The sequence below is a fragment of the Chiloscyllium punctatum genome, chromosome 6 (assembly GCF_047496795.1).
Source record: "Chiloscyllium punctatum isolate Juve2018m chromosome 6, sChiPun1.3, whole genome shotgun sequence".
Taxonomy (NCBI): Eukaryota; Metazoa; Chordata; class Chondrichthyes; order Orectolobiformes; family Hemiscylliidae; genus Chiloscyllium; species Chiloscyllium punctatum.
The window spans coordinates 118239322-118311410 of NC_092744.1; the positions used below are offsets into that span (position 1 = coordinate 118239322).

Here is a 72089-nt window from a genome sequence, read left to right on the forward strand (position 1 = left end):
AATAACGTACCAGTCCCGTACATGCCGACAGTATATCCCAACCCAATCTAGTCCTACCTGCCAGCACCTGGCCCATATCCTTCAGATAGCTCAGCTAAACCTTCCGCCACTTACCTTAAACTTATGTCCCCTTGTGATAGCCATTTCGCCATGGGAAGTAGTCTCTGGTTTCCCACTCTATCTATGCCTCTCATTCCCTTGTACACCTCCATCATGTCACCAATCTTCCTCCTTCGCTGTGATCAGAAAAGCCCGAGCTTCCACAACCTCCCTTCTATGGTCATGCCCTCCAGTCCAGGCAGCATCCTGCTCAATCTCCTCTGCACTGTCTTTAAAGCTTCCACGTCCTCCCTATAACGAAGCGAACAGAAGTGTTCACAATATTCGAAGTGTGGTCTAACTGGGGTTCTGTAGAGCTGCAGCAAAATCTCACATCTCTTAAATTCAATCCCCCGCTAATGGAAGCCAACACACCATTCACCTTCTTAACAGCCTGTCAACTTGGGTGGTAACCTGAGGAACACAGGATCCCTTTGTTCCTGCACGCTGCTAAGAATCCTGCCTTTAACCACGTAAAGGTTTTCTGCAGAATTCTCCAATCTAAAACTATCCCTATCTTTGTAAGTTCCTCCAGTCCCGACAACACTCATAAACTGTGAAACCTCCTCAAGTCCATATATTCCTAATGTCTGCAAAATCCTCCCGTCCTGATGTCCCTCCATATCTCTGTAACCCCCACCATCCTCCAATGCTTTTCTGGGGAACATTGCAGAGGAAGGAGGAGTTGGAGAGTCCGGGTAATGTTACAAGGTAGGAAGGGCTGCAGAACCTGGAGGATGGTACAAATATCGGAAGGGACGTGGGACTTGCAGAAGGTTAGAGGTTCCGGGATTCATTGAACCTGTAGGATGGGACAAGGGATGGCTTGAGGAACCTGGAGGATATTATGATTTGAACCACAGGTAATTTTTGATTGGACCATTCAGCCGATCTTACAGTCATAGAGATGTACAGCATTGAAACAGACCCTTCATTCCAACCCAGCCATGCCGACAGGATATTCCAACCCGATCTCGTCCCACCTGCCAGTACCTGGCCTATCTCTCTCCAAACCCTTTCTACTCATATATCCATCCAAATGCTTCTTATATGTTGCAATTGTACCATTTGTAAGATTGGCAGAAAGATCCAATCAAACATTACCTGTGGTTCAAATCATAACATCCTCCAGTTTCCACAACCCATTCATGGTCCCATCCTGCAGATCAGATATCCCAACCCAATGTAGTCCCACCTGCTAGCACCCGGCCCATCTCCCTCTAAACCCTTCCTATTCATATACCCATCCAGATGCCTTTTAACTGTTGCAGTTGTACTAGCCTCCACCACTTCCTCTGGCAGCTCATTCCATACATGTACTATCCTCTGCGTGAAAAAGTTGCCCCTTTTTATCTATTATATCTTTCTACTCTCACCCTAAATCTCACCCTATAATTTTGGACTCGCACACCCCAGGAGAAAGACTTTGTCTATTTACCCTATCCATGCCCCTCTTGATTTTATAAACCTCTATAAGGTCACCCTCAGCTTCTGACTCTCGAGGAAAAACAACCATCAACTGTTCAAACTCTCCCTATAGCTCATCCCTGGCAACGTTGTTGTAAATCTTTTCTGGACCCTTTCAAGTTTCACAAAATCCTTCCGATCGGAAGTAGAACAGAGTTGCATGCAGCATTCCAAAAGTGACCTAACCGCTGTCTTGTACAGCCGCAACATGACCTCCCAACTCCTGTACTCAATACTCTGACCAATAAAGGAATGCATACCAAGTGCCTTCTTCGCTATCCTAACTACCTGTGACTTTACTGTCAAGGAACTCTGTATTTCATTTGAAAAATTGCATAGACAGTTAGAGTGGCTCGAGGTCTTCTGAGTAATGCTAGTTCAGTCTAAGCTGGTAGGCAGAGCCAGTGAAATATTTGCAGCGCTGTCTGATGAATGGTTGAGAGATGATGCACATGTCAAACAGCCTATTTTAAGTGCTTATGGATTGCTTATGAAAGGAAAGCCAGTACAATTCCCTTTACTGTACCATCACTATTGGTCAAAGCTCCTTCTGGTCTATATCCTCCGAATTGCTGAAACCTGCTCTCACCATTGCAACTCCCATTATTTCCTAACATTGTTGAGTCTCTAAAAGCTTCCCATCAGGTTAATCTCCTCCACTGCATACAACACTCCTAGCATGTGTAATCTCTTCAATTCCTTCAGTTCCTATATACCGATGTATAGGTGTGACTGCTTTGTGGCATTGTATCCTCATTTATATCTGCAAAAGGCTCTGCTCACTGTAGCACATCCTATGCTCATAAGTGAATCCTGTCTCTCACAAGACTCTCTCTCACTCTCTCCTCCAGTCTCTACAAGCTTCCCTATCCCTGTCGTATCTTGCAGCATGTACACCACTCACTCTCTCTGACATACCTTCCAGTGCATAAATTCATCTCTCCTTCTAACTGTATCCAGTCTGCAACTTCATCCCTGTCCTTGCAACATCCTCCAGTCCATATACTCCTCTCTATTGCTGTAGCATTCTCCAGCTTATATCATCTTCCATATGCTTGTAACATTCTCCAGTCCATACTACCCACCCTTTCCCTGTAATATTCTCCAGTCCATACCATCCTCCCTAATATGTGATATTCTCCAGATCTCACAACTATTGTTAAATGTACGATATCCTGGAATCCTGTGAATGTTTCCACGCCCTGATCAACATAGTCCATGTATCGATCCACAACCCTATACACATCCCCATCTCTGGAATCTAATCAAAGACGTTTTATCTCTCTAACTTCATCCAAACAATAAAAAGTTTTCTCCTGCAGATATTCTGTAGCAACTGTAGCTTTGTTTAACCCTGCAACATTGTTGCGCCCCCAAACATCTCTCCCACTCTGTGACCTCTAACCATCCCTCAAAGGCCCTCTCTCGGTGACACGTGCCATGCATTTGAAACAAGGCAGATGTAATGACTGAAGGGAACAGATATGATCGAACTGTTATTGTGGAGGTGTGGCTGCAGAATGACCATGGCTGGGATGTGATTATTGAGGGATTGCAGGGATTTAGGCAGGATCAGCAAAAAACCAAACAAGGTCCCGTTTTGTTGTGAAGAAAGGACGGAGTCAGTGAATTAGTGAGACAGCCAATTTAATCTGGCGATCAAAATATAGAGTCATTTTGAATGGACAGCTTCCAAATAGCAAGGGAGATCACGAAGATCAAATCACAATCCATGCTCGTTGTTAAGTTGGATACAATATTTTCTTGGTGATAGTGGACAGAGGTATGTGGGGTGGTGAATTTCTGATTGGACGTCTGATGCAAATGATGTTTCACAAGGATCAGTGCTGTGATGTCTGTGTGTAATTTATATTTGTGATTCAGATGAAAAGGTCAGCAGTTTGAGTGGGAATTTTGCAGACGACATTTGGAAAGGCATGTAATGATTAGGGATAGTTAGGGGAATTGTGGATAGTGAGGAAGAGTGTTCAAGGTTGCAGCACTATGTAGATCAGCTGGAACGCTGTGCAGAGAAAGCGCAAATCGAATTTCATCGGGGCAAGTGTGAAGTGATGCATCTATGAAGTCAAATGGAAGAGAAAAGTGCACTAATTGACTAATTGGAAACATTGATAAACAGATGCCCTTGGATGCAAATCTGTAGCTCCCTCAAAATAACAACACAGTAGGATGTGGTGGTAAAGGAGGAGTATGGTAGATTTCCCTTCATTAGTCACAGTATTGAGTACAGACGTTTGCATGCCATGTTGTGACTGAATGATACTTCAGTTGGCCATGTTTGGAATATTGCGTGTCATTCTCGTTGACACACCACAGGAAGGATTTGGAGGCTTTGGGGAGGTTGTAACAGAGGGTTGGCAGAATGTTGCCTGGATGAGAATGTGTTTACTGTGAGGAGGTTGGACGCAGTTGGATTGTTTTGCGTGAGTATCAGAGACTGCGTGGTGACCTGGTACAGGTATATAGCATTAGGAGAGGCGTGAACAGTGTGGGTAATTGGAATCCTTCTTCCAATGTAGAAATATCAAATACTAGAGCGCCTCGGTTTAAGGTGAGAGTGAGAAGTTTTAAGTGAGATGAATGAGGCCAGGTTTCTTTACCGAGAGGGTGGAAGCTGCTCAGGAGGTGGGAGAGGTGGCAATAAGAGCAAAGATTTGACAGAAACATGAACTGGCCGAGAACAGAAGGATATCACTCATGTGCAGTCAGATGGGATTAGTTTAGAATAGCACAATGGTCAGCACAGCTATTGTGGGCCGAAGGGCCTATTACTCTGCAGTACTGTTCTAGTTTCTAACTTCATGGTATCCACCCTGTCAAAGCCCCTCTGAATCCTGGATGTTTCATTCAATTTCGCTCCCATTCTGCAAAACCCCATTAGGTTCAAGGTCAATCTACTCCACCTCTTCTCATTGGAAAATCCCGCCATCTCCAGGATCAGCTGAGTGAACCTTCCCTGGCCTGCCTCCAAAAAAAGAATGTCTTTCCTTAGGGCATGCATACTGTTCATTATAATCTCGGTGTGGTCTGACTTATACCTTGCATCGTTTTAGCAAGACCTCCCTATTTTTAGACTCCATTCCCTTTGTAATAAATGGCAACATTTGATTTGCCTTCTCTATGACCTGCTGATCCTGTAAGCTACCGTTTTCAGATGGAATCACAAGGATTCCCAAAATCCTTTTTGCAGTCAGTCTGAAACCAAATGGTGTTAGCCTGACAGTAAGTCGGGAACGTGCTGGAATGTGCTACAAAGAATATGACAATAAATGATAACTAGATACTTAGAAACAATGGGAGATATATGATTTTTATAAAAGGGGAATATTTTTAAATCTGTTGGATTCTATATTTTGGTGTGACCATAAATGGCTGAATAGATAAGGGTGGGGGAGGCTAGTTGCGGTAGAGGGATATTTGAAATTTCAGAAGCATTTTGACAAGTTTCAACAAGGGCTAAAACTTAGCTTGGGAGAGAATAGGGCCCCCGAAAGGTCAATGAGACTGTCTGTGTGGAATCACTGCTGGTGGGTGAGATACTGAACAAATATTTTCCGTTTGGATTTACTGTGGAGAAAGACATGGAAGCTCGGGAACTTGGGAAATACATAGGGATGTCTTGAAAAGAATTCACATTGGAGAACAGGAGGTGCTGGATGTCTTAAAATGATAAAGGTTAGATAAAACCATGGGATATGATCAGATGTATCCTAGCGACTTGTGAGAAGCGAGGAAGGAAATTACAGGACCCCTTCCAGAGATATTTGTATCATCGACAGCTACTACAGATCAGTGAGACTGATGGCAGGGTGGTAAGTTGTTGGAGGAGATTCTGAGAGAAACGATCATCATGCCTTTGGAAAGGTAAGGACAGATTAAAGATCATCAGCATGGCTTTGTGCATGGGAAATCATGCCTCAAACCTGAGTGTGGAGGTAGACTAGTGAGAGGTCAATGCAGAACAGTACATGATGTCCACATGAACTTTATCAAGGCCTTTGACAAGGTTCTGCATGGCAGACTGGATAGTAAGTTTAGATCAGACATAACCAGGGAGCACTCACCAACTGGATACAAAACAGGATTGACGGTAGGAGACAGAGCATGTTCATAGAGGGTTGCTGCTCAAACTGCAGGCCTGTGACTAACGGTGTGCCATGGGGTTCGGTGCTGGGTCACTGTTGTGCATCATTTATATAAATAGTTTGAATGATAATACAGGAGCCATGTTTAGCAAGTTTGTGAGTGAGACTGAAATTGGTGATAATGTGGACAGTGAAGAGGGTTATCGAAGAGTACAATGGGATCAACAGTACTGCTGGACCCGTGAGGTTAGGAATAACAGGTGGAGAAATGCAAGATGTTTTATTGTGGTAAAGTAGACCAAGCTGGACTTGTACAGTTAATGTTCGGGTCCTGGGTCATGTTGTCAATCGTTGACCCAGGGACGCAGGTACACAGTTTTTTGAAAGTAGCGTCACGGGTAGACAGGCTGGTGAAGCAGGCGTTTGGGAGGGTTACCCTTCATTGGGCAGAGCATTGAGAGTAGGAGTTGGGATGACATGGTGTATCTGTACAGGATATTAGTGAGGCCTCTGTGTAAACATTGTTGATTATCCGGAAAAAATCATCTTGTTCACATATGTCCTTTAGGGAGGGATATCTGACATTCTTACCTGATCTGGCTCAAATGTGACTCCAGTCCCACAGCAATATGGCTGACTCTGAGCTGCCTCTGGGCAATTAGCAGGAGGGCAATGTATGTTGGTCCAACCGGTGACATCCTTCGGCCATGAATGAATCAATGAAAATACATATGTCTATCCCTCCCTTTGCAAACAGCTCTAGCTGCAGCAATCCGTACTGGCTTTGTAATGTTGTTCAGGCCTTTGCCCCTCTCTGTAACATTCTCACCACCTCCGGCACCTTCAATTCTCCCTGTTCCGCTACTCTGATTAAACACTGACAATGTTTCCTCTTCCTACTGCACTCCTCCACATTTCTAAATGTTGGTTACTTCAGAATTGGTCGGTTCTTTTTCATCTCTTAATCAAATTGGCCAAGACCGTCTGAAGTGGGAAGGAGCATTGGGAAGGTGTCGAGCACCTCGGGACTTTCTGTGGGGAAAACGGGAATCCAGGAGAAAGCAGCACAAGGAGCGCGCTGTCATATCAACGCCCCATCCACCCCCTTTCCATGTCCACCTTCTGCCTCAAGTGTAACAGACTCTGTGGAAGGCCACATCAGTCTGTACAGACAACTCCAGACTCCCCCACCCCCACTGAGAGTGGGAGAGAGTCAGCCTCATCTGTGAACCACTGCCAAAGAGATGATGAGATAGGAAGGTTGAATCCCCTCACAATTATCCCAGTGTCTTTGTTACAAATTCAAACAATTCCCTATTAATACAGTATCTAATAATGTGCTCTCACTCAGTATCTCTCCATCTGGTATCCCTCGCTGTGCTCGGTCTATTTGCAGCCTCTGTCAGCATTTCTCCCTCTTACAGATGGTCTGAGATCCTGAGTCAACAGAATTGTCCACTCCAGAGCGATGCAGCAGCACAGGCAAGGGATGGAGACTGGGATTATCGAGATCTCTGCTGGACTCAGTGCCACTCTGCATGAATTATCCTCATTGCATCAGTCTAATTTCCCATTCTGTCTATTTCTGTCTCATGCAGGTCATCAGGATGTTCCTAACCCCTGTCTCATCCATCACCTCATTGAAGCTGGTTGGTCAGCCAGAGAGAGATGGAGAGGGAGATCTGGAGCCTTCAGTAATTCCTGCAGCCGGTAAGATCGCTCACAGTGAAGAGCACAGGGTGGAGGTAGTAGACTTCTATATTCAGACCTGGAAGACAGGGCATAGTCACAGAGCTGGGCAAGGAACAGCAACATTCTAGGCTTCATTTACACCATCTTGTGAGGGTCCTGCTTTCACCTCTTCTGTACTGGTCCTCGATGCCACAGCACAGGGGATCGTAGGCATCAAACCTGACCCATGCTGTTTTAGTGATCTCTGTAATATTCTCCAGTCCCGATAATCCTTCTTCTGTTTGCAATCTCCACACCATTCTCTCTGTCGCTGTCTCTGTCAGGTTCTCCAATCCCTAACAACCTAATCCCTAACCTTCTCCAGTAGATACTAAATTCCTTCATCCCTTTATACCCTGACAGCCCTGTCTATCCCTGTAAGCTTCTCCCACCAATACCACCCTCCATGTCAATGTATTTGTCTTTAACCTCTCCATCGGTCCCTACCTATGTAATCTTCTCCAGCTCCTACAACCCTTCCTTAGCTGTGAAAAATTTGTAATCTCCTTATCCTTCTCTAATTCTTCGATCTTTATCTTGTTAAATTTCACCCTCATTCCCGATACCATACCCCTCCCGACCATAGGAACCTCTTTCAGTTTGTGCAACCCTCCCCATCTGTGTAACTGTCTCCAACCCAGTAACCTGGCATTCTCCATTGCCTTCCTATCTCTGTAGCCTCCAGAGCCTAGAAGCCTTCTTATATCTGTAAATGTCTTCAGTCACGACACCCTTCCATATCTCTGTTAGTATACACAATAATCTCCGAGATGGAACAGCTCCCTGTCTGTGCCTCTGAGACTGCCTGCCTCTTCCTTTCTCCATCCCTATCCCTATCTCCAGAATCTAATCCAGCTCCCTCTATCTCTGTAAATTCCTCCAATCCCCAAACCCCTTTGTCCCTCTGACATTCTTGACCAGATGTAACTCTGTTTAATTCTAAGCCTCCCTATCTCTGTAACCTCTACCCAACTGTTCAACCCCCCACTACTGAGGAATGACTCCCTGTATTCGCCATAAGGCAGATGGAATGACAGTGAACAGATAAGCAAGCAGCAGCAAACATTAGCAGGAATTCTTTTGTAGGCACCAAACAGTGATGGGAATGTCAATATGGTAACAGTCAGGACACTCCATGTACTTATGGCAAGGGCAGTACAGTAACTGTGTGTGACAGTGGTCTCCATGCCGACTGATACAGCAACGAGCCTGTTGGATTGAATTTGTTGGTGTGAATATAAATGGCAGAATTGGAAAGGTGTAGGAGGGGTGTGGTGGTACGGGGGATATGGTGTATTTGAATTATCAGAAGCCTTTATGCAAGTTTCAATAAGGGCTAAAAAGTAACTTGGTAGAGAATACCGCCCCTTAAAGGTCAATAAGGTCGCCTATGTGTGGAACCAGAGGAGATGGGTGAGATATTAGACAAAATAGTGTTGTCAATATTTACTGTGGAGAAAGACATGGAAGCTTGGGAACGTGGGGAAATAAATAGTGATGTCTTGGAAAGAATCCTCACCAGAGAAGAGAAAGTGCTGGAATCTTACAGCAAATAAAGGTAGATCAGCCCTCAGTAGCTCATTAGGTCAATCCTAGAATATTGTGGGAAGCTAGGGAAGAGATTGCAGTATCCCTTACAGAGATATTTATATTATCAACAGACACAGTGAGATATTGGAAGACTGGTGGTGGGTTAACGCTGTTCCATCACTGAAGGACTGCAGGGAAAAGCCGGGAAATTACAGCCCTGTGAGCCCAGTGATGGGGAAGTTGTTGGAGGAGATTCTGAGAGAAAAGAGATCCTTACATTTACAAAGGTAAGGGCTGATTCGGGATGGTCAGCATGGCTTTGTTTCCAAACCGGATTGACTCTTCGAGGAGGTGGCCAAAGATAGATGAAGGAAGAGCAGTGAGCATTGTCCACATGGACTTTAGCATCTAATCAAGAGGAAGAAGGAAGCTTACTTAAGGTCGAGGAAGCAAGGATCAGACAAGGATCCAGAGAGTTACATTGGATGGCACGGTGTCTCAGTGGTTAGCACTGCGACCTCATAGCACCACAGACTCCATTTCGATTACAGCCTCAGGCGACTGTCTGTGGGGTGTTTGCACATTCTCCCTGTGGGTTTCCTCCAGCTGCTCCGGTTCCCCCCCCCCGCCCCCCCCACAGCCCAAAGATGTGCCAGTGTGGTGGCTTAGCCATGCTAAATTACCCATAGTGTTCAGGGACGGGTAGGTTTGGTGCATTAGTCAGGGCAAATGGAGAGTAATAGGGTGGGGGAATGGGGCTGGGTTGGATACTGTTTGGAGGGTTGATGTGGAGGTCTTGGGCCAAATGGCCCGTTTCCACACTGTAGGGATTCTCTGAAGGTACCAGGAAGGAACCGAGAGATGGATTTAGCCAACTAGAAGGGGGCATGAAAAAGCTTTGTTGGGAAGGATTGAGGAAAACCATGAGGCATTCTCCACTTATGGGAGGAACAAGAGCAATGCCAGAGTGAGGATAAGGCCAATCTGGGATAGTGGAAGGAACTTGTGCCTGGAGTCACCGGAGGTAGGGGAGGTCCTTAATGAATACTATGCCTCAATTTCACTGCTGAGAAAGGTCTTGTCGTTTGTGAGGACAGCGTGAAACAGGCTGATGTATGTGAACTGGTGGATGTTAAGAAAGAGGATGTGCTGAGAATTTTCTAAAAAATAAGGATACATAAGTTACTGAACCAGACTGGATGCGTCCAAAGTTATTACAGCAACAGAGGGAGTGGATTGCTGAGCACCTGGTGATGACCTTTGTTCCCTCACTGTCCACTGGATTCGGACCAGATGATTGGAGGCAGGAAAATATTATTCCCTTGTTCAGGTAAGGGAATAGGGATAATCCTGGGAATTGAACACCTGTCAGTCTTCTGTCTGTGGTGTGCACATTATTGGAGAGGACTCTGGGAGACAGGATTTATTATTCCTTGGGAAACCATAGTTTGATTAGAGATAGTCAGCATGGTTTTGTAAGGGGCAGGTCATGCCTCACAAATCTTATGGCTCATTCAGAAAGTACGGAGGTATGGGGTACAGGGAGACCTGTGTGTCTGGATACAGGGTTACTGGCCCACAGAAGACAGAGGGTGATGATAGATGGAAAGCATTCATCCTGGGGCTCAGTGACTAGTGGTTTTGTGCAGGGAGAGGTTACAGGGCCTCTGCTCTTTGTGAGTTTATGAATGACTTGGATGTGTGATTGAAAGAGGGGTTAGTAAATTTCCCAATGACTCGAAGGTTGGTGGAGTGGTTGATAATGTGGAGGGCTGTTGTAGGTTGCAACGGAACATTGACAGGATGCAGAGTTGGGCTGAGAAGTGGCAGATGGAGTTCAATCTTGGCAAAGTGTGAAGTCATTCATTTTGAAGATTGAATTTGAATGCAGAATGCAGAGTTAAAGGCAGGATCTTTGGCAGTGTGGAGGAACAGAGGGATCTTGGGTTCCAAGTCCATAAATCCTTCAAAGTAGCAACCCAAGTTGATAGGCTTGTTAAGAAGCAATATATTGTATGGGATTTCATTAGTTTGGGGATTGAGTTTTAAAGCTGTGAGGTTATGCTGCAGCTCTATAGAGACCTAGTTCGACCCCATTTGGAATATTGTGTTCAGTTTTGGTCCCTTCATTGCAGGAAGGATGTGGAAGTTTTAGAGAGGGTAAAGAGGAGATTTACCAGGATGCTGCCTGTACTGGAGAACATGTCTTTTGACGAAAGGTTGAGGGAGCTAAGGCTTTTCTCATTGGAGTGAAGAAGGGTGAGGGGTGACTTGGCAGAGATGAACAAGGTGATGAGAGTCAGAGATCGAGTGAATGGAGAGAGATTAATTTTGCGCTCATATAAATAGTTATTACAAGGGGGTATAATTTTCGGATGATTCGTGGATGGTTGAGGGGAGATTTCAGAGGTAGGTTCGTTACATACAGAGTGGTGGTTGAGTGGGATGCACAGCCAGCGGTGGCGGTAAAATTGGATGCATTTGGGACATTTAATATACTTCTGGATAGGCACATGGATGATAATAAAATGAAGGGTATGGAAGTTAGAGTCATAGAGATGTACAATATGGAAACAGACACTTCAGTCCAACCTGTCCATGCTGAGCAGATATCCCAACCCAATCTAGTCCCACCTGCCAGCACCCGGTCCATATCCCTCCAAACCCCTACTATTCATATACCCATCCAAATACCTCTTAAATGTTGTAATTGTACCAGTCTCCACCACTTCCTCTGGCAGCTGATTCTATACACATACCACGCTCTGCACGAGAAAGTTGTCCCTTAGGTCTCTTTTATATCTTTCCCCTTTCATCCATAACCTATGCCCTCTAGTTCTGGACCCACCAACCCAAGGGAAAAGACTTTGTCTATTTACCCGATCCATGCCCCTCATAATTTTGTAAACCTCTATAAGGTCACCCCTCAGCCTCTGACGCTCCAAGGAAAACAGCCCCAGCCTGTTCAGCCTCTCCCTATAGCTCAAATCCTCCAGCCCTGGCAACATCCTTGTAAATCTTTTCTGAACCCTTTCAAGTTTCCCAACATCTTTCTGATAGTAAGGAAACTAAAATTGCACGCAATATTACAACAGTGGCCTAACCAACGCGTTGTACTGTCGCAACATGACCTCCCAACTCCTGTACTCAACACTCTGACCAATAAAGGAAAGCATACCAAACGCCTTCTTCGCCATCCTATCTACCTGAGACTCCACTTTCAAGGTGCTATGAACCTGCACCTCAAGACCTCTTGGTTCAGCAACAGTCCCTAGGACCTTACCATTAAGTGTATAAGTCCTGCTAAGATTTGCTTTCCCAAAATGCAGCACCTCGCATTTATCTGAATTAAAATCTGTCTGCCATTTTTTTTTTGATCTTACGGTCGGATAAAAGATTGGCATATCATCATGGCCGAAGGGTCTTGTTCTGTGTTCTACATGTCGTATGTTAAACTGGGTAGTAAGCTCAGATCAGTGTAAAAGGATATGGCGTTCAGGAGGAGCTAGTCAACTGGACAGAAAATTGGGCTTGATGGTAGGAGACAGAGGGTGGTGGGAGACATATTGTTTTTCTGACTGGAGGCATGTGATTAGCGGTGGAGTGGGTCCACTGTTGTTTGTCATTTGGATAAATGGTTTGGATGGGAATATTGTTAAGTAAGTTAAATAAGATTTTTGGGTGACACTGAAATTGGTGGTAAACTGGACAGTGATGAAGGTTATCTGTGATACAACAGGATGGACAGTACTGCTGGGATAGTGGGCTGAAGAATAGCAGATGGACTTTAATTAGATAAATGTGAAGTGTTCCATTTTGGTGAAACAAACCAGGGTGGGACCTGTACAGTTAATGTTCGGGCCCTGGGAATGTTGTAAGTCTGTGACCCAGCGATGCAGGTACACAGTTCGTTGAAAGTGGTGTCACAGGGAGACAGGCTGGTGAATCAGGTGTTTGAGGTGGTTTCCTTCACTGGGCAGAGCATTAAGAGTAGGAGTTGGGACGTCATGTTGTATCTGTACAAGACATTGGTCAGGTCACCATAAAAGCATTGTTGATCAGTGGGAAGAACTCATCTGGTTCACTGACCTTTTGTGTAGAACATCTGACATTCTAACTTGGTCTGGCTAACATGTGACTCCAGACCTACAGCAATATGGCCAACTCTGAGCTGTCCTCTGTGTAATTAGCAGTGACACCCACATCCCATGAATGAATAAATAAAAATACATATGTCCCTCCCTACCTCTGCAAACCCCTCCAGCTGCAGCAATTCAGACTGGCTTTGTAACACCGTTCAGACCCTGACCACTCTCTGTAACACTCTCACCACCTCCAGCACCTTCACCTCTCCGTGTTCCTTTTGTGACACTGAACCCTGACACTGATTTCCCCTTCCCACTGCCCAACGCCTGCTAGCAGACCCTTTGCAATCACTTTAACACTTACTCCTAAAATACTCTCTCACTTCAGGATTTTAAGTACTTTTTGGTGATCTTCTAAGCCTCATAATCTAATATAATACATTTTGTAAGACAGAATTTATAGCAAAAATTTACAGTGTGATGTAACTACATTATACATTGAAAAATTGATTGTCTGTTCAGCCTTTCATCGGTTAGAATACAGTGATAGTTTCACTTCTTTCATGTGTAAATCACAAAACATTTTTTTTGAAAGTTGCATTCTCGGGTTAGCTTTTAACAATGGTGATAGCTAGACAATATGTTGAAGGTGTTCGCCCCCTGTGTTCTCTGTCTATGCCGTGATGTTTAGATTGATTCTAATCTAAAAAGTGAGATAAGAATTTTACATAAATTCATGCAGTTTTTGAGCTCAGCGTTCTACATGAATGCATGCAGTTTTTGAGCAAAGTACAATGTAACTCTGCAAGTACAAATTCACCCCACAAAATATGTGTGCCTGTGGGTCTTTGTCTGTCTGTGTGTGTCTGTCTGGGGTGGGGGTTGTGAGTGTGAGGGAGTGTGTGTGTAGTGAGTGCAGAGTGTCTTAAGTCTGTGAGGGGGTGCATGTGTGAGTGTGGGTGTGTGTGTGTCTATAAGGGTGTGTGTACCTGTGTCCCTGTGTGTGTGTGTGTGTGTGTGTGTGTGTGTAGGAATATCTGTGTGTGTGTGATGCAGTGGTGATCACCTGTAATGTGACATGAACCCAAGGTCCCGGTTGAGGCCCTCCCTATGGGGACCGAACTTAGCTATCAGCCTCTGCTCAGCAACTTTTTTCTCTGCTGCCTGTCCCGAAGTCCACCTTGGAGGATGGTCACCCGAAAGTCCGAGGCTGAATGTCCTGGACTACTGAAGTGTTCCCGAACTGGGAGGGAACCCTCCTGTCTGTTGATTCTTGTGCGGTGCCCATTCATCCGTTGTCGTAGCCTTTGCTCGGTTTCCCCAATGTACCATGCCTCCGGGCATTCTTGCCTGCAATGTATAAGATAGACAATGTTGGCTGATTCACATGAGTACCTGCCATGTACAAGGTGGGAGGTGTCCCCACATGTAATCGTGGTATCTATATCCACAATCTGACACATCTTGCAGGGTCCACCGTGACAGGGTTGTATGGAGTTGTCCTGAGGGCCATCCGCTTTATCCTCGATTACAACGTCTTCACTGTCCACTATGCCACGCTCCAGCCTTTCCAGCACATCACACATGGCTATCGATGGCACAAATATCTTTGCTCCGGGCTCCACAATGTTCTGTGATACACTTAATCAGGTCCTGGGGCTTTCCATTGCTTTGTGTTTTAAAACCTTCTATAACATGCACTCTTTTCAAGTCATAGAGATGTACAGTATCGCAACAGACCCTTCGGTCCAACTCGTCGATGCTGACCAGAAGATGTAAATAAATCCATCCCATTTACCAGCATTTGGCCCATGTACTTCTAAACCCTTATTATTCGTTTACCCATCCGAATATCTCTCAGCTCCGTGTGCATAAAAGAACTGTCCCTTCAGTGCCATTTAAACCTTTCCCCTTTAACCTTAAACTTATGACCTCTAGTTTTGCACTCTCCAACCCCTGGGAAAAGACCTTGACTGTTTACCCAATCCATAAACCTCATGTTTATATAAACCTCTGTCAGGTCGCCCCTCAGTCTCCGATGCTCCAGAGAAAATGACCCCAGCTTATTAAGCACCAACCCTGGCAACATCTTGTAAATCTTTTCTGAACACTTCCAACTTTCACAACATCCTTCCTATAGCGGGGATACTGGAATTGCAGAGACCTCCAAATGTGGTCTAACTTATTACTCTTGTTCCCTGAGTTCCCCAGTCTTTGTCCACAGTAAGGTCTGGAGTAAAAAATGTGTTTAAGCTCTTAGCCATATCCTGCTGTTCCACACACCAATGGTCTCATTGACTTTTAAGGGACAGCATTTTGTCTCGAGTTACTCTTTTACTCAATATATTTATACATTCACTTTTGGATTCTCCTTATCATTCTCTGTACACTTTCTGCAATCCTGATTTCTACCCAAAGTGTATTCCTAAAGTCCCTGTGATCCTCAGGATTCCCTTGATCCAGCTGGCTATATCTGACATGTTGCCCCCTTTTCCTTGACCAGACCCTCAATAGACAGCCAGTGTTTCCGAATGCTGTCAGCATTGACCTGCACACAAACAGGAACATGCTGGTGGTGATATTGGCGCTGATCGATCAGTTTATCTCACTTTTAAAATATTCTCACTTGCTAGACTTCACTTTCCCTGCAAATAGACTCCAAAATCACCTTTTTGAAAGTTCCTGGCTAATATTATCAAGATTAGTCTGGCCCCATTTTATAACTTGAACCTGCGGACCATCCCTGTCCTTTTCCATACTGTTTTCAAACTAATAGACTTGAGTCAGTTTGGCAAAATGCTTTCTCACACCTCAGTCCCTTTCCCGACCTTGTTTCCCAAGGGGAGGTCAGGTTTTGCCCCTTTCTCTTTTCAGGCCATTTACATATTGATTGGGAGTTTACTGGAACACAATTACCAAATTCCTCCCTTGCAAACACTGAACACTGGCAGTCCCAGTCTAGGTTTGGAAAGTTTAAAAACCCCAACCATAACAGCCCTATTATTATGATTGATATTTGAGATCTCCTGATATGTTTGTTCCTCAATCTGCCACAGATTATTCGGGGTCAGTAGGATAATCGTGTCAGAGTGATGACCCATTCTTATTTCTCAGTTCCACTAACATAGTGTCACTGAGTGTTTCCATAGGAATATCCTCTCTAGGTACTGATGTAATGATTCATGCAATGAAAACCCACCACCACGCGTCCTCTCTTCCCTCCCCTTCGATGCTTCCTGCAGCATCTCCACTTGAAACAATGAACTGTCAGTCCTGTCCCTCCCTCAGCTTTGTTTCTGTAATAACTATAATATTCCAGTCCCATGTTCCAATCCATGCCCTGAGTTAATCTTCCTTAGCTGTCAGGCCCCTTGCATTGAAATAAATGCAGTTTAATCATCAGTTCCCCCTCCCCCATTCCCTGCTATGTTCTTGCCTGCCTTTTCTGCTGAAATTGCTGTCTTTAACTTGTGCACCAACCTCAGTCTTCTTTCTGGCCTTATGACTGTTTAAGGTCCAACACCCTGCCAGATTAGATTATATCCTCTCAAGCAGCTCTAACAATTCGCCCCATCAGGATGTGGGTCCCCCTCCTGCTCCCAGTTCAGGTGCCTTCCCCACCCTGTCAACCTGTGCTGACACCTTCAGACATCCAGGGACTTGCCCACCAAGGTCCCGGTGTTACTCAGTTCTCTAGGAGGACCTACCCTTCATGATGTATATCCTTCGCTTATGAGACTTCCCACAGTGCATTACCTCACAGTGATCAGAAGCAAACTCCATCTGCCATTACTCCGAGTGTGTACAACTCTGAGTATGACTAACTTCATCCAGTCTCCCCAACCGTCCCTACCTCTAACTGTCGAGAGAATGCACAACCCTCTCTATTGCGTTAACCTCCTCCAGTCCCTCTCATGGACACGATCTATGTAAGCTTCTCCTGTTCCTGACTATATTTTCCTCCTGTTCCAATAAACCCTTGTGAACTTTGTGACCTAGTCCAATCTCTGCAGTGCTCTGTATAATCAGCCTCACTGTGCCTGGAACCTGGCTTCAATTCCAGCCTTGGCCGACTGTCTGTATGGACTTTGCATGTTCTCCCCCAGAATGTGTGCGTTTCTTCCGGGTGCTCTGGTTTCCTGCCATAGTCCAACATTTGCACGATACGTGGATTGGCCATCATAAATTGACTGTAGTATTCAGGCAAGTGTGTTTAGGTGAGTTCACCATGAGGAATGCAGGGTTTATTGGACAGGGAGAGGGATTGGTCTGGTTCGGATGCTCTTTAGAGGGGTTGGTGTGGGCTTCTTGGGCCGAATGGCCTGTTTCCACACTGTGGAGATTCTATGCAGGTTATTGTCCAGTCCTATCAACCATCCCTGTCTCTTGGACCTTGCCTCATCCCCAATACTCTCCTTATATGTGTAATCTCCAACAGTTTCTAAAACACTCCTTGACGATGTCAGCTTCTCCAGTCCTTACAAAGTTCGGTATGACCGTCACCTCTTCCTGCTTTTAGAACCCTCTCCATAAATATTGCCATTCGTTACAGCACTCCTAATCACTGTTCCATCCTGAAACCCCAAAAAACATTTATATCTCTGTAAACCCATCTGGACTGTCTATACTTCCTTTTGACAGTCCCGTTCTGAGACTTTCTCTATATCAAAATGTCATTAAGTGTAGGTAACTCTTATTATTGCAACCTCCCTTCAACCTTACAGCACTGTGGATCTGTAGAACCTCTTTTCAAACCGACAGCCATCTCTGTGTCTGTAATCTCCTCCACTCCCCATAACACATTCTGTCTGAGCTCCTCTGTAGTCCATTAAATACTCCCTAACACTGTCTGTATCAGTGTAACCTTCTCCAAAAACACAACCTTCTCTATCTGTGTAAATCCCTACACCAGTCCCTATCCCACTCAGCTCCGTCTAACAATACAACCCTCCATGTCTGTGTATTCAGCTTCAGTCCCTACTCGCCTCCCTATCTGTGTAACCTTCTCCATGCATTTTTTCTACAGTCTCTTCAACTGACCCTGTCAGTGTAACCTCTTCCAGTCCCGAAAACTCCCCTCTCTTTAACTTTCTCAGGCCACACAGCCCTCACTATCTGTGACCTACTCCTGTCGGAGAACCCTCCCTCTGTGAACTGCTCCAACTCTTCAACTCTCCATAAGCTCCTGCAGCTCTTACAGCCCTCCCTATCGACCAAACCTCCTCCAGTCCCTAAAACGCCATCAGTCTGTGGAGACCCTACCACCATCCCTATCTGTGTTATCCTCTCAGTTCACTGCAACACTCCCGATCTGTAAATCCCACTCCAATGCCTGTGCGTCTCCTGATCCTGTTCCTACAAGGCTCATTAACAATGTAACATCCTCCCGTCACTATCACCCACCCTGTCAATATAAGCTCCTTCTGTATCTCCAAACATTTACTCATCTCCATAACCTTCTCCAGCTCTTACCCCCATCTGTGTAAATATCACTCTCCACTCAAACCCTCCCTACCACAGGAACTTCCTCCTGATTTTGCTATGTTCCCTTATCTGTGAAACTGTCTCCAACCAAACTTGCTACCCCAATCTCTCAAAAAACAATCCACATTCCACAGCCTCCATGTCTAAATAACCCCCAGAACCTAAGCCTTCCTATATCTATAAATATCTTCAGTCACGACGACCCTCCATATCTGTTTGTTCCACCAGATGATACAAACCTCTTTATCTCTGTAATCTGCTCAGCTCCATAAAACAGTCCCTGTCTGTGTAATCCAGCCCTGTCCTACAAACATCCTTATCCCTGTAAACTTCTCCATCCCTCCCAACATTCCCAACTCATATGAACCCCTGTCAGCCCTATAGCTCTCCACATTTCTGTAATCTCCTGTGGCTCTATGGTCCTCCCTCCCCGTGAAACCACCTCCAGTCCCCACGTCCCTCCCAGTCTGGGTCCTCTGCTCCAGATCAGACCATTGCTGTCTCTGTAAACACCTCCCCTCCTGACAACCCTTCCCATTTGTGTAACCTCGTTCAGACCCCATACTCTCCAGCTTCCTGAATCCTCTTCCTGCATTGCAACCAAACCCACATGTTTATGTAATATCCACCAGTGCTTACACCCTCCCCAACTCAGTAACCTCTCGGAGTCCTAACAAAACACCTAAACTGTGAAACGTCTCATTTCTCTACAGTCCTCCCCCCGTCCCTCCCTCCTCAAATGCCTTCATCACCATGGAACCTCACAATTACTGAAGCCTCCTTTTGGCATTGCAACCCTCCTAATGCCTGCAAAACCCTCCTGTGCTGATATCCCTCCCTGACTCTGTAATCCCCACCACCCTCCAGTGCCCTTCTGGGGAACAAGGCAGAGGAGAGAAGATTTGTAGCGTCTGGCCCATATTACGGAGGTAGAATTCTGGAAATTACAGATTTGGTCTAATGTTTGTGGTGTGCAGATTATTGGCAAGGACTGTAAAGAAGGATTTATGACTACTTGGAAAGACATAGTTAAATTAGAGACAGTCAGCATGGGTTTCTGAAGGGCAGGTCATGCCTCACAAACCTTATTGAATTATTTGAGGATATGTTAGAATACGTTGATGGCTCATTCAGAAAAGAAGGATGATTGGGATACAGGGAAATCTGTCTGTCTGGATGCAGGATCGGATGGCCCAGAGAAGATAGAGTATGGCGGCAGATGGACAGTATTGAGCCAGGAGCTCAGTGACCAGTGGTGTTCTGTAACAATCAGCTCTGGGACTCAGGTCTTTGTGATTTTTATAAATGACTTGGATGTGGATGTTGGAGAGTGGGTTAGTAAGTTTGCCAATAACATGAAGGTTTGTGGAGTCGTGGGTAATGTGGAGGGCTGTTGTAGGTTGCAATGGGACATTGACAGGATGCAGAGCTAGGCTGGAAGTGGCAAAAGGAGTTCAATCTGGAAAAGTGTGAAGTGATTCATTCTGGAAGGTCGAACCTGAATATTGAATACAGTGTTAAAAGGCAGAATACTTGGCATTGTGGAGGAACAGAGAGGTCATGGGGTCGATGTCCATTGATCCCTCAAAGTTGCCACGCACGTTGATAGGGTTTTTAAAACGTCATATGTTGTGTTGGCTTTCCTTAGCAAGGGGATCGATTTTATGAGCCGGGAGGTTTTACTGCATCTTTATAGCGACCTGGTGAGACCACACTTGGAATATTGTGTTCAGTTCTCATCCCATCTTTACAGGAAGTATGTGCAAGTTTTAGAGAGCGTATATAGGAGATTTACCAGGATGCTGCCTGGAATGGAAGGCATTTCTTATGGAGAAAGTTTGAGGGAGCTAAGGCTTTTCTCATTGGAGTGAAGAAGGGGGTTAGGTGACTTGGTAGAGGTGAACAAGGTGATGAGAGAAACAGAGAGTGTGAATAGTGAGAGACTTTTCCTCCTATGCCATAATTGGCTATTACAAGGGGGTGTAATTTTAAAGTGATTGGAAGATGGATAAGAGGATAGAGAATGGTAGGTGGTTGGATGGACTGCCAATGGTGGTTGTAAAAGTAGACACATTCGGGACATTTAATAGACTCTTGGACAGACACATGGATAATAGTAAAATTAAGCGTATGTAGGTTAGTTTGATCTTACAGTTGGATAAAAGGTTGGCATAGCATCATGGCCGAAGGGTCTTGGGCTGAACTGTTCTGTGTTCTACGTTCTGTCTGATTAATTGGGTAATAAGCTCAGATCAGTGTAAAAAGGATATGGCATTCTGGAGGAGCTCGTGAACTGGATACAAAATTTACTTGATCGTTGGAGACAGAGGGTGATGGGAGAATGTTTTTCTGACTGGAGGCATGTGACGAGCGGTGGAGTGGGTACACTTTTGTTTGTCATTTGGATAAATGGTTTGGATGGGAATATTGGTTTCCTGAAGTAAGGATTTTGGGTGACACTGAAATTGGTGGTAATGTGGGCAGTGAAGAAGGTTATCTGTGATACAACAGGATGAACAGTACTGCTGTGATAATGGGCAGAAGAATAGCAGATGGAGTTTAATTAGATAAACGTGAAGTGTTCCATTTTGGTGAAACAAACCAGGGTGGGACTTGTACAGTTATTGTTCGGGCCCTGGGTTGTGTTATCAGTCAGAGACCCAGCGATGCAGGTACACAGTTCTTTGAATGTGGTGTCACAGGTAGACAGGTTGGTGAAGCAGGCGTATGGGGTCGTTACCTTCATTGGGGAGAACATTAAGAGTAAGAGTTGGGATGTCATGTTGTATCTGTAAAAGTCATTGGTGGGGCCACCATTAAAACATTGTTGATCAAGAGGAAGAACTCATCTAGTCACTTACTTCCTTTAAGGAAGGGCATTAAATATTCTAACCTGGTCTGACCAGCATTTGACTCCAGACCCACAGCAATATGGCTGATTCTGAGCTACCCTCTGGGCAATTAGCAGTTGGGTCAAAGAATGTTAGTCCAATCAGTGACACCCACATCCCATCAATGAATAAATAAAAATACATATATCCCTCCGTACCTCTGCAAACCCCTCCAGCTGCAGCAATCCGTACTGGCTTTGTAACACCGTTCAGACCCTGACCACTCTCTGTAACACTCTCATCACCTCCAGCACCTTCACCTCTCCCTGTTCCTATTGTGCCAATAAACCCTGACCATGGTTCCCTTTCCCACAGCCCTCCTCCTGCTAGCATACCCTTTGCAATCTATTTAACATTTACTCCTAAAATACTCTCTCACTTCAGGATTTTAAGTATTTTTTGGGGATCTTCTCAGCCTCATAATCTAGTATGATCCCTTTTGTCCTGAGTGCGGGACCAGTGGGGATTTCTTGCTGAGGTTTATACTGTTTCAATGGAATGTCCTTCTGTTGAGTGTTATACACTGTTCCTTCAAAGTTATTTCTGCTGTTCATTTACAGACACATGTTCCAGTCTGTTTAGCCTGTTTACCTTGGTCACTTCTCCTCTCACACACATGTAATTGACTATTTTTGTTTCTAGTTGTATCTTGTCCTCTGCGAATCACTTTAAAACTTTATATTCATTTAAACTGCACTTTATCACAATTTCCCGAAGGATCTCTCACGGTGACATGACTCATTCACTCAGTTTTATCACACGGTCACTCTGCAATAGTTATGTCCCTAGCCAGTTGAACAACGTGTTTTTCAAAGAAACACTGAAAAAAACATTTACCGAACTCCTCTTCCAATATCAATGTTGACCGTGTGTTGTCCCAGATTATACAAATATTGAAGTTTTCCAAAATTATCACAATGCCTTTGTTAAAAAATTCCAACGAGTTCCTGAGTAATGCAATGATGAGCAATGGAATACTGTTCAGTGGCTAAAACTGTTCTGCTGTTTGTGTCCTTGGCAAATACTAATTTACATTCAGACTGACTCTACTTCATGATCTGCAGCCGAATGCTTTCTCTGTAATGCCTTTGTTATCCATTATTTTTAGTATTACCCATTTTTCCTGAGTTTCCGCAAGATTGTGAACCATTGAATATTTTTGTTCACCCTGTATCCTTGTCTCCCTGGTGTCTAAATCTCTTTTTATCTCTGTGTCACAAATCCATCTACCTTATTACAGTGACGTTGTCCATTGAAAAAAACATAACTTACTCTTTCCCACAATTTTCTGTCACAAATCTTTTCGCTGATGTACAATTTTATTTAAACTCTGTCCCTTCCTGTTCCTTTTTGCTTGTCTTCAGCCACATCCCCATGCTGTTCAATTGCTTCACCTTTTCTCTTTGGATTTGGAAAGTTCCTTTCACCTGAACCCTGTCCCAACATCCTCTCTGTCAGTTTAAAGACCTGTCCATAAACCTACCGACATGATCGGCCAGGACACTGGTCCCAGCACAGTGCAGTGGGACCATCCGAATGGATTATTTATTAAATCAGGTATGGGATGTGGGTGTCTCTGGCTGACCAGCCTTTCTTGCCCAGTCCTAGCTGCCCTTGAACTGAGTAACTTGCTTGGCCTTTGAAGAGAGCAATTGGGAGGCAAATACTTTGCTGTGGCTATGTCGTGGAGAACACGTGAGGATGGGCAGATGTCCTCCTCTGAATGACATAGCAGCCTGGGATACCTGCAGCGGTGTTTGTGCAGTGTGTCCAGGAAGTTTTTCTAACTTAGTATGTAGATTGTCCGACCAGAGGGGAGGCCATATTGGATTTGGTACTTGGTAACGAACCGGGAGAAATGATGGGCTTGTTAGTGTGTGAACGTTTTGGTGATCGTGACCGCAATTCTGTGACTTTCACTTTGGTTATGGAGAGAGATAGGTGCGTGCAACAGGGTAGGTTTTACAATTGGGGGAAGTGTAAATACGATGCTGTAAGACAGGATCTGAGGAGCATAAGTTGGGAGCATAGGCTGTCAGGTAAGGATGTTGTGGAAATGTGGAACTTTTCCAAGGAACAGATACGACGTGTCCTTGATATGTATGTACCCGTCAGGCAGGGAAGAGATGGTCGTGTGAGGGAACCTTGGTTGATGAGGGAGGTTGAATATCTGGTAAAGAGGAAGAAGGAGGCTTACATAAGGTTGAGGAAACAAGGTTCAGACAGAGCGTTGGAGGGATACAGGATAGCCAGAAGGGAGCTGAAGAAAGGGATTAGGAGAGCTAAGAGAGGGCATGAAAAGTCTGTGGCGGATAGGATCAAGGATAACCCCAAGGCATTTTATGCATTTGTGAGAAACATGAGAATAACGAGAACGAGGGTAGGTCCAATCAAGGACAGTAGTGGGAGACTGTGTATTGAGTCGGAAGAGACAGGAGAGGTCTTGAAAGAGTACTTTTCTTCAGTATTTACAAATGAGAGGGACCATATTGTTGAAGAGGAGAGTGTGAAACGGACTGGTAAGCTAGAAGAGATACTTGTTAGGAAGGCAGATTTGTTGGGCATTTTGAAAAACTTGAGTATAGACAAGTCCCATGGGTCTGACACGATATATCCTAGGATTATGTGGGATGCATGAGAGGAAATTGCAGAGCCGTTGGCAATGATCTTTTCGTCTTCACTATCAGTGGGGGTGGTACCAGGGGACTGGAGAGTGGCGAATATTGTGCACCTGTTCAAAAAAGGGAATAGGGATAACCCCCGGAATTACAGGCCAGTTAGTCTTACTTTGGTGGTATGCAAAGTAATGGAAAGGGTACTGAGGGATAGGATTTATGAGTATCTGGAAAGACACTGCTTGATTTGGGACAGCCAGCACGGATTTGTGAGGGGTAGGTCTTGCCTTACAAGTCTTATTGAATACTTTGAGGAGGTGACCAAGCATGTGGATGAGGGTAGAGTAGTGGATGTATCGTACATGGATTTTAGTAAGGCATTTGATAAGGTTCCCCATGGTAGGCTTATGCTGAAAGTCAGGAGGCATGGGATAGAGGGAAATTTGGCCAGTTGGATAGAAAACTGGCTAACCGGTCGAAGTCAGAGAGTGGTGGTAGATGGTAAATATTCAGCCTGGAGCCCAGTTACAAGTCGAGTTCCGCAGGGATCAGTTCTGGGTCCTCTGCTGTTTGTAATTTTTATTAATGACTTGGAAGAGGGAGTCGAAGGGTGGGTCAGTAAATTTGCAGATGATACGAAGATTGGTGGAGTTGTGGATAGTGAGGAGGGCTGTTGTCTGCTGCAAAGGGACTTAGCTATGATGCAGAGCTGGGCTGAGGAGTGGCAGATGGAGTTCAACCCTGCCAAGTGTGAGGTTATCCATTTTGGAAGGACAAATAAGAATGCGGAATACGGGGTTAGCGGTATAGTTCTTAGTAAGGTGGAGGAGCAGGGGGATCTTGGGGTCTATGTTCATAGATCTTTGAAAGTTGCCATCAGGTGGATAGAGCTTGTAAGAAGGCCTATGGTGTATTAGCGTTCATTAGCAGAGGGATTGAATTCAAGAGTCATGAAGTGATGTTGCAGCTGTACAGGACCTTGGTAAGGCCACATTTGCAGTACTCTGTGCAGTTCTGGTCGCCTCACGTTAGGAAAGACGTGGAAGCGTTGGAGACGGTGCAGAGAAGATTTATCAGGATGTTGCCTGAAATGGACAATAGCTCATACGAGGGGAGGTTGAGATGCTAGCCCTTTTCTCATTGGAACGGCGAAGGATGAGGGGTGACTTGATAGAGGTTTATAAGATGATCAGGGGAATAGATAGGGTAGACAGTCAGAAACTTTTTCCCCGCGTACAACAGTGTTACAAGGGGACATAAATTTAAGGTGAAGGGTGGAAGGTATAGGGGGGTATGTCAGGGGTAGGTTCTTTACCCAGAGAGTGGTGGGGGCATGGAATGCGCTGCCTGTGGGAGTGGCAGAGTCAGAATCATTCGTGACTTTAAGCGGCAATTGGATAGGTACATGGTGGGTGCTTAAGCTAGGATAAATATTCGGCACAACATTGTGGGCCAAAGGGCCTGTTCTGTGCTGTATTGTTCTATATTCTATCTATGTTCTATACATTTCATTGGGCACTGGAGATTTCTCCACCTTTATGCCTGTGAAAACATTTAATACCTCCTCTTTATTGATCTTAACATGTTCTGGAACCTCAGCATCCCGACTGAAATCCCTGGCTACAATACCTTTCTCCTGTGTGAATACAGATGGGAAGTATTCAGTGAAGACCTCACCTGCTTCCCCTGACTCCATGCACAGATTGTCCCTTTGGTTTCTCACAGGCCTTCCTCTTTCGCTGGGAATACTCTTACTCTCACGATGCTGATAAAATACCTGTTGCTTTTCCACAATCGTATCTGCCAAATATATTTCATGACCATTGTTTGTCCCTCATTTTCCACAACCCCTTGCACACTCTATACTTGTGAAGGGCTTCACCTGATTTTATTGCACTATATTTTCTTTATCAAACTCACGATATTGCTTGATCAGTATTCTCTGGATTTGCTGCCTTTAGTATTCACTCTTCAAGGAGCACACTGGCCCTGCGTTCTCACTGCATCACTTTAAAATACTCCACTTTCCTAATATGGACCCAACTGCAGGGAGTTCCTCCCAGTCTATGTTTGCCAGATCCTCTGTAATGATTGTGATACTGATAGGAGGCACAGTTGTGAGGGGGACAGACAGGAGACTGTGTGGCTCCAGAGGAGACCCCAGGATGGTGTGCTGCCTCCCACGTACCAGGGTCAAGGATGTCTCTGAGTCGTTATTGAACATTATGAAGAGGGAGGGTGAACATCCAGAGGTCATTGTGCACATCGGTCCACATGACAGAGGTAGACAAAGGGATGGGGTCCTGGGAAATGAGTACAGGGAGTCAGGTAAGAAGTTAAAAAAGCAGGATATTGACCTTAATGATCTCCAGATTACTCCCAGTGCCAAGTGACAGTGAGGATAGAAATAGAAAGGTAGGCCGGATGGATGTGTGGCTGAGGAACTGGTATAGTGGGCAGGGTTTTCAGTTCCTGGGTCATTGGGATCTCTTCTGGGGTAGAGGGGACCGATACAAAGGGGATAGTTTGCACTTGAAGCAAAAAGGCACAAGTATCTCAGGGAGGAGATTAGCTAGTGTTACCCAGGAGGATTTAAACTAGTTTGGCAGGGAGTTGAGACTCTGAGTGAGAAAGGGACCATCGAAAAGTTAGGGGAAATACATCAGCCATCAAGAGCAAGTTACCTGTTCAGGATATCCAGGGGCACAGTCAAGGGAGGGAAAGATATCTGGTTTAAAGGGCATTTATTTCAACACACGAGGCCTGACTGGTAAGGCAGACGAGCTCAGAGCATGGATTAGCTCTGGGGACTGGGATATTATAGCCATAACAGAAACATGGCTGAGAGAAGGGCAGGACTGGCAGCTCAGTGTTCCAGGATAAAGAAACTACAGGCGTGACTACAGGGCAAGTAAGTGAGGAGGGGGAGTTGTCCTTTTGATTAGGAAGGACATAACATCTGTGCATCGAGACAATTCTGTTAAGCAGTCATCAAATGAGGGCATAAATTTAAAAGTTAGAAACAAAAAGGGGATGGTCAGTCTGCTGGGATCGTGTTCTAGACCCTCAAATAGCCAGCGGGGACGAGAGGAGCAAATGTGTAGTGAGTTTGCAGGTACCTATAAAAATAATAGAGTAGTATTGGATGGAGATTTTAACTTCCCCTGGATTGGCTGGGTCACCCAGAGTGTAAAAGGCCCGTACTGGGTGGAATTTGTAAAATGTGTCCAAGAAAGTTTCCTCAATCAAGATGTAGAGGGCTCTATGCTACTCAGGCGGGTGCAACACTGGACCTCTCCTCAGAAAACGAGGTCGGACAAGTGACTGAAGTATCAGTCGGAGAGCACATTGCGTCCAGTCACCAAAACTGTCTTTGTTTTAACATAGTTGTGGAAAAAGATCAGACAGGTTGACAGATTTATGTCTTAAACTGGAACTGGGCCAATATTGGAGTCATTCAGCAGGATCGAGCAGGGGTTAAGTGGGTGAAGGTAAAACTCACAACACTAGGGTATAATCCAGATGGTTTACAGAGGAACCTCGATTATCTGAACGAGATGGGCGGGCACTATTTCATTCGGATAATTGATTATTCGGTTAATCGATTCAATACATTTCCTCTGGGGCTCGGTGTTTTCAGTCCAGTCTGCTCCCTGTTCAGGTGACTAGGCAGCAGCAAGCCATGAGTGAGCCCCCACACCCTGTCAGACCCCTAAAACACACCCCGCTCACCTCCAAACCCATCCAACACCGCCCCCACCCACTTCTCAACGTCGCCCCCCCAAACCGACCCAACAGCGAATCCTGCCCCCAAAACCGTCTGACACCACCCTCCACCCGCCGCCTGCTCCCAACTCCCAGACATATCCTACATCACCCTCAGCCCGTCCCCAAATCTGTTCAACACCGCCCCCGCCCATCACACCCACCGTCCAATCCATGTCCACACCCATGCCCCCGTAAGTGTTACCGAGGTAAGCGGATAGTGAAGAAGGTGTTGGTATGCTTTCCTTTATTGGTCAGAGCATTGATTATAGGAGTTTGGAGGTCATGTTGCAGCTGTACAGCACACTGTTTAGGCAATGTTTGGGATATTGCATGCAGTTCTGGTCTTTTTCCTATTGGAAGGATGTTGTGAAACTTGAAAATGTTCAGAAAAGTTCTACACGGATGTTGTCAGAGTTGGAGGATTTGAGCTATCGGGAGAGGCTGAAACGACTGAGACTGTTTTCCCTGGAGCGTCAGAGGCTAAGGGGTGACATTCCTGAGGTTTATAAAATCATGAGGGGTATGGATAAGATAAACAGACAAGGTCTTTTCCTTGGGGTAGTGGAGACCAGAAATGGAGGGCGTAGGTTTAAGGTGAGAGATGAAAGATTTAAAAGGGACCTAAGGGGCAACCTTTTCACGCAGAGAGTGTTTATGTATGGAATGTACTGCCAGAGGAAGTGGTTGAGGCTGGTACAATTGCAGCATTCAAAAAGCATCTGGATTGGTATATGAATAAAACCGGTTTATTGGGATATGGGCCAAGTGCTGGCAGATGGGACGAGATTAGGAAAGCATATCTGGGTGGCGTGGACGAGTTGGACTGAAGGGTCCGTTTATGTGCTGTACGTCTCTAGGTCTCTCTGGCTGTAAATGTTTTCCACTGTTCATTTACATTTCAGTCTGTTTCCCCTGTTTACCTTGGTCAGTTCTCTCTCAGAATCATATAATGGGCTTTGTTACTGATGCTCGGGTGTGCTTTATGGTCACTTTAAAATGTCATAATCTCTTTGAATTCCGGTATAATTTCTTGGAGGATCTTGGTGTGATATTACTCATTCACACAGCTTCATCACCCAACAGTCGATCTGAGATAGTTAAATCCCTAGCTATTTGAACAATGCGTTATTCAAAGAAACACTGACAGAAATATTCAAGGAGGATCTTGGATAATATCACTCTTGCCAATGTGTCTGTCCCAGATCATACAAAGATTGAAGTCTCCAAAATTTTTCAACCATCTTTGCTACAATTTCTAATGAATTCCTGTTTAATGCAGGGATGAGCAATGAAATACTGCAAGGCAGCATAGAAGCTGTTCTCCTGCTTGTGTTTTTGACACATAGCACCCAGAATTTGCATTCAGGCTGATTCAGCTGCATAATCTGAGGCCAAATGCTTTCTCTGTAATACCTTTGTTATCCATTAGTGTCAGGGATCTCCCATCTTGCTTTTCCATTCTCCCTGAGATCCTGTAAGGTTGTTTACTGTTGAATATTTATGTTCCACCTTTTGTTCACCCTGTAATCACGTCTGTCTGGTGACTAAGTCTCATTTTTCTCTGTGTCCCAAGTCAATTACCTTATTGAAGATTCTTTGTCCATTCCAAAAAAAAAAGCAACATTATAATTTCCTCTTCCCCACAATGTCCTGTCACAAACCGATTCATTGATGTACAGTTTTAGTTAAACTCTGTCCCTTCCTGTTCCTTTCTGCTTGTCTTCAGTCACATTCCCATGCTGTTCGGAGGCTTCAAATTTTCTCTTTGGATTTGGAAAGCTCCTTTCATCTGAACCATGTCCCTGCATCCTCTCTGTCAGTTTAAAGCCCTGTCCATAAACCTACCGACATGATTGGCCAGGACACTGCTCCGAGCAGTGTTGATTTTAAATAACTCATGGGATGTTGCTGTCTCTGTCTGGCCAGCATCGCATGCCCACCCTGACCAGCATTAGAGTTGAGTGGCTTGCCAGATCATTACAGTGGGCATTTCAGCGTCAATCCCATTGCCCTGGGTCTGGATTCATATGTAGGCCAGACTGGCAGCCTAGAACAGATTTGCTTACTGAAAGGGTATTATTAAGCAGTTAGATGTGTATCCCTGACTCTGGCATTAAATTCTGGAAGAACGGTCTAATGAGAGTAGCACGAACCCATTGCCTGGTCTACTGAGAGCTCCCTCATCCCTGAGTACTGATCCCAGTGCACCTTCTTCCTGACCGTGGTTTGATCCTGATACATTCCTGCACTCTGGTGGTATCACACAGTCTCTCTCCATGTGATATCTGTCACTGTGAGGGTCTAATTGATGCCGGTGACTGCACCTTTTGCAGTTACTCCAGATCCTAAGCCAACAGAATTCTCCACTCCAGGGAGATGAGGCAACTCAGACCAGGGATTTAGACTGGGATTTTCCAGATCTCTATGGAACTTAGTGCCATTCTCCGTGTGTAACTCTCTCTGCATCAGTCTAATTTCCCATTCTGTCTGTTTCTCTATCTCCTGTAGATACTCAGGATGCTCTTGACGCAACAGAATTCCCAATTCCTGTCTCGTCCATCACCACACTGAAGACAGTTGGTCAGCCAGAGAGATGGAGAGTGAGATCTGGAGCCTTCAGTAAATCCTGCAGTTAGGTAAGATCACTCACAGTGAACAGAGCAGAATGTATTTAAGGGATCGAACTTTGGTCCAGAAGACATGGCACAGATACAGTGTTGAAGCACGAACACAGAACATGATGGTCCCAGGCTCAATCCCCACCTCTTGTTAATTTTCATCTCTGCTGTACTGAGCCTTCCCATGTCAATACAGTAAGTTGACAGTTATCAATCCAGGCCTGTGCTGTCTTAGTGAGGATCAGTACAACAGAGGGGAAAGCAGGCCTCCCTCAAGGAGATGGTATTGAAACCTGGTATCTTTCCGTACTATATTCTCCCTCTCACACTCTCTCTTGTCATGTGATAGAGTCATACAGCAAGGAAACATGCCTTTCGGTCTAACTTGTTTGTGCCAATGTCTTGAATGCTTGTAATTCCCAGAAATTTTCCTATTTCTGTAACCTCCACCCCTCCCAAATTCCCGCTGTATATTTGAAACCTCCTCCAATGCTGACGACTCTCCCTGTATGTAAATTGCTCCAATGTCTATAACATGCCCAAGCTCAGTAATCTCATCCTGCACTCAGTACAATAAATCCCATTTCTGTAGTTTTGCACAATACTTACAGTAACGCCGTCTCTGTAAAATCCTCCAGCCTGGAGCAAAATACCCACCTGTGTACTTTCCTCAAGCCCCAAGAAAACATGATATCACTGTAACCTTCTGCAGGTCCGATCACACTCCTGCCTCCTGGCCTATAGCACCACATGACCACAGTAACCTTCTCCCAACCCTACCCACCTCCTTACCGATATGAACACCTGCAGACCCTGTTCAAGCCACAGCAGCGCTCCACATCTCTGTTTGCTCCTCCACTCCCTACAGTCCTCAAACACTCTCTCTTTGTGTAATTCTGCAACTTGGGCAGAACGGTGGCTCAGTGGTGAGCGATGGTGTCTCACAGTGCCAGGGACCCAGGTTTGATTCCAGCGTTAGGTGACTGTCTGTGTGGAGTTTGCACCTTCTCCCTGTGTCTGCGTGGGTTTCCTCCGGGTGCTCCAGTTTCCTCCCACAGTCCAAAGATGTTCAGGTCAGGTGAATCGGCGATGCTAAATTGTCCATAGTGTTAGGTGCATTGTCGGAGAGAAGTGGGTCTGGGTGGATTACTCTTTGGAGAGTTGGTGTGGACTTGTTGGGCCGAAGTACCTGTTCTCATGCTGTAGGGAATCTAATCCAAACTCTCCCTCTGCATTCCATATTACTGCCCCTAAATATATCCATCTATCCATAATCAGCCCCAACCCCTTCAAACCTCCGAGTCTCTGTGAACTCCCACACTCCAACATCCCTCCTTAACTGTGTAACCTTTTCCATTCCTGAAACACTCTGAAAACGTGAACATCCTACAAACCTCCCTATCTGCGTAATCCTCTCAGGACCCTGTAAAACCCCCCGATCTGTGGAAGCAGCTCCAATGCTTGTGACTCTCCTGATCAGTTTCTACAAGACTTACTATCTCTGTAACATCCTCCCGTCACTATCACCCGCCCTGCCAATGTAAGCTCCTCCGGTCTCCCCACCAATCTAATCATCTCCATAACCTTCTCCAGCTCTTACATCCCTATCTGTGTGAACGTTACACTCCCCTACAACCATCCCTAAAGCAGAAAACTCCTCCAGTGTCTGTAATACTTCCTATCTGTGTTTGTGTCTCCAGGATCTATTGCTGTTCCTGTCTCTGTAAGCTCTGACAGATTGTACAGCTTGCCAGTCCATATTATTTCCAGAACCTCAGCATCTGACATCAACAAAAGTCTTCATTAACTCCATCCTTCCATATCTCTGTTCTTTGCTCAATTGTATACAACTCTTTTAATCTCTGTAAGTAGCACAATTCCATAAAATACCCCATGCCTGCGTAAACTGACCCAATCCGACAGTGAGAATCCTCACTGTCTTTTTGATCACCTGTAGTCCCTTCAGATCTCCCTGCATCTTCCCTGACTCCATTGAATACAGCCCATCTCATGTTATAACTCCGCTAACTCATATGTTACTCCCCATCTCCTCTTCAGTTACTGCAATTCTCATTCTTTATCTCCAGAGCTTCCAGTCCCCCGATCGATGTAAGGTTATTGATCCCTTGCAGCATGTTTAACACCTGTAGCAGCCTCCAACTCCTCAACGCATCCTGTCGCTGTAATCTCCTCAAATACTACAGCTTTGTAATATCTTCCAGTATCTGCAACCCTCTTGATTTTTGTAACCCACTCCAGAACAGCACTCCACATCTCTGTGTAACTGATGGGAATGCTGCAAACCTGCCTTCACAGTCCTCAGTAACTCTCTGAACTTCTGCATCCCTACAACCCTCAGCATCTCTGGCTCCTCCCATCCCTACACTTCTCCCTGGCTGTGTGAACTGATCCAGCCCCTTCAACCCTCCCTATCTCACTCACTCCTGCAGCTCCAACTATTGTCCATGTCACTGTAATTCGAGCACCAACAATCCTCCCAGTCTCTATAAACTCCTGCAGCTCCAACTACCACCCCTACCTGTGTACTCTCCAGTCCCTCCAATCCTCCCGTTCTCTATCAACTCCTGTAGCTCCAATACTACCCCATCTGTCTACTCTCCAGTGCCTTTAACACTCCCTTTCTCTCAAAACTTCTGTAGCTCCAACTACTACTGTGTGTAATCTCAAATCCCTATATTCCTCCCGATCTCTGTAAATCCTTCAGAACTGATAAACCTTGACATCTTTCAGCCCGCCAACCATCTGATCTCTAACCACCAACACTGATCTCAAACCACCGAACTCTGTAACATCCTCCAGTCTCTACAGCCCAGCTTTTCTCTGTTAGCTTCTCTGGTAACTGTATTCCCCTTCATCTCCGGTTACAGATCCTTGCTCAGTGAAATAATATCTCAGTACCAAATCTGTAAGAATACAAGAATCTTTGGTGTATCAATATATTTGCCTCATTTTCTAAATTTTAACGACTGCAAGTTCAACCTTCTTCACCTCTTCTTATCAATATCCCTCCATTTTGAAGACCAGCCTTGTGAACCTTCTCTGGGCTGCCTCCAATGCAAGGACATTTTCCCTCCAGATAGGGGACCAAACCTGTTCACTGTATTCTCACTGTGGGCTGACTGGAGTCCTCTATATTTATTACAAGCCTTACCTATTTTTATTCTCCATTCCCTTAGAGAATGTAAATGGAATTGATTTCAATGACCTGCTGTCCCTGTATGCTACCTTTCTGAGATTTATACACCAGTATTCCCAAGTTATGCCATAGCATAGCTTTCTGCAGTTGATCTAAAACCAAGAGCTGACAGCAATAATCACGAAAGTGCTGGAATGTATGTTAAATGATATACCAGAAATACTAACTGCACACTTAGAAACCTATGGAATAAGCGCAGTCCATAGGACTATCATGTATAGGGGTAGAATTAGACCATTCAATCCATCAGGTCTATTCCACTATTCGATTGTGTATGAATTGTTTCTCAACCCCAGTCTCTCACTCCCTGTAACCCTTGATCTCCTTATTCATCCAGAACCTGCTTATCTCTGAGTAAGATACACTGAATCACTTAGTATCCACAGCCCCATGAGGTAGTGAGTTCCACAGATCCATCACCCTCTGGCTGAATAAATTCCTCCACATCTCTATTCTAAAGGGTCCTCCCTTCACTCTGAAGCTGTGCCCTTGGCCCCTAGTCTCTCCTGCTCGTGGAAACATCTTGCCCACGTCCACTCCATCCAGGCCCCTCAGTATTCTGTAAGTTTGAATGAGATTCTGCCGCCGCCTCTGAAACGTCATCAAGTGCAGACCCAGAGACTTCACCTGCTCCTCATATGACACAAATTCCATCCCTGAAATCTTTCTTGGAAACCCATTTCTCGTACCCCTTCACATCCTTTGTTCAGACTCTGAATGAATAACGTGTTGAGTGTAGTCCCAACACTGACCCCTGCGGAGCCCCCCCATCGTGAAAAAGACCCCTTTCTTCACACTCTCTGCCTTGTGCCAATCAGACAAATCCTCTCTCCATGCTCAGCATGTTGTGTGAAACGGAAATTTCATTTCACACCCACTACTGGATTTATTTTTCTGTCTGGCTGTAAACAGCAGGGTTTCCCCATTACCTTCCCATCTGTAATTCCCTGGAGAAGGTGGTGGGGAGCTGCCTTCCTGGCCCATTGCAGTCTTTTGGGTGTAGGTACAGACACAGTGCTGGGAGGATGGAGCCTGCCTTGGAGGGCACGTTGGAAATGCTGGTGTTCCCGTGCACTTGGAGCTCCTGTCCTTCCAGGGTATAGTGGTTCCGGGTTTGTAAAGTGCTGTTGAAAGATCCTTCCTGAGTGACCTCAGTGCTACTTGTAGATCTTTTATTCCTTCATTCATTGGTGAACATGAGCTTTGTTGGCTGAGCCAGCATTTATTATTAATTTTGAGTTGTCTCTGAGAAGGTGGTGGTGAGCTGCCTTCCTGAGCCACTGCACCAGCCGTTGGAACTGTTGTTCTCCGTGTAGCCTCCAGCAGGTGCTTCAACACTCACTCCTCATGTCTCTAACTGCAGACAGACAATGCAGCTCTCCCTTTTATATCTAACATCCTCACCGACTTATAACTCTTATAGTTCCTCACACTATCTCACCTCTTCCATTCCCATCTGTGTTAGAGATCTCTAAAATTTCTTTATTCTTGTTTAAATTTCTGATCACCTAAAATCTCCCCCTTTTTAAATTTGTAAGCCCTTCAGTTTCTGTAACTCTCCATATAACTGTATTCAATGACAGCACAGGTTCCCTTCCTTAAATCTCTATAATTACAATGGTTGCGTGTGGTAAATTGGAACTTTTCATCCTCCTTATCTATCTCAGGACTTCCAGCCCCCACAATCCCACTAATTTGGAATGCTCCCATTCTCTGCACCTCCTCATGTCCTGAGGGTCCTTCAACACCACCAGTGCTCCAAAAGTTTATATTCTGCCCAGTTACTGCAAGTCTTCTAACTCTGTAACAACCAACAGTCTCCAGTACCATACAACACTTGCTGGCTCTCAATTTGTATTTGTTGAAGTCTACCCATCTCTGTAAGCAGCTCAGAAAAAGCACTTTTGACTCTCCATAGCTCCGTCATGAACAAGCTACTATCTCTATTTCCTTCGCCTTCTTCAGTGTCTGCAACTCTCACTGTATCTTCCAATAACCTGCTTTCGACACTGCAGGTCTGCCTAGCTCCCCAGATAACCTGTTCCATCCCATATAGCTCGCTCAATCACTGTAACACCCTCTGCTTTGTCTAATCCTCCTCTTCCCCACTGTCTTCCAGGCACAACAGCGATTCTGTAAGGCAGCAGTGTGGAATGGGATGTTATAAATCTTAGCTGATGCTTGAGGCCTATCATTACCTGGGAGTCACAAAGGCAGAGAACCTGAGAGAGACCAGCACAGAGCGGGAGAATATTAATCAGTAGCGAGGATCGAGGTTGACTAGGACTTAGAGTTGGAGAAGCAGCAGAGCAGGAGATTCGAAATCAGCACCGAGTCACAGAGGGAGTGACCATGTGACGGAGCAACTTGGAGCAGGAGCATGAGGCTCACTCACACCTGGGAGTTACAGAGGCAGCAAAGTGGGAGGATATAAATCAGCACTGAGGATCGAGGCCTAATCGTGCCTGGGAGTCACAGAGACGGTGACCCTGTGAGGGAGCAGAATGGAGTGGGAGCTGGAGGATTACACGTACCTGGGAGTCACACGGATAACTTTCTGCTGCTGGGACGGGCCTGCACTGAGTTTGGAAGAAGTACAAAAGCCTTCACAGAAAAGGCTGTAAATTCATTGGCAGATAATGCACCGTTATTAGGGACTGTCAATGAATTGATAGAAGTTAGCAAATTTATTTTTTCAACTTCTGAAATACAGGTTGAACTCAGAAATAAGAAAGAGATGTGAAATTCTGAGCCTATATATATATATATATATATTACCCTCAGTAAGCCACAGTTGTATAAGGGAGTTAACAATATTGTTTTTTTTCTCCTGATGTTAATTTAATTCTAAGTAATTAATTAAGTTACTCTAGACATGTTGCATTTTAAGACATGAAAAGACATGTTTGTTAGATGGAAAATATGTTCTGTTACGTTGGGAAGTCATAGCCCCTGCTCGTGTCCTAGATGAACACTTGGTCTTGGACCTCAGATAGTAACTAGAGACTCTACGGGACATCTGTGATGCTGACAGTTAGGTGAATAGCTCACACAGAGAGCAGATCACCCTGCAGACATGACAGCCAAGAAGAAGAAAGAGAATAGGGGACTAGACAATCGAAGAGAAACATTCAGGGAATGGAAGGATATCCTGATATCTCCCTCCCAATTCAGTTTCCTGGTTTGGAAGCTGATGTAGGTGCGGGCTGTTCAGGGGAGGGCAGTCGGAGCCATGTCTGCGTCACCACGAACAGTCTGACTATGCAGGAGGGGGGGGGGGGGAAAGGAAGGAGGATCAATAGTCACAGGGGAGTCAGGAAATTGAAGAAGGTGGATTAGTGGTGCTGGAAGAGCACAGCAGTTCAGGCAGCATCCAACGAGCAGCGAAATCGATGTTTTGGACAAAAGCCCTTCATCAGGAGAAGGGCTTTGGTCCAAACCGTCGATTTCGCTGCTCGTTGGATGCTGCCTGAACTGCTGTGTTCTTCCAGCACCACTAATCCAGTATTTGGTTTTCAGCATCTGCAGTCATTGTTTTTACCAAATTGAAGAAGGTATCAGTGTTTCTGTAATTCCAGGATAGTGGGGTTAAGAATATAACGGTGTCTGCAGGGCATTTGTCTGGGGGACAGTGAGCAGTCAAAGGTCATGTCCATGTTGGTAGGAATGACCTGGGTAGGAAGGGTGAAGCGGTCTGGGAATCAGAATTTAGGGAGCGAGGTGGATGGTTAGCAAGCGGGACCTCAAATGGAGCAATCTCTTGGTTATTGCCAGTTTCGTGTCCAATTGAGAACAGGACTCGGAGTTTTAAGTAGATGAGAGTGTGACGGGAATGATGGTTCAGCAGAAATGGCTTTGGTTTCCTGGGACATTGGGACTGGTTCTGGTTCTGGGGAAGGCAGCAACTGTACAAGCTGGATGGGCTAACATGACAGAGCTGGGACTGAATTTCTTATGGGGTGTTTGGGAGGGATTGAAAACAACTTGGCGGGTGCAGACGATCCAAAAAGGAATAGTAGAGAAGACTACCAGGATTCTCAAAATAATGGGAGATACAGTTGGTACTAATTTACAACAACAAGTTTATCAGTGGAAGATGGAGTAAGAAAGAAAGCCTTAATCTGAGGTTCACTGCATAGACATGAATACTCGGAGTTTGGAGAGTTCTAGATGCAGATTGGTGTGTGGAAATCTGATGGACTGATCACCGAGATCTGGCTCAAGGAATTGCAGGACTGTGTGTTAAATATTGCTGTGTATCAGGGATTCTGAAATTATAGAAGGGAAGGGAAAGGATGAAGGTGGAAGTATTGGTTTTGATTAGCATTAGTTAAGGCGCCTAAGAGAAAGAGCCTACTCACTCACTCGGGAAACATTCGCTACCTTTCCCCCAGCTGTACCAGCTGTTACAAATAATTCCACCCCCCCTTAGTACTGTTTGGTCATTCTCACTGTTCGGAAGGAACCAAACCACACAAGAGCAGAAAGAGCCAAGAGGGAAAGGGGGCTCCCCAACGTTCAGCTCCTCACTCTATCACAGGGAAGGATCCTGACCCTAACAACCATGAGAAGCTGACTGACCGTGTCCAAGCTCGCTGACTGGGATCTGAGACTCCCCCTGACTCCCTGTGCTGGGCACTGTGACTGACTGTGGATAATGATATCAAGCTTCCTGGGTTTGTGTCTGTGCTAAACACCGAGACAATACAGCAGGAGGGTGAGCCTCGTAGCTCTGGCTGAGGGGAAACACTGCTGAGGGCAGGGTAAGGCAAGGCAATCATTCTGTGAGCATTCAAGTCAGTTCAAAGTGAGTGTGTACAAACACCGAATGTGCACCCTAGAGGGACAGGCCATGAGTTGTGTGTGTTCCTGAGTACAGTGTCCTTTGTGGTAGCATTGAGTGCGTACAAACACGGAGTGAGTAGCCCAGAGGGACAGGCCATGAGCTGGGTGTGTATCCCTGAGCACAGTGTCCTTGCAGCAGAATTGCAATGAGAATTGTGAGTGCACCCTGAGCTGCAGCATTGAAGTACAAATGTATACTGTCAGTGGGTCGGAGATGTGCTGGGATGGCATGGTGAGGCTGGCATGTGACATGTGCCAGCATTGGTCGGTGTGGAGTACATGCAGCTTCTGTCTGTGCAGTGTCCCCCGAGACGTTGGTGTCCAAGATAAAAGGCTGCAGGAGTGAGGGGCAAGATGGAGTCATAAGTTACCAGCTCTGACTTTCACGTCCAATTCTCCATATTGAGTTTCCCTACTGTGGGAGGGAGGTTATGAAGCTGTAACTTGTTGAGGAGAGATCCACTGAATGTGGCTGTTGATCATCAGTAATCATTCAGTCAACATCTTGCCACTCCCGCGCTCAAATCTTGTTTTAGAGATCAGTCCAGTAAATAAACAGGCCCTTCATCCCTGCAAGCCCGCACTGACACATGATGCTGTTCTAAAGTTAAAAAGAAAGTTTTTGCTCCGACACTCTATTTCATTCTGTTCCCTACTTACTCATATTTGTGCCAAGATCCCTCTTTAATCTTGCTATATTAGCTCCTTCTCCTCTGTCAGTGCCTTCCAGTCACTTGCACATTCTGTCTGGAACAGCAAAAATAAACCTTTCCTATCACATCTCCTGAACTTTCTCCCTTTTACCTAAAACCTACGGTCCTGAGTAATTGATGTTCCTACTCTGGGAAAAAAGTCTCTAACTGTCCTTCTATCTATGCCTCTGATAATTTTGTAAATATCTATCAGGTAACCCCATAGCCAATGATGCCTAGATGCACACAAACCATGTGTGTTCAATATCTCCTTCTGGCTAATACCCTCCAAACCAGACAACATCCTGGTAAAACATTTCCATACCCTCTCCAACACTTCCACATCGTTCTGCTGGTGTTGGAAACCAGTATTGTACACGATATTCTAAATGTACCTCAAACTAAGTTTCTCTACAGCTGCAATATGACCTGCTAATGTTCATACTGCATGCTCCGATGCCTGTCTGCACGTTTGACGTCAGTCGTCTTGATCATCCTCTCCACCCGTGTTGTCACTTTCAGGGAACTGTGGAGCTGTAAACCTAGATCCCTTTGGATGTTGATGCGGCCAGTCGTTTTTCCATCCACTTTATACTTCTCTCCTGCAGTCGACCTTCTAAAAACACATCACGTCGCAACTGTCCAGATAAAGTTACATCGGTGTTCTCTCTGTCCAAGTCTGCAGCTGACCTATATCCTGCTGTATTCTCTGGCAATCATCCTCACAATCTGCAACTCCGCCAATCTATTTACAGATCTCCAGTCACAAAAACACTGTTCCACCACAACTCTGTCTTCAATGACCAAGCAGTTCTCTATCCATCTTACTAAGTGAACGCTGATCCCATTTCACTTCACCTTCTGTCTGAGCCTGCCATAAGCAACTATATTCAAGGCCTTGCTAAGGTCCAAACGGCCAACATGCAGCCCCACACCCTCATCAATTAATTTCGTCACTTCCTCAAAATAATCAATCAAGTTTGTGAGACAGGATTATCCCCACACAACTGCGTTGCCTGTTGCTAGTTAGTCAATATTAGAGTATTTTTGGAGCTGCACTCATTCAGACAAGTGATTATTCCATCATATTCCTGACTTGAACCTTGGAGGTTAGACTAGATTCCCTACAGTGTGGATACAGCTCCTTCAGCCCAACCAGTCCACACCAACCCTCCGAAGAGTAACCCACCCAAACACATTCCCCTGCCCTATATTTACCCTGACTAATGCACCTAACACTATGGGCAACTTAGCATGGCCAATTCACCTGAACTGCACATTTTTGAACTGTGAGAGGAATCCGGAGCACCCGGAGGAAACCTATGCAAACACGGGACGAATGTGCAAACTCCACACAGACAGTCACTGAGGCCGGAATTGAACCTAGGACTTTGGTGCTGTGAGGAGCAGTGCTAAGCACTAAGCTCTTGATAGTTACTGTACAGTGGGAGGTTTGTCGGTCTGTGATGGTTCCTGTACAGTGGGAGGTATGTCGGGCTGTGATGGTTCCTGTACAGTGGGAGGTATGTCGGGCTGTGATGGTTCCTGTACAGTGGGAGGTATGTCGGGCCGTGATAGTTACTGTACAGAGGGAGGTATGTCGGGCCGTGATGGTTACTGTACAGTGGGAGGTATGTCGGGTGTGAGGTTGCAGACTGAGTTGTACAGAGTATGATTCTACTGCTGCAGAAGGCCCATTGTACCTCACAGATGCATCATCATCTGTTGCTCAATCTGTTTAACGCCTGTCCCAGTAGAAACCCATATCATGGTGAGGTGGGTCTGCAAAATGTAAAGGTAGCCCTTGCTCCCCATAAGGACTGTGCAGTGACCATTCTTACCGGTATATGAAATGTAGAAGTGTATCTGCAGCAGGCAGATCAGTGATGATGTGGTCAATGATATGTTTCCCTTTTACTGATTCCCCCATAACCTGCCGCAGAGCAGTCTAGCAGCTACAGGATCCAGCATCAATGCTGAGCACTGTATTGACTATATGCCAAGAACTGCCCCCTCAGCCTGGCTATGTCCTGTCAGTGGGACATAACCTACCAGAGAGGATGGTGATGTTGCCAGTGACATAGTCCTGTTCACAGAATCCTCCTTTACAGGCAATATCTGACTGTTTTTTGATTAGTTTGTGGGAAATATACAACAGGTCACTTTTTTACATTTTATGTAATGAAGTATTAATAGCACTTTGTTTCTTACATATTTTAAAATAACCCAAACATCAATATTTTTCAATTGAAAACAATTGAAGTGAACAAGAATTGAAATACCAGAGAGCACACTTGACTATTATACAATTCAGTGACTGTAGTAAACAGCCGGTTCATGTTTCGATCAGTGAACACACCATCTTGCAGGCAGCAAAGCTGTTGGAAATGACTTTGAGGAAAAGCCTGAATTCAGACACAGTGTTACTGGCCCTCACCATGACCTCCAAAACACTGACCATCTCCAAAATCTGTCCACAGAGCTTTCAAACTGGAGCTGGGCAGTTACTGACATAATCCCTCACAATAGACTGGTTAGAGACATACCTGAACAACGGGGAGAGGTGTGTGGGGCAGACTGGTCAATGGACTAGCACATGGCACAGTTCAATATTTGTAAGAATGGTCTGTAAGCAACAATGTCTTGCAAGTATATCGCTTCTGGTATGGCACCTAAACTCTGTAATTCTGCACCTTGGACCTGATCTTGAATGAATGTGTTATAAAGGTGATGGGCTCCTGCAGCACATGGCATCTTACATTGAATCCCACATAAACCATATCCAGTGTATGTTACCCCCACGATGTCAGTATCCAAACAGAATTGTACAACTCCATTGATGGCCAGCATCATCCCAGACCAACGTTCTTGTGTGTGACTTGAGCTGGAAATCTCTGTGTAAATGTGCAGCATTGTTCTAACCGTTAACAGCAAAGTTTCTTTACTGAAGTTCTGACATCCTTTCATAATACCAACTTTTAGATTGTCCAATAAGCACAAAGTCCACCCATGTATTCAGTTCACTTTTATAACAACAATATGATGAAAACAGTGCCAACTCACAGTAAGGAGCATTGAAATGATGAGTCTAATTACCACACCCAAGACCAAATTATGATTAAGTACAAGGAATTTGAAAATATACATTTATTTTCCCTTTTATTAATATTGTGAACTCATAGTCGACTCTCCTGCTCCTCAGTGGCTACATGATTGGCTGTGCTATTTTTTCAGAACCACACTTTTTGACTCTGATCTCCAGCACCTGCAGTCCCCACTTTCTCCCTGCTAATATTCACTCGTAATCATTTTCATGGCAACAATATCACTGCGTGTTTAAACATGTTAAAGTCAGATCTGGGTACATTTTGAATTGCTTCTGTCTATCTCAAAGCTCACTAATATGGGATGTGAATGTCAGTGTCTGTGTGATGCTCGGTATGTAGGCCATGCCTCTGAGAGACTGACAGATTGTTTAAAACAGCACATACCTTCAGCTGTTTAAAACAAACAGGTTACGGCCTAGACACGAACAGCCTGAGCTCACAAAACCCAAAGCACAGTGTCCAACATTGGGCAGCTATGGACAATATTTTCATTTCATTTATTCATGGAATATGATTGGGCCAGTATTTATTGTCCATCCCTTGTTGCCCTTGAGAAGGTGAGGGTGTGTTGCCACATTGAACCCCTGCAGTCGATGTGTTGTAATTAGACTTACAATACTTTGAGGACCTGACTAGAAACATTGATGAGGGTCGAGCTGTGGATGTGGTGTATATGGACTTCAGCAAGGCATTTGATAAGGTTCCCCATGGTAGGCTCATTCAGAAGGTCAGGAGGAATGGGATATGGAGAACCTAGCTGTCTGGATTCAGAATTAGCTGGCCAACAGAAGACAGCGAGTGATAGCAGAAGGAAAATATTCTGCCTGGAAGTGAGTGGGTGTTCCACAGGGCTCTGTCCTTGGGCCTCTACTGTTTGTAATTTTTGTTAAAGACTTGGGTGAGGGGATTGAAGAATAGGTCGGCAAGATTGCAGATGACACAAAGGTTGCAGGTGTTGTTCACAGTATAGAGGGCTGTTGTAGGCTGCAGCGGGACATTGACAGGATGCACAGATGGGCTGAGAGGTGGCAGATGGAGTTCAACCTGGATAAATGCGAGGTGATGCATTTTGGAAGGTCGAATATGAAAGCTGAGTACAGGATTAAGGATAGGATTCTTGGCAGTGTGGAGGAACAGAGGGATCTTGGTGTGCAGGTACATAGATCCCCTTTAAAATGGCCACCCAAGTGGACAGGGTTGTTAAGAAAGCACATGGTGTTTTGGCTTTCATTAACGGGCGATTGAGTTTAAGAGTCGTGAGATCTTGTTGCAGCTCTATAAAACTTTGGTTAGACCTCACTTGGAATACTGCGTCCAGTTCTGGTCTCCCGATTGTAGGAAAGATGTGGATGCTTTGGAGAGGGTTCAGAGGAGATTTACCAGGATGCTGCCTGGACTGGAGGGCTTATCTTATGAAGAGAGGTTGACTGAGCTCGGACTCCTTTCATTGGAGAAAAGCAGGAGGAGAGGGGACCTAATTGAAGAATACAAGATAATGAGAGGCATAGATAGAGTCGATACCAGAGACTATTTCAAAGGGCAGAAATGGCTAATATGAGGGGTCATAGTTTTAAGCTGGTTGGAGGAAAGTATAGAGGATATGTCAGAGGCGGGTTCTTTACACAGAGAGTTGTGAGAGCATGGAATGCGTTGTCAGCAGCAGTTGTGGAAGCAAGGTCATTGGGGACATTTAAGAGACTGCAGGACATGGATATGGTCACAGAAATTTGAGGGTGCATATATGAGGATCAATGGTTGGCACAACATCGTGGGCTGAAGGGCCTGTTCTGTGCTGTACTGTTCTATGTTCTATGTTCTAATACCATTAGGTGGGGGGGGGGGGGGCCTTGAAATAGTGACACTAAAGGAATGGAAGTATACTTCCCAAACAGGATGGTGGTTGGCTTGGAACGGAAAGCGAACATGATGATAATCCCATGTGTCTGTTTCCTTTGTCCTTCTTGACGGTCATGGTTTCAGAGGTACGTTGTAAGGAGCCTTGTTAAATTTCTGCAGAGCACCGTGTAGATGGCAGGGATTGATGGTCCTGAGTGTCAGTGGTTAAGGGGTGAAGCTGCATTCACAGGGAAAATGGAGAGGGGGCGGGTATTTCATCGCACACACATTCAATGTGTGTCTTATAGATGGTGTACAGGCTTTTGGAAATCATGAAGTATGTTATTTCTGCAGGATTCCTCGCACTTGAGATATTCTTGTAGCCAATTCATTTATATGCGCCCAAGTGTGATGCTGGAAAAGCACAACAGGTCAGGCAGCATCTGAGGTACAGGAGAGTCGACGTTTTAGCATAAGGCCTTTACAGGAATGGGTAATGAAAGTATACGGTCAGTCCAGTTCTGGTTAATGGTAATCTGCGGGATATTGGTCGTTGGGAGTTCAGTGATGGTGGTGACATTGAACGTTAGAGGATATGATTCCATTTTCAAGTATTTGAGGTAGTCGTTGTCTGACATGTGTGCAATGGAAGTTATACTTTTCACTGTTAAACACACACCTTCATATTTCCAGGTCCTTGTTGCATTTGGATAAGGATTGCTTCAGTATCAGAGTAAATCATTAATAGTGGTGAATATTGTCCAATCATTGGCAAACAATCCCAGTTGTGACTTCACTTGAGTAGGGATGGTCATTTATGAAGCAGCTGATAATTATTGGGCCTGGGGCAGAGAGCGCTTTTACAGCTCACTGATGCTGTCCCTCTCTCTGAGCTAGGAAGCTGGCTTCTAGTTCCACCTGCTCCAAAGGTGTTTAGCAACACATCTGAATGGAATAATATTACAATACCTACCACATGGAGCTGAGTGATGACTTGGTTAGTTTGACAGCTGGTTTGTAATGCAGATTAATACTAACAGTGTGGGTTGAATTCCTGCACTGACTGAGGTTTATGATAAGGGCTGTCCTACTCAAGCTCTCCCTCACTTGAGGCATGATGACTGTCCAGTTAATCTATTGTCAGTCGTCTCTGTCTAATGAGGATGCAGCCCAATCAACCTGTCGGGGTATGGTGCCCTACCTTTCCATTTCTGATCTACAGGCTTACCCAGAAACCCCTCCCTTGGGGAACTGTGGCAGAGCTGAGATGGTTGCTCTCCACCAACCCCAGCCACCTTCCTCTGTACCACGTGTAACTTCTGCCAATGCAGACGATTCCTATTTGCTCCAGGTTTGCTGTTAATCCTGGATACGACACTTGGTCAAATGCAGTTATGATCATGTTAAAAGTGAAGTCACTGTCTCCTCACCTCTCGAATTCAGCTGTGAGTTTTCTTGTAAATCGTTTAGCTGAAGACTGCCATCTGGAGGAGACTAAAGTTGATCCTCCCATCGATATTTCTGTCTGAACATTGTTGTGAAAGTTTCAGCCTTAGCTTTCCTATTATTATGCTGGGCTCTTCAATCTTTGAGGAAGGTGGTCTTTGTGGATCCTTCTCCTCCGGTGAGTTGTGTGATTGTCCACCACCACTCACCCAGACTGTATATGAGAGGATTGTAGAGATGAGTCCTGATTCATTGGATAGATCTGTGTATCATTTTCCATTTATACCATGTGGTGAGTAAGTGGCCCAATTTAGTAACTTCATCTCATTCTGAGATGTATTTGGTGCTACTATAGGCAGGCCCTCCTGTATTCTCCATTAACAAGGCTGTATCCCTGGCTTGATGGTCAGGATAAAGTGGAGCATACACCAGGCAGTGATGGTTAAACTTATGCTGGAGTACAATTCTGCTGCTGTTGGTAATGACTCGAACCGCCTCACACAGGCCTGTGCAAAGTTCCAAAATCTATTGAAAATCTGCCCTGTTTAGCACAGTGATGGTATCACAAATGCACAGAGGTTCTTCACGATGTAAAAGTGGAACTTTGTCTCCATAAATACTGTATGCAGTACTTGCCGTTCCCAATACGGTTATCGAACAATGTGTCTGCAGCTGGTAGGTTGGTGATGGTGAGGTCAAGGATGTTTCTACCTGTCAGTCGTTCCCCCTGACCCGGTACAGACGCAGTGAAGCAGTTATGTCCTTTTGGACCCGACCACCTCGATCAGCAATGCTGCTGCTGAGCCCCTATTGGTGTTGGGTTTGAAATGGCCCACCCAGTAAACATTCTCCAGCACTGTAACTCTCTCAGTGCTTCCACCAAGTGTTGTTCAATGTGGAGGGACACTGATCCACCAGCTAAGGAGGGGAGTCAGCATGAGGTGTCCGTGTCAGTGTTTGATCTGACACCGTGAAGCTGAGGGAGGGGAGTCAGAAGGAGGTTTCAGTGTCAGTGTTTGATCAGACCCCGTGAGGCTGAGGGAAGGGAGTCAGCAGGAGGTTCCCGTGTCAGTGTTTGATCTGACAGCGTGAGGCTGAGGGAGGGGAGTCAGCAGGAGGTTTCCGTGTCAGTGTTTGATCTGACACCGTGAGGTGTTGTTATGTCACATTGTTGATTGAACAGTCTATAGGACACCTCTCCCAAATCTAACCCTTGCCCCCAGACGTTAGGAAGGAAGGGTTTCCAGGGTCTACAGGGCTTTTTATTTGTGTCGCTGTCAACCGAAGGGCCTGTCCTGTGCTGTATGACACTGACTCTATTTCTCTCGTGATTGGACAATCCAAGGTCTCACTCCTTCAGTGTCTCCCAGTGCCTTCTCTATTCCAAAGACTTCTATAATATTTTCTCGAAAAGACATTGCTCAATTCCATTTTTAAACTATCTACGTGTATATCTGTATCTTTCCCTGTCATCTTCTCCAACCGCTACATCCATCTGTGTCTCAGTAACCCTCCATATCTCCACAATTTTTGTCTCATACTCCAGACCCATCTATGACTGCAAATTCAGCCAGCCCCTACATTCTTCCCTATCTCTATACCTTCCAGCTGCTACAATTCTCCCTATATCCTGTGATTGAATTTAAAAATATCTCACTAACCTGTTCTAGCATGCACAGGCCATGCTATCTCTCAGCCATCTCCAGCCTTGCTTTCCTTTTCCAGTAACATCTCCAGCCTCGCTTTCCTATCTCAGTAACTTCTCCAGCTTTGCTTCCCTATCTCTAACATCTTCACCCTTGCATTCCTAGACACCTCAGTGAATTGGTTATACATCTGCTCCTGTATTTTCATCTTTCTGGGGCTATATAAAATATCCCCAGCAGTGTGTTCTGTCAACATTTTGATTCTAACCTTGGCCGATAAACCCTCATTTGAAGACTCTTCCAAGATATTGTCCTTCCTTACTGCTGTAACTGACTCCTTAATTAATAATACAACATCATCTCCTCTTCAACATCCTCTCCTGTCCTGCCCATATTTTACAGTGTAACAGAATATTGAGTTGTTGACCCTGACCTCCCTCAAACATGTCCCTGTGATGGCAAAAATGTCACACCTCCAAATGTCAACTCATTCCTTTACCACATCAGTCTGTCTGGTAATACTCCCAGCATTAACATAAGCTGGAACATAACACTTGGAATACTCTGTACCTTGGAGTTCTTCAGTCATTCACTATTTCTTATAAGGCTGCTCAAACCATGAACCAAAATTATAACTCTGGTACTGAATGTTGAACTGTAATATCTTTTTTTAAAAAAACGTATTCATTAAGTGCAACTCTCCAGAACTGAGCAGTCAGCTCCACATACAATGAGTTTTTGATGGTTAATTCCCCACTCAGTGTACAGAGGGGACAGCTGCAGTAATGTAGAAAGTGAGGATTGCAGTTGATAGAGATCAGACTTGAAAAGTGTGAAGCTGGAAAAGCACAGCAGGTCAGGCGGCATCCGATGAGCAAGCGTGTTGATGTTTTAGGCATAAGCCATTCATCAGGAAGGCGTTGGTGCATTCCTTTTTTCATTCTGTGATTCACAGGACGTTAGGAACTGTACTTACTCAGGCAGGCAGCACTGTATGTAGTGTTGAAATGGAAAGCAGTGAATCAGTTGGTTGGACATGGAATAGAAAAGTTGAAGGGAAGTACAGACTGATTGAAGTACAAACATAAGGATAGGTAAATAACCTTGGTCAGATAGGGTACACCTGAGGTTATTCCAGGAATTGATGCGAGAGATAGGTGTGCCTTTGGCGATAACCTTTGCATCCTCATTGTCCACTGGAGTATTGTCAGATGATTGAAGGATGGCAAATGTTATCCCTTGTTCAGGAAAGGGAATAGGGATAACCATGGGAATGACAGAACAGTCAGTCTTATATCGATGGAGGGCAAAGTATTAGAGATGATTCTGAGAGGCAGGATTTTCAATTACTTAGAAAACAATAGTTTGATTAGAGGTAGTCAGCATGGCTTTGTCAGCAGCAGATCATCCCTCAGAAACCTTATTGAGTTTTTTGAAGACGTGATGGTCGACCAGTAGATGTGGAGAACAAGAATGTTATCAATGCATTTGATAAGGTTCACCATTGTAGGCGCATTCAGAAGGTAAGGAGGCATGGGACACAGGGAAGTTTGACTGTCTGGATATGGATTTGGCCGACCCATAGAAGACAGAGAGTGGTAGCAGATGGAAAGTATTCAGCCTGGAGCTCAGTGACCAGTGGGGTTCCATAGGGATTGGCTCTGTGACCTGTGCGATTTGTGAATTTTATAGATGACTTTCATGAGGTATTGGAATGGTGGGTGAATAATTTTGCCGATGTAATGAAGGTTGGTGGAGTTGTGGATAGTATGGAGGGTTGGTATAGGTTACAAGAGGACATTGACAGGATGCAGAGCTGGGCTGATAAGTGGCAGATACAGTACGACCTTTAAAAATTGTGAAGTGATTTATTTTGGAAGGTTGTATTTGCATACACAATACAGGGTTAAAGGCCGAATTCCTGGCAGTGTGGAGTGACAGAGGGATATTGGGCTCCATGTCCATAGATCCCACAAAGTTGCCACCCATGTTTGCAGGTTTGTTAAGAAGGCATATAGTGTGTTGGCTTTCATTAACAGGAGTATTGAGTTTAAGAGCAGTGAGGTTAATGCTTAACTCTGTAAAGCTGTGGTCCAACCACGCTGAGAATACTGTGTTTAGTTTTGGGTGCTTCATAGAACATAGAACAGTACAGCACAGAACAGGCCCTTCAGCCCACGATGTTGTGCCGACCATTGATCCTCATGTATGCACCCTCACATTTCTGTGACCATATGCATGTCCAGCAGTCTCTTAAATATCCCCAATGACCTTGCTTCCACAACTGCTGCTGGCAACGCATTACATGCTCTCACAACTCTGTGTAAAGAACGCACCTCTGACATCCCCTCTCTACTTTCCTCCAACCAGCTTAAATTTATGACACCTCATGATAGCCATTTCTGCCCTGGGAAATAGTCTCTGGCTATCGACTCTATCTATGCCTCTCATTATCTTGTACACCTCAATTAGGTCCCCTCTCCTCCTCCTTTTCTCCAATGAAAAAAGTCCGCACTCAGTCAACCTCTCTTCATAAGATAAGTCCTCCAGTCCAGGCAGCATCCTGGTAAATCTCCTCTGAACCCTCTCCAAAGCATCCACATCTTTCCTATAATAAGGCGACCAGAACTGGACGCAGTATACCAAGTGCAGTTTAACCTAAGTTTTATAACGCTACAACAAGATCTCACGGCTCTTAAACTCAATCGCCCTGTTAATGAAAGCCAAAACACCATATGCTTTCTTTACAACCCTGTCCACTTGGATAGTAATTTTAAGGGATCTATGTACCTGAACACCACGATCCCTCTGTTCCTCCACACTGCCAAGAATCCTATCCTTAATCCTGTACTCAGCTTTCATATTCGACCTTCGAAAATGCATCACCTCGCATTTATCCAGGTTGAACTGCATCTGCCACCTCTCAGCCCATCTCTGCATCCTGTCAATGTCCAGCTGCAGCCTACAACAACTCTCTATACGGTAAACGACACCTCCAATCTTTGTATCGTCTGCAAACTTGCTGACCGATCCATCAATCCTCTCATCCAAATCATTAATAAAAATTACAAACAGTAGAGGCCAAAGGACAGAGCCCTATGGAACAACACTGATGTCCAGGCAGATTATTTCCCTTCTACGACCACTCGCTGTCTTCTGTTGGCCAGCCAATTCTGTATCCAGACAGCTAAGTTCCCCTGTATCCCATTCCTCCTGACCTTCTGAATGAGCCTACCATGGGGAAACTTATCAAATGCCTTGCTGAAGTCCATATACACCACATCCACAGCTTGACCCTCATCAACTTTTCTAGTCACATCCTCAAAGAACTCGATAAGGTTTGTGTTTCATGACCTGCCCCTCTCAAAGCCGTGTTGACTGCATTTAATCTAGCCATGCTGTTCCAGATAGTCATAAATCCTATCCCTCAGAATCCTTTCCAACAGCTTGCAGACGACAGATGTGAGACTTACTGGTCTGTAATTGCCAGGAATTTCCCTATTTCCTTTCGTGAAGAGAGGAATTACATTTGCCTCTCTCCAGTCCTCAGGTATGACTCCAGTGGAGAGCAAGAATGCAAAGATCTTCGCAAGTGGTGAAACAATAACATTTCTCGCTTCCCAAAGCAGCCGAGGGCAAATCTGGCCCGGGAAAGGCGACTTGTCAATCTTAATGTTTGACAAAAGTTTCAGCACATCAGCTTCCTCTATCTCTATTCATTCCAGCATGCACACCTGCTCTTCAAATGTTTCATTCATTACAAAGTTTGTTTCTTTCATAAAGACAGAAGCAAAAAACTCATTTAAGGTTTCCCTTACCTCCTCAGACTCCACAGACATGTTCCCTATGCTATCCCGGATCAGCCCTATTCTTTCTTTGACCATTCTCTTATTCCCCACATAAATGTAAAATGCCTTTGTGTTCTCCCTAATCCGTTCTGCCAAGCCTTTCTCGTGCCCCCTCCTGGCTCTCCTCAGACTATTATCGAGCTCCTTCATCGCCTGCCTGTAATCCTCTAGAGCTGAGCTTGACCCTAGCTTCCTCCACCTTATGTAAGCTACCTTCTTCCTTTTGACGAGAAGCTCCACCGCTCTCGTCATCCAAGGTTCCTTTATCTTACCCCATCTTGCCTATCTCAGAGGGACATATTTATTCATCACTTGCAACAACTGTTCCTTAAACAGTCTCCACGTGTCTATAGTGCCTTTACCATGGAACAATTGCTCCCAGTCCATGCTTCCTAACTCATGTCTAATTGCATCATTCTTTTCTCTTTCCCAATTAAATATCCTCCCATTTTGCCTAATATTCTCCTTCTCCATAGCTATGTAGAATGTGAGGCAGTTGTGGTCACTATCACCAAAATGCTCTCCCACCACAAGATCTGATACTGCCCCAGCTCATTTCCGAGCACCAAGTCTAGAATGGCCTCTCTCGTCGGCCTGTCAACGTACTGAGTTAGGAAACCCTCCTGAACACACCTTACAAAAACAGCTCCATTCAATAATTCTGCTCGAAGAGGTTCCAATCAATATTGGGAAAGTTAAAGTCACCCATTACAACAACCCTACTACGTTCACACTTTTCCAAAATCTGCCGACCAATGCTTTCTTCAATCTCCCTGTTGCTATTGGGGGGCCTGTAGTAAACCCCTAACGCGGTGACTGCTCCCTTGCTGTTCCTAATTTCCACCCATACTGACTCGATCGGCAGATCTTCCTCGACAATGGTAACTTCTGTAGCAGTGATACGCTCTCCGATTAGTAGTGCTACACACCCTCTTCTTTCCCACCGTCCCTATTCTTTTTAAATGCCTTGCTGATATATGTACTCACTGCTTTCCTTCCTGGCTGCCCCACTGGTCCGCGTCACTTCCTCCGCTGCTCCCGATCCTTCTGTGAAAGAGAAAACAACGCTGCCCACTATCGGTAAGTAATTTTAAAAAAACTGCCTTACCTTACCTGCAGTCTTTCGGTTTCGTCTTTCCTCCGCTGCTGCTCGCACTCACATGTGGAAGTCTCAGAGAGTGTGCAGAGCATATCTACCAGGATGCTGCCAGGACTGGAGGACATGTCTTCGGAAGAAAGGTTGAGAGAGCTAGGGCTTTTCTCACTGGAGCGAAGAAGGATGAAAGGTGACTTGACAGAGAGGTACAAGATGTTGAGAGACATCGAGTGGATAGCCAGAGCCTTTTCCCAGGGTAGAATTGGCTATCAAAAAGGGGCATAACTTTAAAGTGATTGGAGGAAGGTTTAGATGAGATGCCAGAGGTCGGTTCTTTATTCCCAGAGTGGTGGGTGGGCAGAATGCACCGCCAGCGGTGGTAGTAGAGTCAGATACATTCGGGATAGTTAAGAAGATTCTTGAATAGGTACATGGGAGTTAGTACATTGAAGGTCATGTAGGTTAGTCTGATCTAAGATGAGGATAAAAGGCCAGCAAAACATTGAGGGCTGAAGGGCTCTTACTGTGCTGTACTGTTCTGTGTTCCAAGTTTCACTCAGTTTGTGGATTCTCATTAATTTTTGCTTGAGCGAGTGAGGCATGCGAGGGAGTGAGCTGTGTGAAGTCAGGAAGCTGGGGTAGAGCGTTAGACCAAGACTTCCAGTTTTGATGTGCATTGTTACATTCACCTAAGTGCCAGCACAATATGCGTGGTTACCTAGACCAGACAAAATCCATCAAGTTCCATTATTAAAATTATTCTTGGCTTGCCGTTTGCTCCTGGTTTCTTCAGAAGCATTCTGTTGGGTGTCCTATCAATTAGTATCAGACCATCCACAAACATGTACAATTTTATTTTGATACTGGTGAATATGAAGGTACATTTATTGGATATAGTTTCAGAGGGTTCACTGTGAGACACAAGATGCTGCAATAGACTGTCAATTGTATACACCCAGTGTCTGGTCCAGGAGGCAGATGTATGGACTCTGGGGGACATGCCAGATGTCATCACCATAAGTAAGTTGTGCGTTGTGATTCTGACACTCCATGTCCATACATCTGCTCCATGGGCCAGGCTCTGACTGAAGATGAATTTGTTACAGCTGATTCCTGGTCAGTCATTGGTATCTAATTTAGACAGCATTGATACCTGCACTGAGAGCAGTGATGGCCTGTTGGTTGCTTTACTCCTGCTCAAGGCGGATCCTAAATGATTCTCTGTGAGAGAATGTTTGAATGACTGCCCTGACCCAGGATGGAAACTCTCTGGGCAGATTCAGGAGCAGGCCGGTGTCTCACTCAGTGCCACAGGCAGCTGTGAGGTTCAGTAGCACTGTACCCGAATTCACCCTTTTGAAATCCACTTTTAATGTCGATCATGATGCAAAGTGATGGGTTTACTGACCTGATCAATGATCAAGAGTTTGCCATGTTTGTGAATTGGGCAATAATAAGATATGAGCTATAATTATTTAACTGAACAATAACTGCATCATCTCTGAAAACAATAAAATTAATTTTATTTGATGGAATTAAAATGTAAACACCGAATCTCAGTACTCAAATGCGTACATTGCCGCTCTATCATTTGCAAAATGATTGACCTCTGACTGACTGCATATTCAGAGTGAGCAAATGATTGAACAATCAAATAGAATTATAACTCTTACACATTTAAATATAACCAGTCGATTTGATTTCTCACCTGAAATGTGTGAGTTTCACTTATTTGCCAACAATTCTATTAGTTTTAAAATAATGATGGAAAAGGATAGACTAGATCTAAAAGTTGAAGTTCTAAATTGGAGAAAGGCCAATTTTGACGGTATTAGGCAATATCTTTCAAAAACTGATGGTGACAAATGTTTGCAGGTAAGCAGACGGCTAGAAAATGGGAAGCCTTCAGAAATTAGATAGCCGGAGTCCAGAGACAGTATAATCTTGTTAGGGTAAAAGGAAAGGCTGGTAGGTATAGAGAGTGCTGAATGACTAAAGACATTGAGGGTCTGGTTAAGAAAAAGAAGGAAGCATATGACAGGTACAGGCAGGATAGATCGAGTGAATCCTTAGAAGAGTAGAAAGGCAGGAGGAGTATACCAAAGAGGGAAATCAGGAAGGCAAAAAGGGGACATGAGTTAGCTTTGACAAATAGAGTTAAGGAGAATCCAAAAGGATTTTACAAATACATTGAGAACAAAAGGGCAAATAGGGAGAGAATAGAGTCCTCAAAGATCAGCAAGGTGCCTTTGTGTGGAGCTGCAGGAGATGGGAGAGATACTAAACGAGTATTTTGTATCAGTGTTTACTCAGGAGAAGGACATGGGCGATGTTGATACACGAAGAAATAGATAGTGACGTCTTGAAAAATGTCCATATTACAGAGGAAGAAGTGCTGGATGTCTTGAAATGCATAAAGGTGGAAAAATCCCCAGGACCTGATAGATTAGGTGAAACTTGAAAGGGTTCAGAAAAGATTTACATGCATGTTGCCGAGGTTGGAGGGTTTGAGCGACAGCTGGAGGTTGAACAAGCTGGAGCTGTTTTCCCTGGAACGTTGGAGACTTGGGGTAACTTTATAGAGGTTTATAAAATCATGAGGGGCCATGGATCGGGTAAATTGACAAGGTATTTTCGCTGGCGTGGTGGAGCCCACAACTTGAGGGCATAGTTTTCGGTTGGGAAGGGAAAAATATAAAAGAGATGTAAGGGGCAACTTTTTCACTCAGAGTTGTACGTGTGTGGAATGAGCTGCCAGAGGAAGTGGTGGCAGTTAGTACAATTGGAACATTTAGATGGCGTCTGGATGGATATATGAATAGAAAGTGTTTAGAGGGATATGGGCTGAGTCCTGGCAGGTGGGACTAGATTGGGTTGGGATATCTGGTCGGCATGGACAAGTTGGATGGAAGGGTATGTTTCCATGCTGTACATCTCTTTGACCCTGTGACTGGAATTTAGAAAAAGGCAATAATTTGACATGCACTATCAAATAAATAAATTGTTTATATTATTGAATTGTAGCATACAATAAGTTGAAAACTTGCTTTTTTAGAATGAATAATAAAGAACAAAGAACATTCCGACACAGGAACAGACCCTTCGGCCGTCCTAGCCTGTGCTGATCCAGATCCTCATATTTTCTAAACCTGCACATATTTTCTAATGGTCTGTATCACTTTGCTCCCTCCCCATTCATGTTTCTGTCTAAATACATCTTAGATAACGCTATTGCTCCTGCCCCTACCGCCTCAGATGGCCACACGTTTCAGGCTGCCACCACCCTATGAGTAAAGATCTTCCCACATATATCTGCACTAAACTTTTCCCCTCTCACTTTGAACTCACGACCCCGAGTAATTGAGTTCCACAATCTGGGGAAAAAAGCTTCTTTCTATCCATCCTGTATATATCTGTCTTGATTTTGTGGACCTCAACCTTCGACTTTGTAATGAAAATAGTCCTAATCTACTCAATCTTTCGTTCTTCGTCTTTGTAGTGACACGGTAGCACAGTGGTTAGCACTGCTGCCTCACAGTGCCAGAGACCTGAGTTCAATTCCCGCCTCAGGCGACTGACTGTGTGGAGTTTGCACATTCTCCCCATGTCTGCGTGGGTTTCCTCTGGGTGCTTCCGGTTTCCTCCCACAGTCCAAAAATGTGCAGGCCAGGTGAATTGGCTATGCTAAACTGCCAGTAGTGTTAGGTAAGGGGTAGATGTAGGGGCATGGGTGGGTTGTGCTTCGGCAGATCGGTGTGGACTTGTTGGGCTGAAGCGCCTGTTTCCAGACTGTAAGTGATCTAAATCTAAATCTAAATCTAAATACAGCATTCCAAATGTGGCCAAACCAAAGTCATTTGCAAGTGTAACATGACCTGCCAGCGCTTGTCCTCAACACCTGATACCATATGCCAACCTGTGTTGGCATCTTCAGGAAACAATGGACCCGAACACCCAGATCTCGCTGTAAGTCAATTTTCCCCAGGAGTTTTCCGTTTACTGTTGTTGTTCACTCTTGAACTGGATCTTTCACAAATGGATGACCTTGCATTTGCACAGATTGAAATCCATCTGCTATTTCTGTGCCCAGCTCTCCAATCTATCTATATTCTGCTGTATTCTCTGACAGTTCCTTCACTATCTGCTACTCCAACAGTCTTGGTGTCATCTGCAAACTTGGCAATCAGGCAACCTTCTTCCAAATCATTGATATATATCACAAACAACAGTGGTCCCAGTACAGATCGCTGTTGCACACCACTGGTCATAGGTCTCCATTTTGAGACATCCCCTTCCACTACTCCTCTCTGTCTCCTGTTGGCCATCCAGTTCACTATGCATCTAGATAGATCACTCTGGACCCCATGCGACTTCACCTTCTCCATCATCTGAACATGGGAAACCTAATAAAACGCCTTACTCAAGTCCCTCAGTATATTCTGCAGCAGCTTCCCTACCAATGATATCAGGCCTGCCGGTCTACATTTACCTGGATTATCCCCGCTATCCTTGTTAAACAAGGGGACAATATTAGAAATTCGCCAGTCCTCCGGGACCTCACCGATGTTCAATCATCCTGCAAAGATAAATGTTAAAGCCCCAGTTATTTCCACACTCACATCCATCAGTAACCTGTGATTGATCCCATCCAGACTTGGGGGCTTGTCTACCTTAATACCTTTCAGAGTATCCAAAACTTCCTTCCTCTTTAAGTCGACTTGACCCAGAGTACTCAGAGATCTATCCCTAACCTCAACATCCGTCATGTCCCTCTCCTTGGTGAATACAGATGCAAAGTACTTCCTAAGAATCTCACCCATTGTCTCTGACTCCATGCATAACTTTCTTCCTTTGTCCTTGTGTGGGCCAAGCATTTCACTAGTTACCCTCTTGCTCCTTATATATGGAAATAAGTCTTTGGGATTTTCCTCCACCCTGTTTACTAATGCTATCTCATGACCACTTTTAGCCCATTTAAAACCTCGATATTTACTGGGAAATGTGGCTAGTGAAAAGAAAATAAACATTTGTTCGTGCGAGTGAGAACTCAGATCTTTTCAAAGTGTTTTGTGCCAAAAATAATTTGAAATTCATCTCAGTGCAAATAAGTGCAAGAGAAGAAACCTCTTGGGAAGAGTAATTTTCAGCCACTATTCCCCCCAAAGTACTTCTGAGGTAGAAAAGCGTGAGGATTTGTAACAAGGGCACAACAGTAAATATGGGTGGCTTCAACATGCAAATTGGCTCAATTAATCAACTTGACAGTGATATCCTTGAATAAAGATTCAGAGAATGTATGAGAGATTATTTCTGAGAGCAGGCCATCATGGAAACAACCGGAGAATGGGGCTCAGTGGTTAGCTCAGCAACAGGCACCCAGGTTCGATTCCAGCCTCGGGGGACTGTCTGCGTGTAGTTTGCACATTTTCCCCCTGTCTGCATGGGTTTCCTCCCACAGTCTGAAGATGTGCAGGTCAGGTGAATTGGCCATGCTAAATTGCCCATAGAGTGAGGTATGTAACTCAGAGGGGTCTGGGTGGGTTACTTTTCAGAGGGTTGGTGTGGACATGTTGGGCCAAAGGGCCTGTTTCCAAAATATGGGGCATCTAATCTTATTTAGAGTTGATAATATGTAACAAGAAAGGATTGGTGGATGAGCTTTGCCTTGGAAGGAACACCCACAACATGCTGGAGTTTCACATTCAGATTGAAAGAGTGAAGACTGAGTCATACATGTGAGTTTTAGTGTTAGGCAATGATAATTATACAGACCGAAGGAGGGATTTGGCTGTGGTTGTCTGGGGGAAGAAAAGAACAGTCAAAGGCAGGACAGCTGAAGAAATTTGGCAAACAATTAGGAAGATACTAAAGACCAAAGAGGAATTGTATTATGGAAAAAAAATCATCCATATCTTGATGAGGAAGTCAAGGATAATATGAAGACAACTCCCAGCGCATATCATACTTCACACGTTAGTCACACTGTGGAGGATTGGGCAAGTCAGTGGCCTCGTGGTGTTATAACTGAATTCTTATGTGATAGACCCAGATAATGTTCTGGTGACCTGGGTCCAAATCCTGCCACAGCAAATGGCGGAGCTTGAATTCAAATCTGGAATTAAGAGACTGATAGTGGTTATGAATCGATTGCCAAGAAAAACATACCTGGTTCACTGATGTCCTTTAGGGAAGGAAACTGCCATCCTTACCATAGACTCACCACTCTCAGACTGAAGGCATTTCTCCTTATCTCTGTTCTAAAAAAATTCTCTTGACTCTTGGGCTATATCCTTGAGTGCTTTCTCTCCGAACAGTGGAAGCATCTTCCCAACGTCTACTCTGACCAGGCAACCAGTATTCTGTATGCTTCTATTAGAGCCCCCTTCACCCTTACACACTCCAGCGAGTATAGACCCAGAGACCTCATATGTTAAGTTTTTTATTCCTAGGACCATTCTTATGAAGCTCCTCTGAACATGCTCCGGGGTGCTACATCCTTTATGAGTTATGTGGCCCAAAACTGTACATAATACACCAAATGTTGTCTGACCAGAGTCTTATAGAGCCGCGGAAATCCATCCATTCAACTAGATTAGATTAGATTAGATTACTTACAGTATGGAAACAGCCCCTTCGGCCCAACAAGTCCACACTGATCTGCTGAAGCGCAACCCACCCATACCCCTACATCTACCCCTTACCTAACACTGCGGGCAATTTAGCATGGCCAATTCACCTGACCTGCACATCTTTGGACTGTGGGAGGAAACCGGAGCACCCGGAGGAAACCCACGCAGACACGGGGAGAATGTGCAAACTCCACACAGTCAGTCGCCTGAGGCAGGAATTGAACCCAGGTCTCTGGCACTGTGAGGCAGCAGTGCTAACCACTGTCATCTCAAAAGAAATGTTATCACTGTATTTGCCTTTCTGACCAGATTGACCACCTGAAATAATAATCTTACAATGGTTTATAATAAATTTACCATGGAGTTACAAAAATGAACAATGTTTAAAGCATGCTGGGAAGTAGAACCCATCCTTGACCAAATTCTTCCACATGCTGCAGAATCCAGACAGGGTGCAGCTACCCAGAGATGGTTTGCAAACAAACCTGACAGCTCCAGACCCTGTAATACCAACCTGAATTTGGACCTGAATGGGACAATGGAAATTCGCCCTTTTGGCCATCAATGTGACAACCCCAGGTTGGATCTGATTGATTAGGGTAAATGAACCTGATCATTTCATTTTCAGATCCTCCACACCCTCCAAAAAGGCGTGAAGACTTGGAAGGATAAGAATCACCATAAAACCCCTCAGGGAGCGGTAACTCGAGAATAACCACTGAAAGAGAAGACACCTACAAGGCAATCAGAAGAAAACGAAGACTTCACCACGTGGAATCCGGTCAACTTCTGGTGGGATTGTATGTGATCATCCAAGCTTAAGTTAACCCATAAGATAGATTGGAGTGTTTTTCATTACGTTATAATACGTTTTATTGTTCTAATATTAATTGCATTCAATAAACAAATATCATTGTTTATAAGAGTTGACTCAGTTCTTTTGCTGAATGAAAGATTTCAAACACACTGTGTGGCAGATACAGCACCTTCCTAGCTACTGACACAGCCTGCACATTTACCTTGAGATAATCCGGACTGGAACTCACAACACTTTGCACTTCAGACTTCTGAATTTTCTCCCCAGCTATAAAATAGTCCATGCCTCTCTTCTTCCTACTAAAGTGCATAACTTCGCACTTTCTTAAGTGTACTCCATCTGCCACGTCTTTGCCCACTCTCCTACCATGTCTAAATCCTTCTGCAGCCTCCCTCCCATCTCAATGATACCTGTCCCTCTATCTACCTTTGCATCATCTAAAAACCTCGCTGGATTGCCCTCAGTTACTTCATCTAGATTGTTAATGTACAAAGTAAAAGGTTGTGGTTAAATATTTAGAATACTGAATATTTAAATCCCTCAGATGCTTCTTCGCCTCATCAAATGCCTTGCTCTTGCAGACCACCGCTGGAGAGAAGTCCTGGAAGAACATTATCCTGGATTTTTGGTACCAAGATTGGGTTGGACCCAGTGCCTCTACTTTTGGGCTCCCCAAATTTCCTCTCTTTGGATGTCTACGGGAGGAAATTATTCATTATTATTTCCTTTTGTCCGTGGGAAAAGCATTTTAGTGAATTCGATATGTGAAAGTCCCCCAAGACTTTCAAATTGTCACAGGATAGTCATGGAATATATCCCTCTTGACTTCCTTACGAATGTGGTGCACCAAAAGACGGAATTATTTTAAAGAGCGTACCAGTCCGTTTTGAACTACATTGACACAGATATATCGGCCACATTGTTCAGAGCCTTTGCTTTGCCGTGGGGATGGTTCTGGCTGGTTCAGGGGCCCCTGGGAGGAGGAATCCTGTATCAATATAGGTTCGGTTAAGACGTATTACAAAAATAAAAAAAAGTATCTAGTTATTTATTTACTTCTTTATTTTCTTTTCTCCTTTTGTTTCATTGTTAGTATTGTAGGATATCCTATTTTATGGTTTGCTAGTTTGGAGAATAGATTAGTAGTTTTTTAAAAATTCTATATTGGGGTTGTTATTATATTGTAAAGCAGAATACACTAGTTTGTACAATTTATGTTATTTTGTAAAAAAAATTCAAAAATCTTTTTTCATAAAAATATCTACTAAAAAAAGTGTCACGTTCACTATTTTTTCGTCTGCTTGGACCCTCCTTGATTCCAAAGATTTCTGGAAGATCCCCAGTAATGTCTCCATCCAGCTTATTTACCCATTTAGTTTTTCGAGCAACTTCTCCTAATCAGCTCTGCCTCCTCATTCTCTTGAACTTTTTGGGATATTATTCATGTCCTCCGCCGTGAAACCTGACTTGAAATAATTATTCAGTTTCTCATCTATTATATGTTCCACAATACTATCTCTCCAGCGTCATTTTCCAGTGACCCAATATCCACTTCTGCTTCTCTCTTTTGCCCTTTATATATCTAAAGTGACTCTTGCAGTCGTCCTTTATATCACTGGAGAGCTTACCCTTGTATTTAATCGTCTTTGTCCTTATTTCTTATTTTGTTGCCCTCTCTTCCACTTTGTAAGCTTCCTAATCCTCTGGTTTCCCACTGCTATTTGCCATGTTATCTGCTTTCTCTTATACTTAAGCTTAAGCTTCTTTATCAAGTCTGCCTCACTGCACAGCACTAAATCTAGTTTTGCCCATTCCCTTGTTGCCTGCACGATCAGGTGCTCCAAAAAGCCATCTTGTAGACATTCCACAAATTCCTTTCCTTGCAAATTACTGCCACTAATTTTCCCAGTCCCCCAATCACTGTAACTTTGCCTCTCCTTCATATCTTTTCTATCTCCTGGTCTATCATGCACCCCAGCTCCTGACTACGATTCAAAGGCCTATACATTACTCCAACTATGGTTTTCTACCTTTGCGGTTCCTCAAATCTACATCCACACACATTCCACACCATCTGATCCTACTTTGAGTAATGGGAACTGAGTGATGGGACTGCAAAACACTTCAGCTTTGCATCAAATTTATAGCTTAGACATGGAGTAAAAATATTTCATTGTCAATTACTTTGAAATGTCGCCACAGTGTGTTTCTTTGGCCAAATATTCTGTCTGCATTAGGGAAGAATACAAACTTTTGAAACTGTTAGAGAAGGAAGATATGAAGTGGACATGAGTCTATAAGAAGATTAAGGTGGGCCAAGTGAACAGGCAAATATTGGTGTATGGAACATAGTAGGAAAAATGCGTCTATGCTGAAAGATATTTGCGGGTTGAATGGAAAGTAGGGTATTATTTCAGCGGAGAGATTGGTTTGAGGCACAGAGGAACGGGCACCTTGATTACAAAATAAAAACTTTCCGTGTACATCAAATTTTTATTGAGGTAAAATAGACGTTGAAACTTTCTGAAACAGAATACAGTTAAAAGTGGGGACGATTTTGTGCAGATTTATAATGTTGTGATGTAACCACACCAAGAGAGTGATGGCCACAATGATATGAAATGCAATCCAGAGAAGGTTCACTCAGCTGATTCCTGGGAGGAGCGTTTATTTATGGGGGACATCTTGAACTGTCTGGCACTGGATCTGCTGGAGTTTAGGCGAACAATATGTGATCTTGTTTAACCCCAGAATATTCCAACTAGTCTTTTCAAGTTGAATTCTGAAACAATGTTTCAGCTTGTGTCAGACATTACCATGAGTGGATGGGTTGTAAAGCTGAAGAATATCTCAGTGAAAAAGATGGTGATTTGGTGTAATCATCTCTAAGTATTGTGCCTTTGTGGAACTCCCTTCCTAGACAGCGATGGAGGATAAGACATTGAATATTCCTTAGGCAAAGGCAGGCAGAGTCTTGACTAAGAATGACGCACTAATGTTTTAACAGCAAAGGAGGAATTTCTGATTGAGGCCACAGTCAGATCATCCACGATATTATCGCATGATGGAGCTGTTTTGATTCCTTACCCCTGATGCTCGTTTCTGCATTTCTGTTGTCTTTAAATACTGAAAAATTCTGACACAATTCTTATGAACATGAAAACTCTCCTTTCAGATTATTGGGCACAGCTTTCCAAATGTGACTTTTTAAAGAGCACGGGAAAAGCACTCTGGAAAGGTTCATGATGTTGTAGAGAGGTCAGGGGCATAGGACAAAGGGAAAGCCTGCCTTGAAACTGCTTTAAAAATCAGATTGGGTCGAATGGATAACTTTAATACATCAGATTCCTTTCAGTTGTTCTTGTGAGGTGCGTTTCATTACCAAGGCCAGCTTTCTGTTGCTGTGTTTAATTTCTATTAAGAATATGGTGATAAACTCCAGGGATTCTTGTGCTGCAGAAACACTAACAGACATATTACAAAGAGAGAAAAGGGTTCTGAACAATTTGATATTGAAGGGATAATGATATAACTGCATATCCTATGTGACTTCGAGATTGTATTCCTCATTACTTGTTACTCACAAGCTATGGAAATAGTGAGACTATATTCTCTGTTTCCAACAATTAAAGTGATACAGTCATACAGCATGCAAACAGGCCTTTCAGCCCAGTACAACTATGGCAGCCAGAAAACACCAAACTACATTATTCCCAGTTACCTGAAGATCTATACCCTACTATTCCCTGGCGATTTGTGTTTAAATGCTGCGTTACCGTGTATCTGTGACCTGAGCTTTTTTGTTCTTTCAATACATGCACGAAATGCTTTCATGGAAATAGATCATACAACTTCAAAGACCACGACAATTCATCAGATCAACCAAATGTCCTCATTGTTTAATAATTATTAGAAAATCGGATTGTCTTCTTCGTTCATTTGGGATTTTCATTGAGCTAGACCAGCAATAATTTATCCTTGAGAAGTTCCAGTCCAGTTGGTGTTGGTCCATCCAAGTGCCTGGTGGGATGGAGTACCAGCAGTGCATCTCATGTGCTGGTTTAGCTGGGAGTAAATATTACTGGTGGTGGATGCAGTGTTACACAATCTGTCCTCCTGTGACGTACAGCTCGCAGGAAAACGGGCTCTTTATCAATATGAATATATGAGAAGGAATTTACTATTCTTCAGAGAAATAACAACCTTACACGAGAAGTCTATATAATAATGAAAGGAAGTCTATTTCTATGTCATTGGTGTCCTTAAAATAATGGTGTCAAGCAGTTGGAATAATGTTGGTGCTGTCGTTGAATGACTCTTCACTGATCATCTGTGTAATCCTAGATGTTCTTCGAGATGACTGGCGTGTCCTAGGTTGAGTAAGTGCTGATACTCCATGGGATGATGCTGGTTTATAATCTGGCCACTTACTGAGCACAGTTCGATGGAACAAACGAACAAGTCCAATTGGCTGCTGCTTCAGAATATATCAGAGCTTTCATGGCTGCTACCACATGAAATTATGTTATAAAGACAAGGCCCATCGTGTCTACATCATCCAGTGCTGATACAAGTGCTTTATAAAGTTTATGAGGTTTCCTTCATTATCCACCCTGTCAGGCAATCTGGGATCAAAACAGATTCAACTAATCCTCTCTTAGTGTCTTATCTTTTAATTTAAATGTGTTCTTCCTTATTTTTATCCCTTTGACAAAGGGGAACAGCTTCTGTCTGTTCACTCTGCTCATACCTTTCACGTTCTTATTCACATGGGTTTAAACTAGTGTGGCAGGCGCGTGGGAACCTGAGCTGTGTACCAGAGGTGAGAGTTGATGCAGGTGAGGCAATAGCAAGAGGTAGACCAGCTAGTGGGAAGGATTTTCCTGGGAAGGAACAAAGGCATCAGTTAAAGTGTGTTTGCTTTAACGCAAGGAGTATCAGGAATAAAAGTGATGAACTTAGAGCATGGATCAGTACCTGGTGCTATGATGTTGTGGCCATAACAGCGACATGGGTTTCTCAGGGGCAGGAATGGTTGCTGGACGTTCCAGGGTTTGGACCATTTAAAAAGAATGGGGGGGGGGGGGGAGAGGAGGGGGTGTAGCACTACTAAACAGAGAGGGTATCACAGCTACAGAAGCTTCCATTGTCGAGGAAGATCTGACTACCCAAGTCAGTATGGGTAGAAATTAGGAACAGCAAGGGAGCAGTCACCTCGTTAGGAGTTTACTGCAGGCCCCCCAATAGCAACAGGGAGATTGAAGAAAGCATAGGTCGGCAGATTTTGGAAAAGTGTGAATGTAGTAGGGTTGTTGTAATGGGTGACTTTAACTTTCCCAATATTGATTGGAACCTCCTTTGAGCAGAAGATTTGAATGGAGCTGTTTTTGTAAGGTGTGTTCAGGAAGGTTTCCCAACTCAGTACGTTGACAGGCCACGACGAGAGAGGCCATTCTGGACTTGGTGCTCTGAAGCGAGCCGGGGCAGGTATCAGATCTTCTGGTAGGAGAGCATTTTGGTGATAGTGAGCACAACTGCCTCACATTCTACGTAGCTAGAGAGAAGGAGAAGATTAGGCAAAATGGGAGGATATTTAATTGGGGAAGAGGAAACTATGATGCGATTAACCATGAGTTAGGAAGGATGGACTGGGAGCAATTGTTCCATGGTAAAGGCACTATAGACATGTGGACACTGTTTAAGGAACAGTTGTTGCGAGTGATGAATAAATATGTCCCTCTGAGACTGGCAAGAAGTGGTAAGATAAAGCAACCTTGGATGACAAGAGCGGTGGAGATTCTTGTCAAAAGGAAAAAGGTAGCTTACATAAGGAGGAGGTCAAGTTCAGCTTCAGAGGATTACAGGCAGGCGAGGAAGGAACTCAAAAATGGTCTGAGGAGAGCCAGGAGGAGGCACGAGAAAGGCTTGGCAGAACGGATTAGGGAGAACACAAAGGCATTTTACACTTATGTGAGGAATAAGAGAATGTTCAAAGAAAGAGTAGGGCCGATAAGGGATGGCATAGGGAATTTGTGTGTGGAGTCTGAGGAGGTAGGGGAAGCCCTAAATGAGTTTTTTGCTTCTGTCTTTACCAAAGAAACAAACTTTGTAGTGAATGAAACCTTTGAAGAGCAGGTGTGCATGCTGGAATGCATAGAGATAGAGGAAGCTGATGTGCTGAAAATTTTGTCGAACATTAAGATTGACAAGTCGCCAGGCCTGGACCAGATTTGTCCTTGGCTGCTTTGGGAAACGAGAAATGCAATTGCTTCGCCACTTACGAATACCTTTTCATCCTCGCTCTGCACTGGATTCTTACCTTAGGACTGGAGAGAGGCAAATGTAATTCCTCTCTTCACGAAAGGAAATAGGGAAATTCCCGGCAATTACAGACCAGTAAGTCTCACATCTGATATCTACAAAGTGTTAGAAAGGATTCTGAGGGATAGGATTTATGACCATCTGGAAGAGCATGGCTTGATTAAATGCAGTCAACACGGCTTTGAGAGGGGCAGGTCATGCCTCACAAACCTTATCGAGTTCGTTGAGAATGTGACTAGAAAAATTGATGAGGGTCGAGCTGTGGATGTGTTGTATGTGGACTTCAGCATGGCATTTGATAAGGTTCCCAATGGCAGACTCGTTCAGAAAGTCAGGAGGAATGGGATACAGGGGAACTTAGCTGTCTGGATACAGAATTGGCCGGCCAACAGAAAACAGCGAATGGTAGAAGAAGGAACATATTCTGCCTGGAAGTCTGAAGTGAGTGGTGTTCGACAGCGCTCTGTCCTTTGGCCTCTACTGTGTATAATTTTTATTAATGACTTGGATGAGGGGATTGAATGATGGGTCAGCAACTTTGCAGATGACACAAAGTTTGGGGGTGTCATTGACAGTATAGAGGCTGTTGTAGGCTGCTGCAGGACATTGACAGAATGCAGAGATGGGTTGAGAGGTGGCAGATGGAGTTCAACCTGGATAAATGCGAGGTAATGCATTTTGGAAGGTCGAATTTGAAAGTTGAGTACAGGATTAAGGATAGGATTCTTGGCAGTGTGGAGGAACAGAGAGATCTTGGTTGTGCAGGTACATAGATTCCTTAAAATGGCCACAGATGGACAGGTTTGTTAAGAAAGCATATGGTATTTTGGCTTTTAATAACAGGGGGATTGAGTTTAAGAGTCGTGAGATCTTGTTGCAGCTCTATAAAAATTTGGTTGGACCGCACTTGGAATACTGTGTCCAGTTCTGGTCGCCCTATTATAAGAAAGATGTGGATGCTTTGGAGAAGGTTCAAAGGAGGTTTACCAGGATGCTGCCTGGACTGGAGGGCTTATCTTATGAAGAGAGGTTGACTGAGCTCGGACTTTTTTCATTGGAGAGATGGAGGAGAAGAGGGGACCTAATTGAGGTGTACAAAATAATGAGAGGCATTGATCGAGTCGATAGCCCGGGACTATTTGCTAGGGCAGAAATTACTAACACGAGGGGTCATAGTTTTAAGCTGGTTGGAGGAAAGTATAGAGAGGATGTCAGAGGCGGGTTCTTTACACAGAGTTGTGAGAGCATGGAATGCTTTGCCAGCAGCAGTTGTGGAAGCGAGGTCATTGGGGATATTTAAGTGACTACTGGACATGCATATGGTCACAGAAATTTGAGGGTGCATGCATGAGGATCAGTGGTCGGCACAACATCGTGGGCTGAAGGGCCTGTTCTGTGCTGTACTGATCTTTGTTGTATGTTCTACATGTCTGTCAGGTTCCGTTTCCTCCCACAGTGCACACATGTTCAGTCGATTGACCATGCTAAATTACCCATCATATGCAGCGAGGTGTGTTAGCTATGGGAGACGCAGGGACAGGGTAGGAGTCGGGTTAGTCATGGGAAATGCAGGAAAGGGGTATGAGGTAGGTCTGGGTGCAATGCTCTGCAGAGGGTCAATGCGGACTTGATGGGCCAATATCCCATAAAATAACAAAAGTAAAGGTTAAATCAAACAAAGAAACAAAACAAAAAACAGAATGCTGGGGAAACCGAGCAGGTTTGGTAGCCTCTGTCGAGAGTTAGCATTTTGAGTCGACTCCCCATGCATCAGATGTGGAAGCATCTGGGAAATTGTGCACTGTGTGTTGGTGGATTGAGTTGAATATATGGAGAAATAGAAACATTGAAAAAAATAAACAAAGGGACTGTGGATAATCAGCTGGTATGGAAATAAATTGGGAGATCATTTTCATTTATTTTTCACCTTTTCCCATATTCCTGAGTATCATGCCCATGTAGGTACATGTCAAAGTCCCTGTTTCAAGTGAGTTCTGTCCCCTCTATCACTCCATCCTGAGTGTGGTCATCTTCTTTTCTTCATTAATGGGACATGGGTGTTGTTGGCTGGGCCAGCATTTATTTCACTTTCCGATTTGCTTTTGGGAAGGTGCTGTGGAACTGCTTCTCTGAACCACTGCACATCGACGTGCTGTAGACTGGCAGTGGTTCAGTCTGTCTGGTTACACTTCTTTGAGACCTTGTAGTGTTATAACTGAATGTCTGACTTGACCATTTCAAAGGCCATTTGAGAGACTACCACTGCTGACGGCCTGGAATCACATGCAGGCCAGACCAGTGAACAAATCAAATTCTCTTCCCTAAAGGAGACGAGTGAGCCAGATGTTCTTAGTTTTGGCACCCATCAATATTTCATTAGATTGTTAATTCCAAATATTTTATTGAATTCAAATTCCAGCGTCTGATGTGGCGGGATTGAAGTCCGGGTTTGGGTCATTACCTAGGAAAGGTATACCATTGGGAAATATTTGTGGAAATCTCAGAATTTACAGTCTAGAGAAAATACCACTAGACCATCACCTCCCTCAGCAACTCCACCGTCAATAGCAGTGTTGCTATTATCGTGACATAGAACATAGAACATAGAAAAATACAGCGCAGTACAGGCCCTTCGGCCCTCGATGTTGGGCCGACCGAAGCCGACCAAACATACACTAGCCCAATAACCTCCATATGCTTGTCCAATGCCCGCTTAAATGACCATAAAGAGGGATAGTCCACCACTGCTACTGGCAGGGCATTCCATGAACTCACAACCCGCTGAGTAAAAAATCTACCCCTAACATCTGTCCTATACCTACCACACCTTAATTTAAAGCTGTGTCCCCTCGTAACAGCTGACTTCATTAGCGGAAAAAGGTTCTCACTGTCAACCCTATCTAAACCCGTAATCATCTTGTAGACCTCTATCAAATCTCCCCTAAACCTTCTTTTCTCCAATGAGAAAAGCCCCAAGTGCCTCAGCCTTTCCTCATACGATCTTCCTACCATGCCAGGCAACATCCTGGTAAACCTCTTCCGCACTCGTTCCAATGCCTCCACCTCCTTCCTATAATATGACGACCAAAACTGCACACAATACTCCAGATGAGGCCGCAGCAGAGTCTTATACAACTGCAACATGACCTCAGGACTCCGGAACTCAATTCCTCGACCAATAAAGCCCAGTACACCATATGCCTTCTTTACAGCACTATTTACTTGGGTGGCAACTTTCAAAGATCTGTGTACATGGACACCAAGATCCCTTTGCTCATCCACACTACCAAGTAGTCTACCATTAGCCCAGTAATCCATCTTCTTGTTACTCCTACCAAAGTGAATGACTTCACACTTAGCTACATTGAATTCCATTTGCCACCTTACTGCCCAGCTCTGCAACTTAATATATCGCGCTGTAACCTGCCACATCCATCTTCAATGTCCACAACTCCACCGACTTTCGTGTCATCCGCAAACTTGCTCACCCAGCCTTCAAGCCCCTCCTCCAGATCATTTGTAAAAATGACAAACAGCAATGGTCCCAAAACAGATCCTTGTGGAACACCGCTAGTAACTGCGCTCCAAGATGAACCTATACCATCAACTACTACCCTCTGTCTCCTTCCAGCCAACCAAGTCCTAATCCAAACCTCTCATGCACCCTCAATGCCATACCTCTGTAGTTTTTGCATTAGCCTGCCATGGGGTACCTTATCAAACGCCTTGCTAAAATCCATATACACCACATCTAATACTTTACCCTCGTCCACTTTCTTGGTCACCGTCTCAAAGAACTCAATAAGGTTTGTTAAGTACGACCTGCCCTTCACAAAACCATGCTGACTATCCTTGATCACATTATTCCTATCCAGATGTTCATAAATCCTATCCCTTACAATTCTCTCTAAGACTTTGCCCACAACAGAAGTGAGACTCAATGGCCTATAGTTACTCGGGCTATGCCCGCTCCCCTTCTTGAACAAGGGGACCACATTCGCTATCCTCCAGTCTTCTGGCACTATTCCCGTAGACAACGACGACATAAAAATCAAGGCCAATGGCTCCACTATCTCCTCCCTAGCTTCCCAGAGGATCCTAGGATAAATGCCATCAGGCCCAGGGGACTTATCTATTTTCATCGTTTCCAGAATTTCCAACACCTCTTCCCTACATACCTCAAAGCCATCCATTCTAATAAATTATGACTCAGTATTCACATCGGCAACAATGTCCTGTTCCTGAGTGTATACTGACGAAAAGTATTGATTTAGTGTCTCACCAATCTCCTCCGCCTCCACACACAACTTCCCAAGACTATCCTTGACTGGACCGATAATTACCCTAGTCATCCTTTTATTCCTGACATACCTATAGAAAGCATTTGGATTTTCCCTAATCCTACCAACTAAGGACTTTTCATGTCCCCTTCTCGCTGCTCTTAGCTCTCTCTTTAGATCCTTCCTGGCTACCTTATAACTCTCAATCGCCCCAACTGAACCTTCACGCCTCATCTTTACATCGGCCGCCCTCTTCCCTTTCACAAGGGATTCCAAGTCCTTGTTAAACCACGGCTCCCTCACAAGACCCTTTACTCCTTGCCTGACTGGTACATACTTATCAAGGACACCCATTAGCTGTTCCTTGAACAATCTCCACATATCATTTGTGTTCTTCCCTTGAAGCCTATTTTTCCAATCCACGCATCCTAAGTCATGCCTCACCGCATCATAATTTCCCTGCCCCCAGCTATAACTGTTGTCCTGTAGTGCACACTTATCCCTCTCCATCACTAGAGTAAAAGTCACCGAGTTGTGGTCACTGCCCCCGAAGTGCTCACCTACCTGCAAGTCCAACACCTGGCCTGGTTCATTACTTAGAACCAAATCCAATATAGCCTCACCTCTTGTTGGCCTGTCTACATATTGTGTCAGGAAACCCTCCTGCACACATTGGACAAACACCGACCCATCTAAAAGAGATATCTGTTAGGAAGGAAGATGTGTTGGACATTTTGAACAACTTGAGGATAGACAAGTCCCCCGGGCCTGACGGGATATATCCTAGGATTATGTGGGAAGCAAGAGAGGAAATTGCAGTACCGTTGGCAATGATCTTCTCGTCTTCACTGGCAACGGGGGTGGTACCAGGGGACTGGAGAGTAGCGAATGTTGTGCCCCTGTTCAAAAAAGGGAATAGGGATAACCCCGGGAATTACAGGCCAGTTAGTCTTACTTCTGTGGTAGGCAAAGTAATGGAAAGGGTACTGAGGGATAGGATTTACGAGTATCTGGAACGGCACTGCTTGATTAGGGACAGCCAGCACGGATTTGTGAAGGGTAGGTCTTGCCTTACAAGTCTTATTGAATTCTTCGAGGAGGTGACCAAGCATGTGGATGAGGGTAGAGCAGTGGATGTAGTGTACATGGATTTTAGTAAGGCATTTGATAAGGTTCCCCATGGTAGGCTTATGCGGAAAGTCAGGAGGCATGGGATAGAGGGAAATTTGGCCAATTGGATAGAAAACTGGCTAACCGGTCGAAGTCAGAGAGTGGTGGTAGATGGTAAATATTCAGCATGGAGTCCAGTTACAAGTGGAGTTCCGCAGGGATCAGTTCTGGGCCCTCTGCTGTTTGTAATTTTTATTAATGACTTAGATGAGGGAGTCGAAGGGTGGGTCAGTAAATTTGCAGATGATACAAAGATAGGTGGAGTTGTGGACAGTGAGGAGGGCTGTTGTCGGCTGCAGAGGGACTTAGATATGATGCAGAGCTGGGCTGAGGAGTGGCAGATGGAGTTCAACCCTGCCAAGTGTGAAGTTGTCCATTTTGGAAGAACAAATAAGAATGCGGAATACAGGGTTAATGGTAGGGTTCTTGGTCAGGTGGAGGAACAGAGGGATCTTGGGGTCTATGTACATAGATCTTTGAAGGTTGCCACTCAGGTGGATAGAGTTTGTAAGAAGGCCTATGGAGTATTATCGTTCATTAGCAGAGGGATTGAATTCAAGAGTCGTGAGGTGATGTTGCAGCTGTACAGGACTTTGGTTAGGCCACATTTGGAGTACTGTGTGCAGTTCTGGTCGCCTCACTTTAGGAAAGATGTGGAAGCTTTGGAGAGGGTGCAGAGAAGATTTACCAGGATGTTGCCTGGAATGGAGAGTAGGTCATACGAGGATAGGTTGAGAGTTCTCGG

General features: G+C 44.6%; 1 long non-coding RNA gene across 1 annotated transcript; it reads left to right on the forward strand.

Moving 5' to 3' along the window:
- Nucleotides 1-9085: 9085 nt before the first annotated feature.
- LOC140478553 (uncharacterized) lies at nucleotides 9086-59596 on the forward strand. The gene is made up of 3 exons (XR_011960811.1): nucleotides 9086-9220; nucleotides 30285-30412; nucleotides 59385-59596. It is a non-coding gene; the product is annotated as an uncharacterized lncRNA (long non-coding RNA).
- Nucleotides 59597-72089: the final 12493 nt, after the last annotated feature.